At 35.6% G+C, this 72,089-nt stretch overlaps 4 protein-coding genes across 10 annotated transcripts; 1 reads left to right on the top strand and 3 right to left on the bottom strand.

Annotated features, from left to right (window-relative positions):
• Positions 1-3,780: 3,780 nt before the first annotated feature.
• LOC127852839 (tubulin polyglutamylase TTLL5-like) lies at positions 3,781-9,427 on the bottom strand. Of its 2 annotated transcripts, none has more exons than XM_052386846.1 (3): positions 9,181-9,427; positions 8,713-8,840; positions 3,781-8,323 (listed from the first exon to the last, which is right to left on the bottom strand). In XM_052386846.1, exons 2-3 carry the CDS (start codon positions 8,788-8,790, stop codon positions 6,044-6,046), a joined length of 2,358 nt encoding a protein of 785 aa, XP_052242806.1. In that variant the 5' UTR covers positions 8,791-8,840; positions 9,181-9,427; the 3' UTR covers positions 3,781-6,043. The 2 variants fall into 2 exon arrangements, with proteins under 2 accessions (XP_052242806.1, XP_052242807.1); XM_052386847.1 differs by having other exon boundaries at positions 9,185-9,427.
• Positions 9,428-12,365: 2,938 nt separating this feature from the next.
• LOC127852841 (U3 small nucleolar RNA-associated protein 14 homolog A-like) lies at positions 12,366-51,283 on the bottom strand. 3 transcript variants are annotated; one of them, XM_052386848.1, is made up of 14 exons: positions 51,207-51,283; positions 50,222-50,285; positions 49,759-49,826; positions 48,717-48,787; positions 48,218-48,363; positions 46,729-46,806; positions 46,154-46,231; positions 45,486-45,611; positions 26,191-26,285; positions 23,867-24,068; positions 18,764-19,574; positions 18,177-18,369; positions 15,215-15,311; positions 12,366-12,755 (listed from the first exon to the last, which is right to left on the bottom strand). In XM_052386848.1, the coding sequence occupies exons 2-14, from the start codon at positions 50,273-50,275 to the stop codon at positions 12,447-12,449; spliced, it is 2,328 nt and encodes a 775-aa protein (XP_052242808.1). In that variant the 5' UTR covers positions 50,276-50,285; positions 51,207-51,283; the 3' UTR covers positions 12,366-12,446. The 3 variants fall into 3 exon arrangements, with proteins under 3 accessions (XP_052242808.1, XP_052242810.1, XP_052242809.1); XM_052386850.1 differs by lacking the exon at positions 51,207-51,283 and adding an exon at positions 51,068-51,155; XM_052386849.1 differs by lacking the exon at positions 51,207-51,283 and adding an exon at positions 51,035-51,112.
• Positions 33,949-41,305, bottom strand: LOC127852843 (uncharacterized). Its single transcript, XM_052386856.1, has 2 exons — positions 40,736-41,305; positions 33,949-34,531 (listed from the first exon to the last, which is right to left on the bottom strand). Exons 1-2 carry the CDS (start codon positions 40,944-40,946, stop codon positions 33,966-33,968), a joined length of 777 nt encoding a protein of 258 aa, XP_052242816.1. The 5' UTR covers positions 40,947-41,305; the 3' UTR covers positions 33,949-33,965.
• On the top strand, positions 51,269-66,311 carry LOC127852842 (protein phosphatase 1 regulatory subunit 32-like). Of its 4 annotated transcripts, none has more exons than XM_052386854.1 (12): positions 51,269-51,342; positions 52,021-52,253; positions 53,575-53,728; positions 54,046-54,168; positions 55,539-55,599; positions 56,392-56,412; positions 59,114-59,226; positions 59,722-59,793; positions 60,138-60,343; positions 60,898-61,068; positions 63,721-63,885; positions 64,656-66,311. In XM_052386854.1, the coding sequence occupies exons 2-12, from the start codon at positions 52,024-52,026 to the stop codon at positions 64,744-64,746; spliced, it is 1,407 nt and encodes a 468-aa protein (XP_052242814.1). In that variant the 5' UTR covers positions 51,269-51,342; positions 52,021-52,023; the 3' UTR covers positions 64,747-66,311. The 4 variants fall into 4 exon arrangements, with proteins under 4 accessions (XP_052242814.1, XP_052242815.1, XP_052242811.1 ...); XM_052386855.1 differs by having other exon boundaries at positions 51,313-51,394; XM_052386851.1 differs by lacking the exon at positions 51,269-51,342 and adding an exon at positions 51,472-51,585.
• The last annotated feature ends 5,778 nt before the right edge of the window (positions 66,312-72,089 follow it).

Genomic DNA, 72,089 nt, shown 5'->3' with positions numbered 1-72,089 from the left:
CAGAGTTATTTGAATTGGAACTGCCAATAGTTGTGTTCACATTTCTGATTCAAAGACGATATTTGCCGGGCTGCATCCACTTAATCATCTCTATCACTACTATCCAGGTAAAATCTTGCTACTTCAGGAATAGAATGAGTACTGTTCAAACTAACAACAAGACAGCCACAGGACCTAAGTCACTCACTTGAGACCTGAAGGAAGTAAACTGCTTTGTTCAGCCTTTTCAATGTTTCCATTGTTAGAATTTCCCAAGATATCATTAGATATACTATTCTGGGCAAGTTTCATGATTTGCAAACAATATGGCCACTAGTGTTTCCAAGCTTTTTAAATAATATGACTTGGTGACCTAGTTTTTTATACCATGTGAACCAGTTTCAAACTCAGTCCAGATATAATCAGGACAAATGTTCCTATGCAAGTAACAGAAAGATTGTGCAAAAAATGTAGCCTCTACAGTGTTCAAAAGCTTTTATTTAATTTTGATTACACATTATCCGTTTTCTTACTTGGTGGATATATCAATGGGACAAATATTTTCACCAAACTTCATGAAAATTGGGTCATAAATATGGCCACAAGATTGATCAAAAGTTTTTTCTCTAATTTGAAATAGTTTACTTATTGTTGACCTCACTTAATCCAGAGAAGTTTGGAAAAATGGTCACAACAAGTATAATGAAGATTGGGCAATACATTTGGCCTCTACAATGTGCATAAGCTTTTTCTTTAATTTAACCTTGTGTTGTAGTTTTTGATAATTAAACTGTTACCAGTTTAAAACTCACCTCAAATATAATTAGAACACATGTTCTGGCCATGTTTAATAAAGATTGGCCAATTAATGTGGCCTCAAGAATGTTTAAAAGCTAAATGTTGTCCAAGCCAAACGGACAGAGGACGAACTGACACAGGTGATCACAAAAGCTCGCAATAAGCATATTTTGCTCAGGTGAACAATAAAAATCAACATGCTAATAATATAAGCATCATGTACATAAAACTTTAAAAAATCTTTTTTTCTGCAAACAAAAACAAGCACTTGTTTAAACAAAGTAAGACAAACAAAGAACAATTTCACTGCAATAAAAGTAAGAAAATTAGCAGTTACAAATGGGAATTTAATTACTCTCTAACAAAATGGAAGTACAAATGAATTACAATAAATGTTAAGTCTAATATGACATCTCTGAGGTCGCTCTTTCACAAGTTTTTACAAGCACACTAGCAATATTTGTTGAATTAAATAAAGTTTAAAATAACTTAAAAATGTATTTAACTCAGTTGAGAAAAATCTGCATCGGATTCTGATTGGGACTGTTCTGTTGTCAGTTTACCAAATTGACATACAGGAAAAATGCTGTGATCCTATATTATAAATTTCCTTCACAATATTTTTTTAAATATAAGAATATTCTATGAATAGGCCCTTTTTTCAGTTTGATTTACCATTCAGTATTCACAGTTAATTTGCATATTTCAATATAATTTTATAAGTATATAGAAGCATTTTCTATTACAATTAAGGATGCGCCTTCATAAAAACCTGCAAGTACCACCAGTAAACAAGGAAAATCAGTAAAAATGATGGATTAGGCCCAATCACCATTGATAAGCAATACAGATTCAAAGAGAAGGGCAGAAATATTAAAATGTCTCGCACTCATTTGAACAACCAGATCTGAAACTTAAACTGAATATGATCATTGCCCTAAATAACAGACGAGTGTCGCCCTGGACAACACACAGGGCTTAAACCATGTGCGAAAAGTGTCATCCCAAATAAGCCTACAGGCCAATAAGGGATGAAACATTTTTTTTTTTTGTAAAGGAAATCTCTATTGGCAAAAATCCAGTCTGCACAGATGAAACTTTCTCGTTTTGATGATTTGTTTGTTTTTGTCTCTCTTCAAGGGAAAATCCTGCCTAAGCCTAAAGTGTCTTCCCAGATTACTTTGTGCGAACTACACAGGCTAATCTGGGACACAATAATTAAGGCACATGCATAAAGCCTAGTTTTCCCCGAGCGCCACTCATATGTATACACAACTGCACCTGTTTATGAATGAAGCTTTATTCAATGTTTAGTTTGAATTCCAGCAAGAGGCTGATCAAATACACCCCAGACCAGAGAGTGGTACAGAAGGAAAGACGTATGTACAAAGCACCATCTAAATGCTCATAGCATAATAAACTCTTTTAAAAAAAATTCAAGCTGGCACATGTCAACAATACTTACGATGCATTATTTACAATACAATAATTTATCACAGCAAGCTATCACAGATTCTGCTTAAACACTGTTTGCCATTATAAATAAAAATCATCTTCAGATACAAAATGCAATACGGAGAACACATAAAAACATTAAAAAAACAAGAGATGTGTTCGTCAGAAACACAATGCCCCCTACTATGCCGCTTTGAAATAATTTTATTTGTCTGACCTTTGACCTTGAATGATGACCTTGACCTTACACTTCCACCAGTCAAAATGTGCAGCTTCATGACATACACATGCATGCCAAATATCAAGTTGCTATCTTCAATATTGCAAAAGTTATGGCCAACGTTAAAGTTTTTTTTCGGACGGACAGACTGACATACTGACGGACAGTTCAACTGCTATATGCCACCCTCAAGGGGGCATAATAAAACAACAATTATCTAACAAAGTATCACAGTCCAATTTTAAGCTCAATAATGACTTAATCAACAAACTATACAGGTTAACATGTAAAATGGTCACAGCAAAGCATATTACTATTGTATACCACAAAATATTGACTTAAAACAACAAATATTTGCCTTGCTCTAAGAAAATGGGGCTTAATGTATGTGACAAGTGTCGTCACAGATTAGCCTGTGAAGTCTGCCCAGGCTAATCATGGACTACTTTTTTCTGCTTTATTGGATTATATTTTCATTTAAAGGAAGTCTCTTCTAAACAAAATCCAGTCTAAGCGGAAAGTGTTGTCCCTGTGCGGCCTGTGCGGCCTGTGCAAACTGCACATACTAGCTTATCTGGGACAATCCTTCAAGCAAATGCATTAGGCCCTAGGCTGTTTCCAAAGAGAGAGGCTCGTATACTTCCCTACATAGCCAACTCCATAGCATGCACTTACATATGGCATGCACTTACATATGGCATACACTTACATATGGCATACACGTACATATGACATTTCCCATAACAAAAACTCAATGCACATTATTTTGAATTATGCCATAAAAAATAAAGGCCACCATTTTCACCTTTCAACAATAGAAAAATATTGCCAAACCAATTAATTTTTCTAAGTTTGCTATATTGATGCATTTAAAATTGTCACTTACATGTACCAACTTTGGCCCATTTACCTCAAATGAGACCACTTATGGTGACAAAAAAACAAGATATAAAAAAGTTAAAATAACAAGTTAGAACTGTTTGTTGTTGATTTTGTTTACATTGTTAATGTGAACAAGGTCAATGACAAAATGGTCTATGTAAACCATTCAACCCCCTTGGCCCGGCCACTTTTAACCCCAGCAGAATAAAATTTGATGCACCCAATTAACCAAATTATTATAAATGGAAATGCTTCCTCTTTGTTCATTTCCAGCAGCTTACCTAACATTTTATTAGATCTTTCCTTATCTTATGAAAACAGGATGCAAATTTACAAAGCCAAACAGATTCACATAAGGTTTTCCATTCAACATCAACAAAAATAAATAAATATACATGTTTATATATATATATATATATATATATATATATATATATATATATATATATATATATATATACCCTATCAACAATAAACTGGCCTTTAAAAATGCACATTTTCAAAGAACATCACACTTTTTTAATTAACATCTCTCGTTTAAATGCCACTAGACATGTTCCCAGATTTATATAATTTCTTTTTCATTCTTTTGCATAGAAGTAAAAATATAAAAATATAATGATACTAATCAACAGTAAAGTTGTTTTATTTACATATTTTATACATGGATTTCCAATGAATACTTTGTAATATTTTGCATAATGATGTAACCTATATCAAAGATAACTTAATGCATGTAACCACATTCATTAGTTAATTATCAAGGTCACATTTGCAGGAAGTTTAGAATGGCTCACCATGACATATGATACATTTACATATTCAGCACAAGTTATGTTAAATATTGATCTTTAATGCTTGTGGTGACATATGATACATTTACATGTTCAGCAAAAGTTATGTTAAATATTGATCTTGAATGCTTGTGGTGACATATGATACATTTACATGTTCAGCACAAGTTATGTTAAATATTGATCTTGAATGCTTGTGGTGACAAATGATACATTTACATGTTAAGTTTGAATGCTTGAACTGCACAACAAACTAAGTGTTAAACAGAAATGGGAAAATGATTAAACAAAGATACTGATTGGTCAAACACAAACAGAGATACTGATTGGCCTATCACAAAAAGAGATACTGATTGGCCTATCACAAAGATACTGATTGGTCAAACACAACCAGAGGTACTGATTGGTCAAACACAACCAGAGGTACTGATTGGTCAAACACAACCAGAGGTACTGATTGGTCAAACACAAAGTCAACCACATAACGAGGCTAAATTATTCTTAAACATTTATCGCCCTCTTGGCAGTTTGAACGGATGATTAAAAAATACTTCCATAACTGTACAGTACACATTGACATAAAGAACTGATTAAAAATTGATTTTCAAGTACTTAAAAGTGCAGTGATAACCTTATTTTCATAGACAAGCCATATACACATTTTGAGAAAACATTAATGTAGATTATGTAATTTGGAAATTACTAAGTAATATTTGCTGAGTTTCCATGACACCACGCCATGATGTGGAAATCAAACAAAATGAATAAATAACAATCATAAGAAACAAAATTTGATGCAAAAGACCGTAATGATTTTACTTAAATGTGGCAAAAAATGGATATTGCCTTACAGGTAAATTTCAGATAAATATTATTAACCTCTTGTGCGTACAAATAACACTTTTAAACTTTCTCTAAACCATATTGGAAAACCTGAGCTATTTTGTCAAAAATTGATTTCCTCGTCTAACGTCTGTCACTGTTTTTAAGAAAATAAACACTGCATTTACACTTCCACATACGTTTTAGAGATTTACAAAATGTCAATCTATATAGATTCATCAGGCTTACACAAAAGAAGTACATCTTACCATTATGTGAATTAACAGAATTTAATAAAAAACACATACTTGATATATATATGTAATAAAAGTAACATGGTGAGAAAACATTAACTTTTGATATACAATATGATCACGGAAGAAATGATTGAAAGACACAAGTAACCATAACTACACAATAGCCTATATAATCTGAAAATAACAAAAGTTTTATCACAAATGTGTCTAATACCTCTGCACTACTTTCATAGCAATGGTCAAGGGCAAATAACTCTGCTATGTATGGACCAAAAGGCATGAAAAGGGTGGCATTATATACGTTTCAATTTAATTGCTTGAGAAAAGTGTAAGTAGTTTGCTACACAAACTTTTGTCACATTATTCTGTCTGACCTACTAACCAACAAACCGACCAACAGAGTAACTCCAATATGTCCTTTCTTAAAATTTGTATGAGGATATGAATTTTGTATCAACAATCAATCACAACCCAAACTTATACCATCCATTCCTTTAACAGGTCACTTTGATTTGTTGGCAATCTTCTAACATACCATAACAAAACAAATCAAATGTAAAACATGAATAAATTTAAACTAAAACAAGAGGGCTAAGTTCCAAATGAATATATGTAATAGGTACTGATACAGGTGCTTGTTACATGCACACTAAAACTTATATTTCATCTTGCAGGAAAACCTTAACCGGCCTTTAATAATTAATAAATTCGACATAACCCTACTAAAAAGCTGGAAAAAGCGTTACATCTAGGATGGTAAAATATATATTGATAAGCATGTTTTTTCAAGACCTTAAATGTTGGAGTACCTGTTCCCTCCCCTGTTGCTAGTGCTGCTACTCATCTGGAGGTGGTCTAACAGGGGACCAGAGTCGCCCCCCGTCAGGGCGGGAACCAAACGGTAACAAACCTCCGACGTTCGTGTCGCCCGGCCTGCTGTCGATCTGCTGCTTCATGTCCTTCATGAGTTTCTGAGTCTCCCTGATGATCACGTGCGGGTCCAGGGTAGCGTTGGCAGTCTTGTAGGTCAGCTCGTTGAACGGAAACACTAGAAAGAAATCTCCTATCCTTGGCGGAGGGCATTTTTGGTAATGACTAATAGTCACTGATCTTTGGCTCATTTTAGCATTAGATAGTTGTGTTTCTGTTCTTAGGGACAGACTAATGAGATCTTTCTCACCTTTTACTATTGTTGATACTCTCGACCATGATTCCCGAGGTTTTCTGCTTATACCCAAATCACTTCTGACACTAATACTGCCACGTTTGGAATGTAAACGCGATAATGATTTCCTCGATACAGATCTGTCAGGAATCTTTTTAGTACTTGCTTTGTTACTGTCAAATTGAGGCAATTTGCCAGGCGCTTTATATAATGGTAGGTATGAGTCGTTCCCTTTAGCAACTCCTCGATTGGACACCTTTTGCAATGAGATAGAATTCAATGTTGGCCTTAAGGACTTAATTGTGTACACTTTTGTTACCCTTGAGCTCTTTGCAGCCTCTTCAGATGGATCCACTGAATTTGTTTCCATTTTCTGAGCATGGTTTTTAAATTTCCATGGCGAGTTTCCATATGTATTTTTGTCAGAATTGTCTGAAAAACTTGAATATGCACTGTCCGTAAAACTTAACTTCTTATGCCCTGCATTGTCTCCCTTCCCTTTCGCATCAGTATCACTTACCTTTTTAGCCTTTTCTTCCAACATTTCCACCAATGTCACCTTGCTCATTTCTCTATCATATCCAGAGCTGGACCTTATCATTCCGCCAGATCTGTTGTGGTTCTGTGGACTAGATGCTCCTAGGTCACAATTCAACCTGGACATTTGAGCATCTTCAAAATCACTCACATACTGATCATCTTCGTCCTCTTCCACAGCATGAACCAGGGGCAAACCAAAACATGGTTTCTCATCATTAGTGGACAGCAGCAACAAGTTATCTTGATGTATAAAGGACACTGTCTCCTGTTGCGATAGCACAATTGACAATGTGGAATTCATCCTTTGCATGCTACCATGATTACTGAGCCGACTTGAGCTGATAGTTCGTTCCAGATCTTGTCTGTTATTGTTGTTTATATTGGCTGATGCTCTACCCTGTGTTCTTTTATTTCCTGAATTGAAGGTTTTATCAATACTGCCTCTATCGGCATCACCCTCTCTGAAGTTCACCATATCGATAAGGCAATGTAGCATGGGTTTCTTCACTGCAACATCGATCTGCGTGTCATTATTCAAGGCTGGGCTGTAGTTCACCTCCAATAACCATGGCTTCAACTTGTCGTCAATCAGAATGTCAAAACCGTATAATTCAAAACAGTTTCGCTGCTTTGGAACCTGGGGCGCTTGAACCAGTAGTGTTAAAATTATTATATTGATGATTCTGGCCCAAATCATGCGATCGTCAATGTTGCTTTGGTGAAGGTAGTATCGTAACTGGGTCACAGTCCACTTGCATCCAGGTCCAACACGCTCTTTATCTGTTTGGTACTGGGGCCCATGCTTGTTGATTGAGGTGTTTGTAAGATGCGAGAAGATATTGTTTAGTGCTGACAGGTCAAACTTCTCAGTGCTGAATCGCACTATGCCCTCTTCGTACACATAAAAGGTTAACGGATGAAAAGATGGAACTGCAACATACAGTCGAATATCAAACTTATATCCACCTATCAGCAAAGGATTTGCGACATACTGCTGGACTACTGCATTGCAATTGTATTGCAATTCTGAAATATCTCTAAATATGAAAATTCCACGACCTCTTGACAGGTCAGCTGGTTTGCATATCCATGAAAACAAATTTGCATCGGTTTTAGATTTCAGTTTGCCATACTCGGCAACAAATCTTGTGTAATCATTTGGCAAATTAAAAGATAATGGACTGAAATTATACACTCCTGCCCCATGGACACCTCGCATACGTCTGATGTTACGAACCAGGCAATCCTTTCTGGTAATTACTGTTGAGTTTGGGTAATGATTAAGCCTCTGCCAATGGAAAACATTCTCATAGTCACGCAAGCGAAATCGTGATGTTCGCCACCAGAAGTTCCAATCAGACTCATGTTGGGTCTCTTCCTCGTATTCTTGCCAACCTCTTTCTAAGAAGACCTTAAGCAGAAAGTAAGAACGTCATTTTATCATCAGGGCACTAACCATAAGTCTTAAGAACTGAACTTTCAGATTTATCTCCCTTAGTAACATTAAGGTAAAGAACAATATGTCAATAATGTGTGTATATATCAAAAGCTTTTAATATCATTTAAATGTGAACAATAATAACTTTTGGAAAGACATAAAAGTCAAAATTATGGATTTTATAAACACATTTTCTAATTTATAAGAGAAAAAGAAGACATTGAAAAAAAAAATTTTACTCTTGTCACATTAGCAGATTTTTTAAATTTTTTTTTTAACTTACTCAGGGACTTTTATTTTGGTTGTCCCAGACAATCAGACTACTTTTAATGTGGAGCCCTAATTTATATAAGAGTTTTTACCTGTCGAACAAGTTCTGGTCCCTCACCAAAGTCATTGAGACGAAAAACCAAGGGGTGCTTAACTGTTTCCTTCGACATATTAAAACCGCTGGCTTTCTTGTGTTTAAGGCATTATCCATCCCTGTGACCTACATCAGTAAAATACTGAGATTAAATCATACATAAAAACTGCTTGTGCTTTTTAAATAACAATTTTTTCAGTGTATTGTAAACATAAAACACTATATTACGAATGAGAGGCAAATAATGTGCAAAATAAATTATATAAACACTTTTTTTGCCAAATACATTATTTAAACAATCAAAAACTATTTGTCCGAATTTGGTTATCCGAAAGTTATGGCGACGACGAATTGGCGATATTGGCAGATATGGTGATAACATTGTATGCACATTTAACACACGTATTCTTAAATATTATTTAAATGTTTTGTCAATCACAGATCGTTGATTATCATTGATACTTACATACATTGGGAGATATCCTTGACACAATCACGGTCTTCCTTTATGTTTACATCACGTGACCTAACAACCTTAAATGGCAGCAAAACATTTCGAACCGCACATTTTCGACCCACATTTTCATACTGTAGTTATTTTTGATGTTGCATAAGTTAACATTTAATATCCTTAAAATAAGATGAAATGAGTTCGTTAGTGTAATGATTGATATCTCGTTCATCAGCTAGCAACTGGTACCATTTTCATTACAAAATCACGCAATACGCTACCATTATCTACACATGATCACGACACAAACATGATCTCATTAATTAATGTTCTAGAAAAATGCTTCTGGTGAACTTTTTACTTAAATAAGCGAATTCGTTGAATTGGTGAATATTATAATCCAAAATAAGCGATATTTAGTCAATTATTGTAACATTTGATATCAGTGTGTGATTAGTATTTTAATATCTATATACCCATACAGTTTAATGTTGAAATCTTGTACAATAACTTGTATAAAGCCCTGAAAAGTTACAAAAAAGGACAATAACTCTTATTAAAGAAAGTGTAGGGTAATGGTTCTTGTGCACACCACTTCTCCTCATTGATATCTATACCAATAAAGATTTATGCTGTATATATAGTATCTGTGATATAGCGCTGAAAAGTTACATCATGCAAAAACAACAAAAGGCAATAACTCTTATTTTAAAATTGAAGGGTTATGTTACTTATAAATGGCACTTCTCCTCATTCATATCTATACACCCATGTTGAAATCTTATATAGTTTCCGAGATTTTAAAGGTCGTGACAGACGGACGGACAATTAAAAAATTATGTCCTTTTCGCCTTTGGCGGGATGTTCTCTCTAGTCCAAAGAAAAACCATGCTGGATCTTGCGCCCAACAAATAAGTTATTACTGGGGCATTTGTAGCATAATCAATCTGTTCATATTTGGTTAAATTATCAGTTTCATTTTATATATGCATACAAACTAGTCATTGCCCTTAACAGTTCTTTTACAGACAGGGTTGTCTTTAAAAAAAATGCATCCACATTTGTATTTAAATGTGTGGCTGAACAAACCAATGTTGATAACATGGGCAGTTAAAGCTGTCAATAAATGCCTTTCTTTACCCCTACCTATTTAGACAAAATAACGTTATGATTGAAAGTGAGTGACAACAAAACGTTTTCAGGTTGATCTACACCAATGATTTCAAGGAGTAATTGCCTTTTAATCCGATTAATAACAAGCAAATTCGTTGAATTGATATCCCCCGCCAATATGCTTCTGGACACAAAATTTTATATTCAACACTCAAAAAAGCATTTTTTCAAGATACAAAGGGCCATAACTCCATTATTAACAGATGGTGTACTATGCCATTTGGCATGCATCATCCTCTTATCCATATATATACTCATACCAAGTTTCAATGAAATCCGCCAAAGCACTTCCAAGATATGGCTCCGGACGGACGGACGGAAAGACGGACGGACGGACAACGCCAAAACAATATCCCTCCGCTTAAGGCGGGGGATAATAAGCCATTTTCCGAGAATTTTTTAGAGTGTGAACTTCTGAAACATTTTATTTATTAATCTGGTGAACTGTATATGCACTGTCCCTACATGCGCATAACGCCCTATTGCAGCAAAAATGTACTGTGCCTTCTAATTTCAATGTCACGTGGTACCTTTTTGCACCAAGGGGGCGATAATTGTCAGGTTGTTCTGCTCCAATGAATTTTCTGAGAGTTGTTATCCCCCGCCAGAGGCGGAGGGATATTGTTTTGGCGTTGTCCGTCCGTCCGGCTGTCCGTCCGGCCAGCACTTTTGTGTCCGGAGCCATATCTTGGAAGTTCTTTGGTGGATTTCATTTAAACTTGGTATGAGTATATATATGCATAAGAGGATGATGCACGCCAAATGGCATTGTACACCATCTGTTAAAAACAGACTTATGGCCCTTTGTATCTTGAAAAAATGCTTTTTAGTGTCCGGAGCCATATCTTGGAAGTGCTTTGGCGGATTTCATTGAAACTTGGTATGAGTATATATATGCATAAGAGGATGATGCACGCCAAATGGCATTGTACACCATCTGTTAAAAACAGACTTATGGCCCTTTGTATCTTGAAAAAATGCTTTTTACTATAGGCACTTTTGTGTCCGGAGCCATATCTTGGAAGTGCTTTGGCGGATTTCATTTAAACTTGGTAAGAGTATATATATGCATAAGAGGATGATGCACGCCAAATGGCATTGTACACCATCTGTTAAAAACAGACTTATGGCCCTTTGTATCTTGACAAAATGCTTTTTACTATAGGCATTTTTGTGTCCGGAGCCATATCTTGGAAGCGCTTTGGCGGATTTCTTTGAAACTTGGTATGAATATATTCCCGCGCCAGAGGCGGAGGGATATTGTTTTGGCGTTGTCCGTCCGTCCGGCTGTCCGTCCGGCACTTTTGTGTCCGGAGCCATATCTTGGAAGTGCTTTGGCGGATTTCATTTAAACTTGATATGAGTATATATATATGCATAAGAGGATGATGCACGCCAAATGGCATTGTAAACCATCTGTTAAAAACAGACTTATGGCCCTTTGTATCTTGAAAAAATGCTTTTTACTATAGGCACTTTTGTGTCCGGAGCCGTAACTTGGAAGCGCTTTGGCATAGCTTAAGAACCTTCCTTTGTCTTAGTTTTGTGTTATTGTCCTCCGTCCGTCCATCTATCATTATGTTCATCCGTCCAATTTGCACCCATCCTCAAACAAAGCATATGTTGCGGGGGATACCTTGGGCCTTTCAGGCCCTCTTGTTGATCTTACGTTTTAAAGAGACATTTTTATTTTATTGATGTGCAAGATCTATGGAACAAATAAGCCAGTGTGAATAACAGTAATTGGCAAGCCATCCTACCAAGGGTCATAAATATATTTCTGGCCATTCCAGTCTGTTGAACTTTCAAGGACTCATTGCCTCGTTTTCTCATTTCTATGCTTACTATCAACAAAGACCATAATCCAGGAACATCCATCAGTTGCACTAATAATCTTGTTTTAAATTTGCTTCAAATTAGGTGTTGCTTCCATGCAAGTAATATTTCCTTTCAATGACATTTGATCAATACATGTGAAATGATCCCTTTATCACATACAAAAAATTAAGTTGTTCAACAATACATGATCTGTTGTTCAAATTTATTCATAACATATTAATATGCTACACAAAAACAGTTTTCTTTTTGAATGAAGTACATGCATGAGTTTATTTTTTGCTGTATTTTCCCTGCCCTTTATGCTTCTTATTTGTCTTCATTCTGCTCTTTCCTGTTTTCCTGTTCGACTGTTTTGACTCTGTTTCCTCACTCTCAGTTTTCCCCTCTGCATCCCCAGTTTCATGTTTGGATATAGCCGACTGATCCATGGGGGTGATGATTTTACCCAGGTGAGTAACAACCTTTGGTTTGACCAGCTGTTTGAATACGCCTGCCGGGTTCCACGTCCTGCCAATAGGTGCCCTGATGCTCTTCTCAAACTGGTCAGTGTTGCAATACGGAAATGGAATAGTCTCCACCTAAAAAATACCACACGGTGAAATGCTGGAGCTGCTTTCTGGGAAAACAGGGCTTAATGCATGCACACAGTCTGCTCAGGCTAATCAGGGATGACACTTTCTGGTGTAATGGTATTTTTAATTACAAGAGGGCCTGAAAGACCCAAAGTCTCTCACCTGAGATAACAAGATATTATTGAGATAAATCTTCTGACCAAGTTTCATGAAGATCGGAAAATAAATGTGGCCTCTAGAGTGTTAACAAGGTTTTACTATAGCCATATAAGGAAAAATGCCCCGCCCCCTGACAGCCATGTTTTTCAACCAACCAGCATCATTTTTTAACTCCTCAAAGATATTATCGGGATGAATCTTCTGACCAAGTTTCATGAAGATCGGACAGTAAATGTGGCCTCTAGAGTGTTAACAAGATTTTACTATAATAGCCATATAAGGAAAAAATGCCCGCCCCTTGGAAGCCATTTTTTTCAAGCAAACATAATTATTTTCATACTCATCCAAGATATCATTGAGACCAATCTTCAGACCAAATTTCATGAAGATTGGAAATAAATGTGGCCTCTAAAGTGTTAACAAGGTTTTACTATAGCCATATAAGGAAAAATGCCCCACCCCTGGTGGCCATGTTTTTAAAGCAACCAAAACCATTTTCAAACTCATTAAAGATATCATTGATACAAATCTTCTGACCAAGTTTCATGATGACCGGAAAATAAATGTGACCTCTAGAGTGTATACAAGGTTTTACTAAAGCCATATAAGGAAAATAGCCCTGCCCCCGTGGTGGCCATGTTTTTCAACCAACCGGCATCATTTTTGAACTCTTCCAAGATATTATTGGGATGAATCTTCTGAACGAGTTTCATGAAGATCGGACTATAAAAGTGGCCTCTAGAGTGTTAACAAGATTTTACTATAGCCTTACATGTATATAGCCATATACGGAAAAGTGCCCCGCCCCTTGGCGGCCATGTTTTTCAAGCAAACGAAACCATTTTCGAACTCATCCAAGATAGCATTAAGACAAAACTTCTGACCAAATTTCATCAAGATTGGACAATAAATGTGGCCTCTAGAGTGTTAACAAGGTTTTGCTATAGCCATATAAGGAAAAATGCCCCGCCCTGTGGCGGCCATGTTTTTCAACCAACCGGCATCATTTTCGAATTCGTCCAAGATATTATTGCGATAAATCTTCTGAGTAAGTTTCATGAAGATTAGACAATAAATGTGGCCTCTAGAGTGTTAACAAGAGTTTACTATAGTCATATATAGCCATATAAGGAAAAATGCCCCGCCCCTTGGAAGCCATGTTTTTCAAGCAAAGGTTACCATTTCTGAACTCATCCAAGATATCAGTGGGACAAATCTTCTGAGCAAGTTTCATGAAGATCGGAAAATAAATGTGGCCTCTAGAGTGTTAACAAGGTTTTACTATAGCCATATAAGGAAAAATGCCCCGCCCCCTGGCTGCCATGTTTTTCAACCAACCGACATCATTTTTCAATTCGTCCAAGATATTATTGGGATGAATCTTCTGACCAAGTTTTATGAGGATCGGACAATAAATGTGGCCTCTAGAGTGTTAACAAGATTTTGCTATAGCCATTAATAGCCATATAAGGAAAAATGCCCCGCCCCTTGGCGGCCATGTTTTTCAACCAACCGACATCATTTTCGAACTCGTCCAAATTATTATTGGGATGAATCTTCTGACCAAGTTTTATGAGGATCGGACAATAAATGTGGCCTCTAGAGTGTTAACAAGATTTTGCTATAGCCATAATTAGCCATATAAGGAAAAATGCCCCGCCCCTTGGCAGCCATGTTTTTCAAGCAAAAGTCACCATTTTCGAACTCTTCCAAGATATCATTGAAACCAATCTTCTGACCAAATTTCATGAAGATTGGACAATAAATGTGGCCTCTAGAGAGTGAACAAGGCAAATGTTGCCTTCGCACGACGGACGACGGACAAAAGGCGATCACAAAAGCTCACCATGAGCACAACCCATGAGCACGTTGTGCTCAGGTGAGCTAAAAATGAATTCTCTTGCTAACAAATCCAGTTTAGGCGGAAAGTGATGTCTCTGATTACCCTGTGTACTTTGCATCAAGACCAGTTTTCCAAGAGCGTGACTTAGTTATAAACTATTATATCAATAGATATATTGAGAGGGCATTTGTTTGTTTATCATGTTATAAAAAACATATAACCATAATCCATGGGAAAGCAAGACAATGTCATTATTTCAAGAGCGTTTGCCTTACGCAATTAAATAAGGAACGCAACACAGTAAATTACCAATTTTATCTCTTTTACATGCTTCCGTATTTCACTACTTATTAGCTTAAAATAAAGTTTGCAGTGAATTAATGAGAGGAAAGACAATACATTATTGATGGATGAAATGATGCAGGAGCAATCAAGTTCAAGTCTGAGGACTACATGTTCTCACCTGATGCTTCTTTAGGGCATCATTTTTCTTTTCATTGATGATGACATGTCCCAGGAACTGATCCTTTCTCTGCACTACTGGAGCCTTTATAGTGAATCTGTAGATCGAGAAAGATTGATTAATTTTCACATTGGTAGAAGTTGTTATCTGGCTACACATGAAAAGATTGCTTCAATTATGATGAGCTAAAAGATGTTGATCAAAGATGTTGTTTGCCCCAGCAAGTTATTGAATGATTTTATATAAACATGAACTTTGTTTAAGCAAAGTTAAAATGGCTTTTGCAACCAGCATAAAACCATTATGCTGCTAATCATTAACTAAGGGTTGGAAATGAAGCCTTTAAAACTTGGATTAAGTAAGAAAGGTATTTAATTAAATGTAACTTTCTAAGGGACTACAAATGCGTCAAAAAACGTATCTAATGGGTAAAGGGTTAAATAAGAGGGTCTTGATGGCCCTGAAGGGCTCAACCTAGCTTTAGGTAAACTAATTGACAAAACTTGGCCTTGTGACCTAGTTTTTGGACATATGTGACCCATATTTCATCTCAGTCTAGATATTATAAGTATTACAATTGTGACCAAGATTCATCAAGATTGAGTCATAAATGTGGTTTCTAAAATTTTTTTAAGACTTGAACTGGTGACCTAGTTTTCAGATGCACGTGACCCAAAATATTCTTAGATATTATCAAAATAAATATTCTTACCACGTTTTATTGAGATTGAGTTATAAATGTGGCCTCTCAAAGGGTTACAACGCTTTTCTGAGATAAGACCTGGTTTTAAACTTGTTTGTAGACGAACATGACCAAGGTACAAACTCGGACTAAATATTGTCAATAAAAACATTCTGACTAAGTTTAATCAAGATCAAAGCATAAATGTGGCTTCCAAACTGATAACAGGGTTTTTCTCTTATTTGACATAGTCTACTTATTTTTGGATCACTTGACCCCGATTTCAGCTCAGCCAAGACATTGTCATGATAAACATTCTGACCGAACTCAATAAAAATTGAATGTTTCACTCATAAATGTCTAGAGTATTGACAAGCTTTTTCTTTACTTTGACCGTATTACCTAGTTTTTTACCTTTTATGACCCAGTTTCATACTGCCTAAGAGTGTTTACAATGTAATAGTTGACCACAGACTACACACAATCGACAAAGGGATATCACAAAAGCCTACCATGAGAACATTGTGCTCAGTTGAGCTTATAACAGACAGGGTTAATCCACTAGTACATGTACATCAATATGGTGAATGCTCAGTCTTGGACGTAACCCACTCGACCGTCGACCGAGTCAATTGATTTTTGCGTCGGTCGAGTGAATATTTTTAGCCGGTAGCCCGATCGGTCGAGTGCTATTTTCGTGTCCGAACTTAGTAACAAGTCCGAAATAGCTTCACATAGACTCCTCTTAAATCTGCATCGGTTATCTCCGTTAAGCACTCATTGATTAGACGCTTATCCAACAGTGTTGTGAGTCGATCTCGCGAGACTATTTAACTATTATTATTACTGGGTGGAGAACTCGCTGCGATTTATTTATCTTAATGTCTTTTCTGCGATTTTAGTGGGCACAACGCACAAACATCAACCGCAAAATGAGAATGAAAGTAGCAACAAAACAGTCAATGAAACGAAAATTATTTATGCTGGCACATGTCTTGTAGACAGCGTCACATTACACGCTTTGCATCAGAGTTGCAAAAATTACCATAGAACCGGTATAACTGACAAAGTGACAAATTTGGATGCTGCGTGCGCCAATTGATTTCAAAATAGGTATAATAATTGACCATTGAGACGGCATAGAAAAACGGCGTGTTTGTGGCACGTCTTCGGTGAAGAAATGAAATTACTGTATTAAATCCGGATTTAACCGGTCGATTTTGAGATGAATGTAAATCCGATGAGTTAGTTTAAGGGGGTAATTATTTCTGCTTTTTGATGGTAAACGGCTGGCACTGACATGAGCATTAACTGTCGAAACATCTTCGCTACTTTCCGAAAACCGCACCATTCTACGAATGTTGCTAATCATAAATGTCCGCCATCTATAAATTATCTATTGGCAAGGTAAAGCACTGCAATATCATACTTTAAAACAATATGTCAACCAAATTATATATTGATTGCGTATTTGGTAGGTTACTTAATATTGGCTTTCATTTTTGGCAGTCAAACAAAACACATATTTTATTTCATTCGAAAAAGACGTATCTCGACATATTTTCGGACAGTCGTTTTCGGATACGGTATGTTTCGTCGATTTTAATTTATTTCCAACCACCTTTATAACATTTTTATAGAATGACGAATACACATGCGGTGTTAGGGATGGTCTGATTGATATAATTTTGCATTGTACTCACAAGAAATTGCACATAGACAAAAATAAAAAAATAACAATAATCTTGGGCTCGAGGGGCTCTGTCCTCTATTCCCTTTTTATCCTACGGTCTCTGAATCTCTGCTACCCCTGATATATATTATGATTACAACCAGTGCGAGTGTTTTTTTTGCATTGATTTCACTATGCTCATAATGTTGGTCACAATTTATGTTTGCATTGTGTATTTTATTGACTGGAATATAAGAAATAAATGTTTAGATATTTGTTAATTTATTGCTTTTTATATATTATATCTCAGTAATTTGCTTAAAGTACAAATGGTCATTGACTCTCCTGTGTTATTATTATGATTCATACAAATTTGATTTTGACTCTTGAAAATTTGGTCCCAATAGTCATTGACTCTTGAGATTTGAGGTCTAAGGAAAGCCCTGTCAATACAAAGATACATGTAATTACAAATGCAACAAAATTATAACTTTAATTCAAGCTACTTAAAATTGATTCGGGCTAGTGAAATTTCCAAGCTGGTAGCCCGACCAGGCTAGCGCCTAAAACAAATTAATGCCAAAGACTGAATGGTAATCAATTCTTACCGTTTCTTCTTCCTCTTAGAGATACTGAGCCCTGCCCCGCCCCAGTCCCCCCAGCCAGGCAGGGCGAGGCAGATGTCCTGGGGTTGACCCGACCGCACTGCATCAGACTTCTCCGCTGCAAACTCTTCAATGACGTCGTCGCTCGCAAAGGCCTCGGCAATGTTGACCAATTGGTCATCGTCCTCTTCATTCACTGAAAACAGCATAAAAGACATACATACTGGTAAATGCATACAAAGCAGCTGCAAATACGGTTATAAAACAAATGACTACATTTTAAACAACAAATTACCTACCCATATTTTAGACACGCTTAGATTGAAATAAATGCATAAAGTGAGTATACTTTGAATTTTTAACCATCCTTTCCAGGAATGGGGCGTGTAAAAAAAATAATGGGGAAGGTCCTGGTAAATGATTTTGGCAAGATTTTCAATAATGACCAATAGCCCCTTTAAATGGTAGTAGTACACATATCTTATAATTTCTAAAGGGTATTACTGTATTTGCACAATGAGGACAAGTATATACCCCAAAACCCTTCTAATCTAGAGCTCAAAGATGACCTAATAAAAACTCTGACATACCCACAACATCTGGTTTGGAAGAACTCTGTCGAAGGTTCACATCCACGGTGAACAGCTTCTTAGGGTCTATGTTAGTGTCTGCTTTAGGTTTGGACTGTTGGTGGTTTCCAGACTGGAAATGTTTTGTTTTATGACGTTTTCTTTGTTTCTTTTTTGGAGCTGGTTCATTTGTAGACTGACCAAGTGCCTCGTTAATAAGTGCATCCATATCTTCCAGGCTTCTTTTTTTAGAAGGTTCTTCACATAGACTGTCATCAGAATCAACCATACCTTCTTCGCTTTTTCCACTTTCACTGGTTTTAACAACAGCCTCCGCAGCTAACTTTTCATCTGACTTGTGTGATTTCTTCCTTTTTCGAACCTGTTTTAAACGAATCTGTTTTCTGTTTGTCTTGACTTCAGTCTCAGGTTCTTTACTTTCCTTGAGCTTATCAAATATGCCATCAATTGCATTATCAGAATCGTCATCACTATCATCATTTTTCTGATGTTGCAAGTCTGTTGAAGTATTACCACCAATTATACTCATCCCTTTGTCATCATTTTTATTGTCCATAACATCATCAACAATTAATGAATGTCCAACGTTTTCTGCATTGTTTTCTTCTAAATGACCAATTCCTTGCTTCAGTTTTATCAAGACATTTGGTCTTGACATCCATGGATTTCTACTATCAACGAAAGCAGATCCACCAGCTTGTTGGGGTTCTAGGTCACCACTGTCTGACTCTTCATCACTCGACTCTGTGGCTGCAAGTTTCTGTGTGATTTCCCTACTTTTCTGCAGCATGTCTTGTACTTCCTGTCTGGCCTAGAAGTGAAACACAATTACTGTCACATGTCCAAAAGGAATGATGCTTACAAGCTCCATATTAGCATACTTTTAAAAACAAACAGACAATGTACACCTCAATTAAATTGACAACAAAGCAGCTTTACAATTGTTCATTCTTAACATTTTCCTTTTAAAACTTTATGATTGTTGTAATGCTAAATGACACTGAAAAATATTTCAAACAATTATAAGATTTAGTTTTTGGAAGATCTTCTAAAACTGGCCAAAAACATATGAATGTAAATACAGTCTACTCTCGTTATCTCGAAGTCGGCGGGAACAAGAAAAAATATTGAGATAACGAGAGTTTGAGATATCCGATTATGCCTTTTCACAGAAAAATTGAGACGAAAATTTACCTTGTTTTAACACCTAAATACCTGCTAAGTGGTCTAACTAAAGCCGTCACCATGTGGCATAATATCCCTACCACCCTATCTATTACCTGATATATACGTGTGTTTACGGGGCAAGATTAAATTTGCTATGTAAATGCTTCAAATGACGTTTTAAGTGTTACAGAATTGCATGAACACATGCGGTTATCATTTTTCTAAACTGTCGAGTAAACATCCGGTAATGTTGCTATTTAAAGTTATGATGCAATTGACGTCCAATCAAGAACAGGGTTTTCCATCTGAACATGCGTAAATCACGTTCCGGAATACTGAACTGTACATGTACAATGATGTAGTTTGAAATGCAAAATTCAATTGATTAGATTTTCAAGTTAGCCATGATAATGACTGTTGGAGTTCAAGGATAGAACAACATTCTGCAAATTTGCGACGGTTTATATACGCAAAATATAACTCAATGCATTTTGGAATCTTGTTTATAAAAACAATTATTCTTTCGGCAGTTTGGCAGGCTGTGTAATAATTGCAGTTAAAATGACAGGCCTAACTCAAGTGTTAATCGCAAACGGTAGCACACACGTGTGGTTATTGATGCAATTAACAGATCAATTATCTACGGCACAGTATCGGGAGCAGCCGGGCGAAGCGGGACGGCCAAGTATCAAAGAATTTTTTTTTTATCACCTTTGCCGACACTGGGACAGTTATTCGCACTTCGAGATAAACCACAGTATATACATGTAAAATTGGGACTGGGAACACATTTTTATATCGAGATATAGAATTATTCAACATAACGAAAATCAAGATATGCAATACTTATTAATATACCGGGTAAATAAAGAAGGAAAAAAGTTGGGACATTGAGCTTACTTCCACATATTGAGATATCTGATGTCGAGATAACTAGAGTAGACTGTACTACTTTTTCATCATCAAGTAAGTAAGTATGTAATTGATAGCATTAATTTTTGATAACAACAAAACCTCTTCCGACAAAAAACATAATGGTGTTTTTTCCATCATTTTGGGAAAGGGGCCAGGGCTCTTTGAATTGGGAAAAATGGCCTTGCTTTGACCAAAATTTCAAAAATGGTCAATTAATTTTTTGGTTAAAAATACTTTTTAAATTAAAAATGTCTGTTCAATATTATATTTACAAAGATTCAATTCACAATGATGCATACAGAAATTAACTGAATGCTGTATTTTACTTACAAATAATTTTGTTTTGTTTGCTTGTTGTTGTTGTGTTCTCTTTTTTTTTAGGGGGGGGGGGGCGGTTGAGGGTGTTGGTGGGGGACATTTGATTTGGAATTTTAGGCAGACATTTTGTAAAACAAGAGGGCCAAGATGGCCCTAGTTCGCTCACCTGAGAGGAGTAGGTTCATTCAATATTTACCAAATGTCAAACTTGACCTATTGTCCAGACAAACATCATGGTCAAGTTTCATCATTATTTAATCTGCCAGTCATGATCAATGTACCTATGAAGTTTCATGATCCTAGGCGTAAGCATTCTTGAGTTATCATCCGGAAACCATTTTTCTAGGTGAGTCACCGTGACCTTGACAGCCATTGTGTGAATACGTTTTTTGGCACAGTGACCTTGACCTTTGACCTAGTGACCTGATAATCAATAGGGGTCATCTGCGAGTCATGATCAATATACCTATGAAGTTTCATGAACCTAGGCATAAGCGTTCTTGAGTTATCATCCAGAAACCATTTAACTATTTCAGGTCACGGTGACCTTGACCTTTGACCTAGTGACCTGAAAATGAATAGGGGTCATCTGCGAGTCATGATTATTGTACCTATAAAGTTTCATGATCCTAGGCATAAGCGTTCTTGAGTTATCATCCAGAAACCATTTTACTATTTCAGGTCACCATGACCTTGACCTTTGACCTAGTGACCTGAAAATCAATAGGGGTCATCTTCAAGTCTTGATCAATGTACCTATGAAGTTTCATGATCCTGATATAAGCGTTCTTGAGTTATCATCTCGAAACCATTTTACTATTTCGGGTCACCGTGACCTTGACCTTTGACCTAGTGACCTGAAAATCAATAGGGGTCATCTATGAGTCATTATCAATGTACCTATGAAGTTTCATGATCCTAGGCCTAAGTGTTTTTGAGTTATCATGCGGAAACCATTTTACTATTTCGGATCACCGTGACAATGACCTTTGACCTAGTGACCTGAAAATCAATAGGGTTCATCTACGAGTTATGATCAATGTACCTATGAAGTTTCATGATCCTAGGCCTAAGCGTTCTTGAGTTATCATCCGGAAACCATTTTTCTATCTAGGGTCATCGTGACCTTGACCTTTGACCTAGTGACCTGAAAATCAATAGGTGTTATCTGCGAGTCATGATCAATGTATCTATGAAGTTTCATGATCCTAGGCATAAGCGTTCTTGAGTTATCATCCGGAAAACATTTTACTGCTTTTGGTCACTGTGACCTTGACCATTGACCTAGTGACCTGAAAATCAATAGGGGTCATCTGCGAGTCATGATCAATGTATCTATGAAGTTTCATGATCTTAGGCATAAGTGTTCTTTAGTTATCATCCAGAAACCATTTTACTATTTCGGGTCATCATGACCTTGACCTTTGACCTAGTGACATGAAAATCAATAGGAGTCATCTGCGAGTCATGATCAATGTACCTATGAAGTTTCATGATCCTTGGCATAAGCGCTCTTGAGTTATCATCTGGAAACCATCTGGTGGACGGACGGACCGACATGAGCAAAACAATATACCCCCTCTTCTTTGAAAGGGGGGGGGGCATAATGAGAAAACTGCCCCCCTCTCAGCAGCCATGTTATTCAGCTGACCGGAACCATTTTTGAACCCAACTCTCGTATCAAGGAAACAAAAGTTCTGAGCAAGTTTTATGAAAATTGGGCCAAAAATGTGACTTCTACTGTGTTCAGGTTTTCACTATATACATATAGAGAAAAATGCCCCGCCCTCTGGCGGCCATGTTTTTTCACCAATCCTGACCATTTTCAAACTCGTCCGAGATATCAATAAAACCAATGTTTTGACCAACTTTCATGATGATTGGGCAAATATTGTGCCTTCTAGAGTGTTAACGAGGTTTCTCTATAGCCAAATAGGGAAAACTGCCAGCCACTATATACATATAGAGAAAAATGCCCCGCCTTCTGGCGGCCATGTTTTTTCACCGATCTCGACCATTTTCGAACTCGTCTGAGACATCAATTGAACCAATGTTTTGACCAACTTTCATGATGATTGGGCAAAAATTGTCACTTTTAGAGCGTTTACAAGGTTTCTCTAAAGCCAAATAAGGAAAACTGACCCGCCCACTGGCGGCCGTGTTTTTAAACGGATTGGAACCACTTTTGAACTCAACCAAGATATCATTAAGACAAACATTTTGACAAAGTAACATGAAGATTGGGCATGAAATGTGACTTCTACAGTGTTTACAATGTTTTTCTTTTTTTTTACCTAGTGACCTAGTTTTTGGCCCGGCACAACCCAGTTTCGAACTCGGCCGAGATTTCATTAAGACAAAGCTTCTGACCAAGTTTCATGAAGATGGGACAAGAAATGTGGCCTCTAGAGTGTTTACGAGCAAATGTTAACAGACGGACGGGTGGACGGACATACGACGGACAAAGACCGGTCACAAAAGCTCACCCGAGCAATCAGGTGAGCTAAAAAAATACTTTTGGATATTGGGAATGGGCTGCATAAAAGCCCATAATTTTACCTAAAAACACATTGAACCATGGCTTTTTTTGCACAATGACAAGAACCGTTTTTGTCTCAGTGCAGTGAACAATGGTAACATAACCATCAACACAATAACTATCTGTACAACAAACTCAACGACAAACATAACCCCCCACAGTACCTTTTCGTCAAACTTTGCATAGATCATCTGTCGTTTGGCAAACTTGGTTCCCCCTCGGTGTCTCAGACTCATGCGCTCCTGTACGCGGTCCTTCTCCCACTGTGTTATCTTCTCCAGGAAACTCTCTGGGTCCTCCTTCTGCAGGGTCTCCAGCAGACGCTTCTCATCCTTCAGCTTCTCCTTCTTGAGAATGCGATGGAACCTGATTATGAATATGGTATTGCTCATTTATGATGCCGCTTCTCCTTCTTGTGAATGCGATGGAACCTGATCATGAATATGGCATTGCTCATTTATGATGCAGCGTTTGTTTTGTGCCAAATATTAACAAGAGCTGTGTTTGTGAAACACAATGCCCCGTACTGCGCATTGAAGCCATATATTTGACCTTTGACCTTGAAGGATGACCTTGACATTTCACCACTCAAAATGTGCAGCTCCATGAGATACACATGCATGCCAAATATCAAGTTGAAATCTTAAATATTGCAAAAGTTATGACCAAGGTTAAAGTTTTGGACAAACACACACGTACAATGACAGACAGGCCAAAACAATATGCCCAGGATCGAATGAAAAAGTACCAGTGAGCTGCCAATCGGGAAAAATCAATGCGAACAAGATGTGTTTGTGAAACACTATGTCCCCATATATGACGTTTGACCTTGAAGGATGACCTTGACCCTTCACCACTCAAAATGTGCAGCTCCATAAGATACACATGCATGTCAAATATAAAATTGCTAGCTTCAATATTGCAGAAGTGACATTACATGAGCAATTTTGACCAATATATTTGACCTTGCAGGATGACCTTGACCTTTCACCACTCAAAATGTGCAGCACCATGAGATACACATGCATGCCAAATATCATGTTGCTATCTTCAATATTGCAAAAGTACTCATCAAATGAGCGATTTTGGCCACATATATTTGACCTCTAACCTTGAAAGATGACCATGACCATGACCTTTCACCACTCAAAATGTGCAGCTCCATGAGATACACATGCATGCCAAATATCAAGTTGCTATCTTGAATTTTGAAATATTGCAAAAGTGTACATTAAATGAGCGATTTTGACCCATATATTTGACCTTTGACCTTGAAGGATGACCTTGACCTTTCACCACTCAAAATGTGCAGCTCCATGAGATATATATGCATGCCAAATATCAAGTTGTTATCTTCAATATTGCAAAAGTTATTGCAAATGTTAAAGTTAGCGCAAACCAACAGACCAACCAACCAACCAACAGACCAACAGACAGGGCAAAAACAATATGTCCCCCACTACTATAGTGGGGGACATAAAAATTCCTGATATTTGGAAAATTTGCTTCATGACATTTTTACATAGGGAATTCTGGGTCTTTTATGCTAAATATTTAATTGCATTTACCCATTTTAATATTCTTTAACATGCCTTTTTGCTGATTAAGTTCATTTATGATGGAACCTGATTCTGAAAATGGTATATCGTATTAATGTTGGAACCTGATCATGTATATAGCAAAGCTCATTTATGATGGAAGCTGATCATGAATATGGCATAGCTCATTTATGTTGAATCTGATCATGAATATGGCATAGCTCATTTATGATGGAATCTGATCATTAATATGGCATAGCTCATTTATGATGGAATCTGATCATGAATATGGCACAGCTCATTTATGATGGAATCTGATCTTGAATATGTCATTGCTCATTTATAATGGAACATAATCATGAACATGGCATAGCTCATTTATGATCGAACCTGATCATGAATATGGTAAAGCTCATTACCCATAAACCTGATCATGAATATGATATCACTCATTCAAAATGGAACCTGATAATAAATACGGTATAGCTCAATTAAGCAATCCAATGATAGATCACTACATAGCTTAAACACCAGGATTTTGTATTAATCGGAAGAAGCCAATTTTCCAAGTGTGGCTGTTCATTGCAACATTTACTAAAATTAAATAATTGTTCAATTCATGACAAAATTACACAGTATTTTGCATTTGCTAAAAGAGTTATATCTAAAAGCTTAAATGAGTTATAACTTGATTTCATAAGTGTACTTAAATTTCAGCACTAATTTATGGCACAATAAAACATAATTGCTCAACAGCATACATTGAATTAAGTATATTCTCATAAATTCCACCATCAAATGAAAAGACAAAAATCAGAATATAATATAATAGGGATAGATATTAGGGGCCATTGACTATTTTTCTTTTCATGTCCTTTGGCTTAAAAGTATTGAAAGAACAAGGGTTGTCAAAATGTTAGTGTTTAACCCTGAGTATTATTTTCACGTACCTTTTACTTTTGATTTTCTTCTGTCTTTTTGCCTTGAGTTCTTTGTAAGACAGCAAAGCTCGATGCTTCATGAGTTCCATTCTGCGTTCTTTAGCCTGCAACACAAAAGCACATTTTCTAGGTTATACCATATGAGTCGGGTTCTGAGAAAACTGGACATAATGCATGTGCGTAAAGTGTCGTCCCAGATTAGCCTGTGCAGTTCACACAGGCTAATCAGGTACAACACTTTCCACTTTTATGACATTTTCGTTTAAATGAAGTCTTTTCTTAGCAAAAATCCAATTAAGGCGGAAAGTGTTGTCCCTGATTAGCCTGTGCGGACTGCACAGGCTAATTTGGGACGACACTTTACGCACATGCATTATGCTCAGTTTTCTCAGAACACGACACATATGGAAAGAACAAAACATAAGACACAGATGCTCTCACATTCCATGTTTGTCTCAAAACAACATTTGTTTACAAACAAGCTGTTTGAGGCAAAATGTGACTTTTGACGTCTAAGTGTATGTGACTTTTGACGTCTAACTGTGAAGTTGACTTTCAAGGTAATGAGACCGTTGGTACAAGCAACACTCAATTTCCTCGTGGTTGTTCTTTTTAATTTGCATGATGAATGACAAAACCACAGTTGTTTTATCTCACCTTCAGATAGATTGGATTTGTGCACAGTAATTTTAAAATCCACAAAGATATGGCATGGCAATGTTGTGGTTGAGACAGAAAATTTCAAGCTATTTATGACCAAATTTTGAAGTTTGACCTTGACCTTAAAGGTTTGGTGACGTGTATACACTTGAAATGGTGTCTTATGATTGTTAACATTTGTGCCAACACATTTCAAAATACATCTGTATATGACTGAGACTGGAATTTGCAAGCTTTTTTATTCCCACATTTGACCTTCGAGCTCTAACTTTGACATTAACCTTTGAGGAAAGAAGACCAGTTTTACACGTGACATGTTGTCTCATGATGGCAGTCTCAGCAAAGGTAATAAATCCATTACTGGGGAAAATGTCTTATTTTTAAAACTTAAACCGGCCTGTCACTGTATGAAGGCCAGTATTCAACTAAAACATACTGGACATTTTACATTTTTAGTTGTATTGTCTGAGGTCCAACTGACTTTTGTGGAGACAGTGATGGTGGACATTTCAAATTCATTAAATATATTTCAATGTCATGGCAGAGACAAAAACTTTGCAAATACAAATGAAAAGTGGGACTTCTTTATGCAGCCATTTTCGCAAAGGGCGAGGAGCATACATGCTTTTTAGGTGAATAATTAATATGTTATACCGGATGCATTTTATTACTAAATCCACTCAAGCTTTAAAAACAATCAATGTACATTATATTAAAAAAGAAGTTCATCATATATTTTTTAATATGACAGCAGCCATGGTGGTATTGATTTTGTGATTGCCCACTAAGGAAGCACTGAAGTTACCTCTCTAAAAAGACACCACCAAGTTCATGTTTCACCAATTCAGGGACTACCCTACGGGCGACTATGAGCGATAATTTCGCTCTTACGCCCGTGATTTCGCCCTACAAGCCCAGAAAAGCGAAGATAAAGTCGCCCGATTTTTTTTAGTAAACAAGACCGGAAAAGCGAAAATCAAGCCGCCCGATTATTTTTGCTAAGGCGTGCTACCGCCCGCAGGCGATAAGCAAGTTTATTGTTTGTTGTTTATCTAATGGTGACACAATTAACCCCCCGCACGGATCGTTAATTGACCGTGACAAAGAAGTCCCTTAATATTGGTTGCTATAACAACACACTCGTGCCTCTTCGCGCGTGCCGCATGTTGTCTACTGATTACGTTATAATTGATTGACCATCCGATAATTGCAGGTTTTTGGCAGACAGCACGGTTAAAGAAAGCCGGCCAAAATAATTCAAGAAAAACAAACTTGATCAAAGGTCTATAAATTGCGTAGATCCACTATAAAGTCCAGCGAGTTTTGTCAGTTTGTTAATCCACCGAAAATTACGAGTAACACCCATCTTATATACACTGGAATCACAGTTCATTTTTTATACTATAAGTCATAATACTACACATAAGTATTGAGAAAACACATTTCCTCGATTAGATATAAATTATCCTAGTAGAATTAAATTGCTATGTAATGACCCAATCGCACATTCTCGGCCCTTTCCGTCAAACATCGGATAAGTACCTCGAAGGAGATAGTATGAATACACATTTCGGAAGCGGTATTGCGGTCTACCTACGCGGGCCTACGCGAATCAAAATTACATAGTGAAAACAAACATGGCCGGTTTTGCGAGTTGTTTACATTTTGCAAAGATGAAAATGGGGATTTTCTATGCTCTGAAGCCAGAGCAAGTACAAACTCTACAGGAATTATGGACGCCATCGTTGTTATTGTTTTTGTTGTTGTAACATTCTTAGAATGGTATCACGAGGGCGGACTACTTTCAACCCGTATTTCTCCCGAGTCCGATTATGATAATCTGCGAGGGGTACCGAATGTGTCATGACCATCAACATTGCAAATGGCGGACGAATTGTAACATTACACCCGCGTTCAATTCAAAGCTGGCGATTCACATTACAAGTAATGGTGATTCAATAATGGAGAAAGCATTAACTGGATTTAACAAACATTTGATAAGGTTTGTTAAACCAGATAGCAACAAGGAAAATTTTGATTATTAAAGTAAACAGGTAAGGCATTCTTAAGTGAACATATTTCGGACATGTAAAGTATTCGGATAAACAGTAATGGATATACATGTACTAGATGTTCCATGCATTAAGATTGTGTTTTGTAACAAAAGCAGTCATAGGGATGATGATAATATAATGATGATAAATATGTGATGAAAAGGTGCTACCTGTACAAATTATTAAATACTCAAATGTGTTAAATGACTTAAATCAGGGACCTATACAAACAAAGGGATGAGACACTCACTGAACCGAAGAACAAGCTATCGCGTTGTTACGCAAAAGGGAACGAGACTTGCGACCCAACGAGACTTCGCGCTTCGAGGCAAATTTAAACAGCCGCCATTTTGACAAAGCGAGACCGTGACAAAGCAATCGAGAAATAATAAGAGTACAAATTAACCAAGTGTTGCCAACACAGAAGTATTCATTGCAAAGGTTTGTTGAGTTTGATACATCTTATTGTTTCATTTGTTTTCGACTATTCTTTGTATTTACTTATAAAACAACGGTGGGTATTTTCACCAAATCATGCGTATCATTGTTTACACTTCCATAATCCGAGAAACGTGTGTCGTGGCTTTTTTTAAAAGGCTTGGTCAAATAAAGCTCTATACTATTGATTTTGGTATTCTTACAAACGTTACATTTCAACGCATTGTGTGATGCTAATTTTATTTGTATTGTTAGCAAATTCATGATTTTAAATGAGCACAAAGGCAATACAATTTAAGTCATTTTTTTAATTTTTACCACTATCAGTTTCTTCAACATATGTCGTGGCTTTTTTTGAAAGGCTCAGTCAATACTAGCCCTATATTAATCTTATGGGTATCTTTACAAACATTACATTTCAACGCATTGAGTGATGCTAATTTTATTTGTATTATTTGCAAATTCATGATTTTGAATGAGCACAAAGGCAATACAATTTTAGTCATTTTTTTATATTTTACCACTTTCAGTTTCATCAACATATGCCGTGGCTATTTTTGAAAGGCTCAGTCAGTACTAGCCCTATATTAATCTTATGGGTATCTTTACAAACATTACATTTCAACGCATTGAGTGATGCTAATTTTATTTGTATTATTTGCAAATTCATGATTTTGAATGAGCACAAAGGCAATACAATTTTAGTCATTTTTTTATATTTTACCACTTTCAGTTTCATCAACATATGCCGTGGCTATTTTTGAAAGGCTCAGTCAGTACTAGCCCTATATTAATCTTATGGGTATCTTTACAAACATTACATTTCAACGCATTGAGTGATGCTAATTTTATTTGTATTATTTGCAAATTCATGATTTTGAATGAGCACAAAGGCAATACAATTTTAGTCATTTTTTTATATTTTACCACTTTCAGTTTCATCAACATATGCCGTGGCTATTTTTGAAAGGCTCAGTCAGTACTAGCCCTATATAAATCTTATGGGTATCTTTACAAACATTACATTTCAACGCATTGAGTGATGCTAATTTTATTTGTATTATTTGCAGAGGCATAATTTTGTATTAGCTCAAAGATTATACAACTTTAGTCATTTTTTATTTTGTAATCACTATCAGTTTGATCAACATATGTCGTGGCTCTTTTTGAAAGGCTCAGTCAATACTAGCCCTATATTAATCTTATGGGTATCTTTACAAACATTACATTTCAACGCATTGAGTGATGCTAATTTTATTTGTATTATTTGCAAAGGCATAATTTTGTATTAGCTCCAAGATGATACAATTTCAGTTATTTTTCATTTTTTTTAGTTAAACGTGTTATCAACATATGTTGAGGCTTTTTTCAATAGACTCCGTCAATAGTAGCACTATTTTGATCATGTTGGTATTTTTGCAAATGTTACACCTCAATAAATTGTGTGGTGCACAATTTATTTACATGAATTGCAAAGGCATAATTTTGTATTAGCTCAGAGATTATACAATTTTAGTCATTTTTTTTTTTTTTAACCAGTCTCGGTTTTGAATGTGTATGTCAATGCTCTTTTCAAAAGGCTCGGTCAATAATTGACCTATGATAATCATGTTGGTATCTTTAGAAATGTGACACTTCAATGCATTGTGTGTTTCACATTTAATTTGCATTATTTACTAACTCATAACTTTGTATAAGCTCAAGGACAATACAACTTTAGTCATTTTTTAATTGTTAGACCGCTTTCTGTTTTGTATACATATGTCATTGCTTTTTGCGTAAGGGCCAAGGCTCTGTAAATACTAGCCCTATATTATTCATGTTGGTATCGTAACCCTTTCAGCGCTGGAATCGAATTTTAAAGGCCTTTGCAAACTGTTTGGATCCAGATGAGACACCACAAAACGTGGCGTCTCATCAGGATTCAAACTGTTTGCTATTCTGAAAGTATTCTGTGAAAAAAATCTAAGAAAATGCTAATTTTAGAAATTCAGCAGACGACACTTCAGCAGACGACAAATTTCCCAGCATGCTAAGGGTTAACAAATTGTACACTTCAGTGCATTGTGTGGTGTACATTTAATTTGCATTATTTGCAAAGTTCTTGATTTGTTTAAGCTCAATGATGATACAATTCTAGTCCTTAATCAATTATTTAAACAAAACAATTGAGATTAACATTTGTCTCCGCTTTTTCTTATGGATTGGTCAATACAAGCTATATTATTGTTTGTGTTTGTACCAATGTTACATTTCAATGAACTGTATGGTGCATATTTTAAATGCATTTTTTGAAAACACGTAGCTTTGTAATAGCTCAAAGAAGATGAATGAAAGTTTACTTATCTATAGTTGTATTCAAACGATAAATTCTATTTTATGAATAGATATATCCGAAGCTGATTGAAATCCTAAAAAAGAGACATTTTGATTCTTAAGCACAACTTTTTTGTTAATTGGCAAATTCCAATTTCTGTAAACTGCTTCGTTATTTATGTTGCTAGAAACATGCAAATCCATCATCATAATGCCTTAAGTTTTCAAAATTCTCTCATTTTCATGAGCATGTATGCATGAATGCGTTGGAAACAGTGATTTGAAGCAATCGCTTATTATTTAAGACTAATATTGAATTGGTAAAAGACATAAACAGGACAAGTGCAACCTACAGCATAAATATATCAAGTTATGAGTCGCTCACACAAAGTATGAACCACTATTCAGAATGTATGTTATAGTGAAAAAATCACAGTACAATATGCTAAGGGTTGCGCATAAATTGTATTTATTAGAAATTGGTATTCATTAAGTTAACAATAAACAGCTTTGACTCATTACTTAGTAAGGATAAAATCTGGAATCAATTAGTTAAGGGCCAAAAATAGAAGGATAATTGCTGCACTAATATCTTAAATATCCATAGCAACACACCAATCAAGGAAGGTCTCAAATTGACACCAGTTACTAGTGCTGTATATTATATATTCCATACATAAATGCCTTTTGTGTCATACAGTTTATGGCTATTAGTGTGTTGATATGCACCTTATCTGTTATCAAGGGATTATCTCAATTTGATTATGTCTGGCACAGTATGATATTAGATGAGAGATATCCCTTTCCCAATTAAGTCAACTTTGCATGATAAACCTTATCCCTATGCCTGACAAAGGGATGCCCCTATGCCACCATGGTCCCATTCCCCCTTGGACAAACACCATGTCCTTGTTTTAATGTCATCATCATGATTAATAAAGTTGTATTTGAAGCTTTAATAAGCTTAGCAACATTTTCACAACATGAAACTAGTTTTATTTATTAAATAACAGTGTTGTAGATGAAAATCAAAATCAGTTAATACTTTAGAATGTCAATTTAGAAATTCTTTCCATTCAGAACTGGTTTTAGTACCCATTCTGTGTTGCTTATTACGCGCTTGTACTGTAGTGTAGAATAACAATAAAGGACATTAAAATAGTGTTTTGTTAATATCAACATGTGCTTTAAACATAGTAAGACACTTATATGTTCACAAATCTGTATTTTCAAAGAGCTTGTAATCCTGAGAATATGCAAAAGACTTGATGTCCTAATCATATTCAGAAGTATCTTACTGACAGTACAGTAACTAAATGCTGGCGCATACATCCACGATTCGATAGAAAAATCTTCATATTCACTATCATCTTCCATCTACATCCATTTTCTGAATAAAGTTGTTAGCAATATCACATCCAAAGTGTTATAATGCCGGTTTGATATAAAGTGTGAACGAACATGTGACATTCCTATGCAACTCAATTTAAATGAAAATGGCGATTATATCAAAATAAAACTATTTTAAGCATTATTTTATTTGTATAGAACATAATATGTTATAAGGATAAAGATGTAATAAAGAGTAACATTTCCAGATATAAAATTCACATATCATTGGTATAAAATTAGAAACATATGTATCAACATTTAGGGGAAACAAAACATTGAAGGAAACACAACTTTGAATTGTTACTTTCAAGCAAATACAAGAAACATTAAATGTTCTTGCCCTTCAGTTTCACTCAAATACATGTAATAGTTCTACAAAGCCATCAAATCCTGGTGACATTTCGTACAGGAGTTCATATTCTTTATTGACCTACCAATTGTATTTAGTTACGGCTTAGTTGATCGGCTGATATGCTTTTCAAACTTCCTCTGAGACTTTTTGATGGAGCTGACTTGTCAAAAATCTTTCCTCTACTTATTGTGCGTTGAATGGCCCTAGCCATAGCAAAACCTCTTATTGTTAAAAAAATCTCAAGGCAGTCTTCAAGAAAGCACATGTCACTGACATCCTCTTCAGAGGAAAACTCAGAGTAAAATAATTTGTCGGCATAGTGCTGAATCATGAAAGCTTCAAGGACCTTTTCCTTAATTTCCTCTTTTGAGGCAATGTTGTGTTCAGTGTATTGGTTTTCCCTGACCACACGCTCAAATTCACGAATCATGCAAAAGAAGTCTTCACATGGCTTCTTGAGTCCACCTCGATTCTTTTTATCATACCACACTGAAAATTTGTCAGTAAAGGATACTGCACCAGAAGAATTTGTTAATGCTGACACTGTTTTAAGACTTCTGTCCCTTAGTTGTTTATTTTTCTGTTTTGAGTGTTTTTTTTTCCAAATATTTGATAATGTATCCAGATATGTAGTATAGGACTTTGTTGTCTGAGTCACTTATTTCAGATAATTTTGCTGCAGATGTTTTTTCTTCAAGTTGCCTTCTTGCTTTAATAACTTCAGCAATTAATTCTAAAATGATAATTTGGAGGAAGTTGTTTATGTCTTTTGCACTTTGTGCTTTTACACTTGATTGTATCAAAATCACTCCTTTACTAACAATTTCCTTGTCAGTCCTTATACGGTGAACTGTTTTGAAGAGAAGTTCCCTTTCTTCTGTAGAAGATAGGTTGTTGTTTTTGTGACAGATTGTAATTATCTCTTTAAAATATTTCTCAACCTCCTTGTTCATCTCTAATTGTTCGGCGATTTCAGCCTCAATCGACTTTCCAAAAATATTGTATAGCTCATTTGTTTGGATGTTTTTTAAGCTGTTTGAGAAGGCTTGAGGGAAGATTGTCTGTAACTTTGTAAATTCTTCTTTGGGCCAATTACTGTCTTGTCCCTTCTGGTTGTCGTTTTTCTTGTGATCTGATGCTGAAAAATGTTAGGTTGATACTTGTTTAATCCTTTTTTACATCACTGAACAAACTATAGTATGTGACTGCAAATAATATGTGTTCATTATTATATGAGTCGTGTTCTGGGAAAACTGGGCATAATGCAAGTGCGTAACTGCACAGGCTAATCGGGGACGACACCTTCCGCCTTAATCGGATATTTGCTAAGAAGAGATTTCATTTCAACGAAAAATGTCATAAAAGTGGAAAGTGTCGTTCCTTATTAGCCCGTGCGGACTGCACAGGCTAATCTGGGACGACACTTTCGCACATGCATTATGCCAAGTTTTCTCAAAACAAGAGACATAATTTATAATCGTTCTCATTCACAGAATGTTTGGCCAATGTTTTTTAAAATATAAATTGTATAACTATTATCCTAGAAAAAAAATTGAAAAATTGCAAAGGTCATATTTCTTTATCATTGGAGAAAACATTTATTCTGAGATATTTTCAAGAGTTTGTTTCGACATTGTTAATGCTTCAATTAAGAATTTCTGAAATGTGTAGATAATTGTTATTCAATTACAGCAAAAAATCGGAATTCTTACATAAATATTTCAATTAATTTTATTAATATGTTGATACAACTAAGTACATTTTTATGTCCATCTGTCTGGTCGTCTGAAATTCCGTCACACTTTGCATTTAGGTTTTGCGTTAAGGTTGCGAAAAATGTGGAAAAAGTTGGCATAGTCTATTAGTCTTCCTATGGTGGCAAGCCATGTTTTCAATAAATAATGGTGACTGTGTAAACATTTTATTAACTGATTTTTAGAATATGTTTTGTTTTATGCTTTTAGAATGCCTAGAAAACGCAAAAGAGGATCCCTTACGGTGAAACGCAAGTACCACTACATAACATCTGAACAGCCAAAGGAAGAAAACCATGTTGCCAGTGAACCCCTGGTGAAAATTAAAGCTACAACAGATACTTCTACCCAGTCAGAAAGTGAAAATGTGCAGGTCACAAGTGATCATAGTTATGCTATTGATGAAGACTCCACATATGAGCTTGACTCCTTCCAGGAGACAAACATTGATAAGCCTGAAGCTGATGTGATGGAATGTAGTTCAGGGCTTCTAGAAATGGAGGTGGAGACGACAACCTTCTCAGACTTTGCTGTGGAACTTAAACTGCAAAATATTTCATCTCAGTTCATTGTAAAGGAATCAGAGCAATCAATTCAAATGTTACAGTTGTACGCAAATGACAGTCTGACAGCAATCAAGCTATCGGTTGAAATTAAGAGTGATTTTACATGCTCTGTCTATGTGCATCGGAAATGCATTCCGAGATCTCACCAAATATGGACTGGACTGCCACAACATATCAATCGCGTTGCTTATGTTCTGGTGTTATTGGAAAGACTGTTAAAACTTGATGTCTGCATAGGAAATCCTGAGGTGGAATTTTCAAATTTAGTTCCCATTGGATCAGGGTTGTCCAGCAACAACTCCCCAGAAATTGTGGCGTACAGGGAAGGGGACTTCAACGCAACACATGCCAGTGGAGAGAGATATAATTCCACTATTAGATCTGTGAAATGTGACATGCTGTCCACATCAAAAAAGTGTACAGCCTGCAAAAAGTACTTTTACTTATTACAAAGCAGGAAAAATAGGGTTGAAAGCAGACTAAATTCGTGCCGAAAATACAGCCACACAAACTTTAAACATAGAGACATGACTAAACAGGAACTTAATATGAAATTAAACGAGCAGAAACATGAAATAAAAAATTTACAAACAGAGTTGTGGAAACAAAGGAGGGAATTTGATAAGATCATCACAGCAAATGGGATCAGTGTTGAAGGCAGTGAACATCATGAACTGAAAGACCTGATGGCAAGTTGTGAGACAGAATTTGAAAAATCGTTCCCGATTTCTACCAGCCGACAGCGTCTGTTTTGGGAACAGCAGATGTCTTTTGCCAAAAAGAAAGACAGTCGAGGGATGCGCTGGCACCCCATGATCATTCGTTGGTGTCTCTACCTTCGACAAAAGTCAGAAACAGCGTATGATGTTCTTCGCGAAACTGGATTTGTAAATTTGCCATCAACAAGGACATTATTTGACTATTCGCACTTCCTTAAGAGTGAAATGGGTCACCAGGCAGATGTTCTAGGTTTGTTGAAGGAGGAAGCTGTGAAGAGACACCTGTATGACACAGAGTGGAGGAATTATGTCGGTCTTCTCTTTGATGAGATAAAAATTAAAGAAGATTTAGTGTACGACAAACACACTGGACAGCTCATCGGATACTGCAATCTAGGCGATGTTGCCAATGAAATGATGCAATTCAGCGAAACAAAGAATGAAACTAAAAAAGAACTAGCAAAATACATGTTGGTTGTGATGCTGCGAAGTTTGTCTTGCAACTGGTGTTTTCCGTTGTTTGGTTTTGCAACGACAGGCATAACAGCCGATTTTTTGTACCCCATTCTGTGGAAGACAGTAGCGTTACTACAATTATCCCAAATTAATTTACATGTCTTGTTCTTCACTTGTGACGGTGCATCACCAAATAGACGGTTTTTCAACATGCATCGAGTGGGTATTGAATCTGTGGTATACAAGACGGAAAATCCACACAACAGTGACCAGAACATTTACTTTATATCAGATGTTCCACATCTTCTGAAGACTGTGAGGAACAATTTTAGTAACTCACATGCCCACAAAAAATCAAGAATGCTGTGGAGGAATGATAAAGACATTTCATGGATGCACCTAGTTCGTTTATTTGAGGAACATTGCGAGATGAACTTGTACTCTCCCTGCCCAAAGTTGTCGCGAAAACACATTGATCTGCTTTCCTTCAACTACATGAAGGTCAGTTTAGCTGCACAGGTTCTGAGCGACTCTGTAGCTCTTGCCCTTGAGGAGTTGTACGGTCCAGAGGTCTCAGAAACTGTGCAGTTCATGAAACTATTCAACAAATTTTTTGACTGTCTAAATGTTAGGAGTTTGTTTGAAGGGAGAAATAAACGCAATGACAATTTACTGCCGTACACTAGTGTGGATGATGAACGCTTGAACTTCCTGACTAAAGATTTTCTTGGTTACATCAATAAGTGGGAGGAGAGCATTCAAAGTAGACCAGGAATTTTCAATGATTCCCAGCGGGCCAAGATGATTTTAAGCCACCAGACTCTCGATGGACTTAAAATATCTGTAAATTCCATCACCGAGTGTGTGAAGTTTATGTTAAGCAAGGGTGCTAATTTTGTATTGACCCATAATTTCAATCAGGATCCTCTTGAGCAACATTTCGGTCACTATAGACATAAAGCGGGATCAAATAATAACCCAACTGTCTATGAGGTCAGAAATGTGATGACAACAATGAGAACTGTCGACTCTTTGGCTGTACCAGTAAAGCAGGGAAACATTAAAAGGGGTGCGGTCGACAAAGAAAACATAGACCATTCCAAGTTAAAAAGACGAAAGTAAACAGAAAAGGTTGACTTTAACCCATTTATGCCTAGCGTCCTGAGAAAAAGAACATTGCAAACAGGGTAGACCCAGATGAGACGCCGCATAATGTGGCGTCTCATCTGGGTCTGCGCTGTTTGCTTAAATGAATTTCTTTATGAAATATTCTAAATATAGATATAAATATACTTGACACCCCTAATTTTGGAAATAAATTGATCCAATTTAGAAAGATGGGAGAGTCCACTGGGCATAAATGGGTTAATTATGTCAGGGACCTATACAAATATGTTTGTATAGGTCCCTGATTATGTTTGCATAAAAATAAATCTTTTTTTATGGAAATGTATGTTTACAGATTATTAACATAAGTTTCCATTACAGATTATTAACATAAGTTTCCATAAACCAATCATACAGATTTATTTGTATGCATAGATAATTCATGTAAACCTTTTCTGTAAATTTAACTTTTGTCAGTGCTGGGATGGTATGCACAATACATGAACCTCATACACTCGATGATGGAATTTTTTTTATTTCTGTACATTATAAAATATCTGCCATAAGTCCTAGAACAAAAATGGTATCTTTAAAAAGTAACTTGTATCCTATAAATATTGTTTAGCTAATGCAGTGAACTTTACTTATTGATCAATTTAAATGACAAGGATAAATCATTAAACAAATTTCGGTGTTATATATGTTATGAATTTTTATGCCCCCAAATGGTGGTGTATAGTTTTTTAACTGTCCGCCAGTCAGTCCGTCCGTCTGAAAACTTTAATATTGGTCATAACTTTTGCAACATTGAAGATAGCAATTTGATATTTGGCATGCATGTGTTTCTCATGGAGCTGCACATTTTACTTTTATATTGTCATGTTATTATAAACTGAGTTCCTAAAACCATGCAAATACTGCTTAATCACTGGTTCTGTATGTAGCATCAATGTTACTTGAATATTAACATTTTCTTTAAGAAATTGTTCTCACTGCAGACTCAAAAGAACTTTGAATAATTTAGTTTGCAAAAGGTATTGGATCGCATTGAATGAATAACTAGTATTGGATTTTTTGGGTATAACAAGTATTGGATTTGTTTATATGTTGTACATAATATGAATCTTTTATTTGATTTTATTCAGTTTGTTCAAGTGCGATTACTGAATGTAGACTACGTGCCTATTTATGTAAAAGTAATGTGCGGTATAGTTAAAGCATATGTCTTATCTTATGGATCCATGTTTTTACATGTTGTACACTTGTACTATATTTTAAGAAAGTGATTAGTTACTGAAACATTACATCCAACTAGTATAACATGTGTATTGTTGAATGTTCATGTAACATGTGTATGTTTTTTATGTATAGTTATTTTGTTGTTGTTTTTTTAATTTGAAGGTATTGTACATTAAATAATATTGTATGTATGAAACGAAAAAATAATGTACTATTTGAAAAAAAAAATGCGAAAAAATAACTTACCATATAATTTGTATAATATTTTCTACATGTAAGTTATTTTGTCTTTTTTTTTCTAAAGCTAACAATATTATTTAATTTCCTACGTACAATATTATTTAATTTCCTACGAGCAAATATATCCCTCTAGCTCATCTATATATTTTTTTCGCATAGATAGGCGATGTTGGGATATAGATAAATGAAATTAACTAGTTTGTATAGATGGAGTTATTAATTTTTCTTATCGATTGCTCTCTAAATAAAATGATTGTACTTTATATACTCTAAGGAACCATATCGCTATACATAAACTATAGTTTTGCTTTAGTATAGGTTGTCAACACAAGGATATTACTTATACTTAACTACAATTAAGTGTAGCATAGGTAGAGGTATCATTTATATCATACAGCTTTTACATTGTCAGTATTACTCAATTCTATATTTCTAAAATTTTGTAATTACGAATGAAAAACAATGCAAGTATATACTTTATGCAATTATATATGTCCTAACTTTATATTAATGTATGTAATTCTTGTTTTTAAAAAATCATTTAATAATTATATTTTTCACTTATGAACTTTGGTACAGACAGGGACCTATACAAGTATAGGTCCCTGGTACAGAATAATGTAACGAAGTGTTGTTATTATTAAACTACATTTGACATTATGTGGTCACTATGTATTAACAATATTAACATTCTCACGAAAACATGTTTATTCCTTATATTGTAAATTGAACTTTTTTCGAAGTGATGCATGATTTGTATTTACTTCAAAAGCATGCTGTCATTGTAAATGTAATGTAAATGACGATTAGCTTAATATGCTTAAGTCAGAATAAACATTTATGTTCTATTAACTGCATTTAAATCTTTGTCCATAATTTTGTCAAAACCATTCTACAACACGTTTTATATTCATTTCTTTGAAAATAATTAAAGGAATAAAACACTAAACTCCTTTGTACACACTATTTAGTAGTAACTGTAAATGCCAGATTCAATTGTCTCATCATTATTACACCGTATCATGTGTCCACTGTTTTGGATATCTTACTTGCATGTGCGGATTTGATTTATTAATGTTGTTTTATTTATTGATTGTTCGAGATATATATGATAATAAAACGAATAAAACATGAGTATATATATATATATATATATATATATATATATATATCGAACTACTAAAACACGAAAACCTTTCTTGTTTTTTGTCTTGTTTGTACGCAAAATGCAGAACTAAAAAATGCATCCAATATTTATTACCTCGTAAATTCTGTTGATGTTTTTTCATGACATGACCTCGAAATCCTGATACACTTTTATACTCCGCGCCACAAACAGGACAAATATAGCACAGCTCTTTCGTGCTTGCTTGCGATTTATTGTTTGCCTCATCATCAGTATAATCACCTAATACCAAATCTAAATCTATGTCGTCATCCCATGAAAGGAAATCTTTATGTTTAGAAGACATTTTCAGTAAATTCCATGAATCCGACGTTCACTATGACTTAAGGGAGTCCAAATGAATATTAAAATAACATTCGAAAATTTGCTGCGTCGGAAGTTAAAAGAACAATTATACATTTTGAGTTGTTTGCACTTAACATGTCTTGATAATGTTGCTATTTTAAACAAAACATGGTAACATTTTAATTCTATTAAAAGACCGGTCTTTTGTACATGCATGTACGTGCGATAAACAACGGCAATTTAACCCTGGCGAAACAACCGGCAATTAATATTCATCAAAGAGTCCGATAATTGGGTGCCCGTTCGACATTACTGCGTAATAATAAGACTAATTAATGATTGATTTTGAGATCAACAACACAACAACACAACAATTAAACGAATACGTACTTGTTTATTTAACATAATATAATTTGAATCCGAAAAAACGTAACGCGTTAAATAAGCGAAATCCCTCGCAATCGATATCGTGTAGCCGCATTATCGCTACACAGGACCAATCGATCGAGATTATCAAATCTCGCGCACCGGTTTATTATCGCTGCACCGGGACCAATCGATCGAGATTAAAGTATAGGTCCCTGATCTCGCGCACCGGTTTATTTTGCGTGCTGTAACGGGATATCGCGAGGTTGCTAATCCCTTTGTTTGTATAGGTCCCTGCTTAAATGTGTTATGACGAAGAAGATTTTAGTGAGAATTTATTGTTTTTACAAATAAACATAGTATAATGATAGAAATAATAAGTTGTAAAATAAACACGCTTTGGTTATTGATATTGTTTGCACAAACCTCTCCCTGATTTTCCAAACTTCTCCCTGTTTCAAAACAAAGGAGAAGTCACTTCTCCCTAGGGTAGTCCCTGATCATGGAAACAGACTCGAATGTATTTCAATTAAACCACTGATTATTAACACAATGAAGTTTAACAAAACATCAAAATAGTAAAGTAGTTACGCCCGCTCTGGCAATATTTACACAAATTATCAATGCTTGTGATGATTTAGTTCTGGCTACCATAACTTTAAATGTCGCTTTTTATGATTTTTGACTGGCGCGACTTTATAGTTATGGACCAACCCCATTAGGAAAGTCAACCAGAAATTCCCGAAAAGTTGACAGTTAACAAAGACCGGTCCAAAACAGCTTTTAAATGCAGTATTGGCCCAAATTAACCACTTGATCGGAAAGATTGACATTTTTCACATTTAACCGATATATTCTTTCACAAATACTATCTTAAACATTTAAAATTTATCTATTCTGCTCTAACATATTGAAAAACGGCGATGTGACAGACTTTCTTGAAATGCAAATCTCCCGAGATTTCACAGTCATTTGACGTTATTTCTATTTTTAGTAACATACCATGTGCTCAAATGTTTTCAAATTTAGAATGACATTTCCCGGTATTTTAGATTATTCTGGCTTGTTTTGTAAACAAATTGTAGTGTAAATACAAACTCAAAGTAAATATTATTTAAAACTACCTGATTCACACTGATATAATCCACCAGACGTAAGTTGTTAATCACAAATAATAGATTTTAGAAAATGAAAGTAATGTTTACAATTTCAGCATAAAATGTCAAGGTCAATCCGAAAGTATCCAAATGAAAACTCGTCATGTGACAAAGCGACAATGGCGTCTAAATTGTGAATTTCAGACTGATGAGTTATTTTCATCTATTGTAATATTGCATTTAAAACATTTGAACCTTAATTTATTCCTCAATGCAGTAATTTATATTCATTCACCAATATATGTAGAAATGTATCCAAGAAAATGAGCATTCTTTGATTTATAGCATGACATAAATATGTTACGACTCTGGTTGACGTTCGATACGGGGTTGGCTTCAGCGTACAGGTATGTCAATACTATATAAACTGTACGCTGAAGTTTCTTTAGCTAGTGATGATTGGATGAAAACTGTTGAACATGTTGCATTTTTAAGGCCTCAAACAATTGGTCTAGCGACACATCAACCAATATAAGCTTACCTAAATACTCCAATATCTTCAATATGGGACACAATAAACAGTAAGACAAGCAAATTTGTTGAAGTAATATTAGCGGCGAAATATATTTTGTTTATGGATGGGTGTTAATCGGTATTATCCACACAACAAATTAAGTGTAAGGTAATTTGTTTTATGCATTGCAATTCTCCTCATTGATATCAATACTCCCATGAAGTTTCATTTTGAAGTCATGTAGCGTATCTGAGATATAGCCCTGAAAAGTTACATCGTAGAAAAAAAAAAAAGAATAGTAACTCTTATTCAAGAAAGTGAAGTGTTGTTGTTCTTGTGCAGGGCACTTTTCCTCATTGACATCTATACAGCCATAAAGTTTCATGTTGATATCTTATATAGTTTCTGAGATATAGCCCTTACAAATTTTGTGACAGGCTGAACGACAGACAGACAACGCCAATTCTATATCCCGCCGCCTTAGCAAATGATAACAAGGTGTCAGAGGCGGAAAACTGGCTAATCCTTTAATTAACAGGGCTCAACAAAAACATAAGAACTATCTATCCTAACGATAAGAACTATCTATCCTAACGATAAGAACTATCTGTCCTAACGATAAGAACTATCTGTCCTAACGATAAGAAATATCTATCCAAACGATAAGAACTATCTATCCTAACGATAAGAACTATCTATCTTTACGATAAGAACTATCTATCCTAACGATAAGAACTATCTATCCTAACGATAAGAACTATCTATCCTAACGATAAAAACTATCTATCCTAGCGATAAGAACTATCTATCCTAACGATAAGAACTATCTATCCTAACGATAAGAACTATCTATCCTAACGATAAGAACTCTCTATCCTAACGATAAGAACTCTCTATCCTAACGATAAGAACTATCTATCCTAACGATAAGAACTATCTGTAAACTACCTTGGTAGTAAGCTGAAAGGAGGAGAAATCAAACCCCTCTAGACTATATGTATGATTACTAGAACACGCATGTTTTCCTTTACTTCCAATTGGCCTAGACTTTGTTCTGCTGATTTTAAAGCAATAATTGGCTTGAAATTCAAATGGCCAAAAATGTGTTTTTTCCCTAATCCAGTTTTAATATTCCCAATTGATTGCGTGACGGTCAAATGTTTAAAGATAGGTTTGTACAGTGTAAATATAAAGACTTTAGCAGTTGTAATAATCATTTCACTGATTTGTTTAAGATCAGGATTTTTTCATCAACACTTACGCAAATGTTGTCAAAAATAAAACTATACTTTTTCCCTATTTGCAGCAAACTGATGCTAAAATTCCCAATTTCATGGGTAAAGGGCATACTACAACAAGGGCTGTTTGTAAAACATGCATGCCCCCCATATGGGCTGTCCGTTGTAGTGGCAGCCATTCTGTGAATACGATTTTTGTCACTGTGACCTTGACCTAGTGACCTGAAAATCAATAGGGGTCATCTGCGGGTCACGATCAATGTACCTATGAAGTGTCATGACCCTAGGCAAAAGCGTTCTTGAGTTATCATCCGAAAATCATTTTACTATTTCGGGTCACCGTGACCTTGACCTTGTGACCTCAAAATCAATAGGGGTAATCTGCAAGTCATGATCAATCTACCTATGAAGTTTCATGACCCTAGGCAAAAGCGTTCTTGAGTTATCATCCGAAAATCATTTTACTATTTCCGGTCACCGTGACCTTGACCTTTGACCTTGTGACCTCAAAATCAATAGGGGTCATCCGCGAGTCATGATCAATCTACCCATAAAGTTTCATGATCCTAGGCGTATGTGTTCTTGAGTTATCATCCGGAAACCATTTTACTATTTCAGGTCACCGTGACCTTGACCTTTGACCTAGTGACCTCAAAATCAATAGGGGTCATCTGCAAGTCATGATCAATCTACCCATGAAGTTTCATGATCCTAGGCGTATGCGTTCTTGAGTTATCATTCAAAAACCATTTTACTATTTCTGGTCACCGTGACCTTGACCTTTGACCTAGTGACCTCAAAATCAATAGGGGTCATCTGCGAGTCATGATCAATGTACCTATGAAGTTTCATGATCCTAGGCCCAAGCGTTCTTGAGTTATCATCTGACAACCACCTGGTGGACGGACCGTCCGACAGACCGACCGACAGACCGACCGAAAGACCGACATGAGCAAAGCAATATACCCCCTCTTCTTCGAAGGGGGGCATAAAAATAAGGAGAACAAGCAAATTCGTTGAATTGATATCCCCCGCCAATATGCTTCTGGACACAAAAGTGTTTTATTTGACACTAAAAAAAGCATTTTTTCAAGATACAAAGGGCCGTTATTTACGGATGGTGTACAATGCCATTTGGCGTGCATCATTCTGTTATCTATATATATACTCATACCCAGTTTGAATGAAATCCGAAAAAGCACTTCCAAGATGTGGCTCCGGATGGACAGACCGAAGATCGGACGGAGAGACGGACGGATGGACGGACAACGCCAAAACAATATCCCTCCGCCCATGGCGTGGGATAAAAAGCCATGCTCAGTTACCTTTTGTATATCCATGGCAGCGAGGGCCCTCTGTTCAGCCAGCGTGAGTTCCTTGCTGTTGTCTTGTACTACATTCTCACTACCGTGCAACAAGGCCGCCACAGCCATCTCCAGCGGGGTCCTCGGCTACAGAAACAAGGGATTGGTTGTGACAGTAATACAATGCAGGAGTCCCAAAGCTCTACTAGGGACCTTTCGGTTTTAATTGATATTGCCCTTCATCTGGACATGTGTAAGGTGTAATAATCAAATTTATTTATTTTGCTTAAATCCATATAACAATTTTCATGTATACCAACTTTCAAACATCAAATGTCTTTGAAGTGGCATAATATTTTGAAATAGCAATCACCTTAAGATTGACTAACGGTTGCTTAAGTTTAATGAAAACCTCCAACAGTGGAAGACTGGCAAAATCACATAGGTTTCACATATATATATTTATATATATATATATATATATATATATATATATATAACTCTCATGGGTTAACAACAATTGTTTGTATTTTCCCTTCAATAAAGATTTATATAGTTGCATTTTTTTTGCAATTGGTGATTTAACGCTTTGCCTCCCAACTCCAAATTGATATTTTTTAGCTGAGAAAAAGCAATAAATTATATTTTGTCATAAGCAATACTGATTTTACGCAATGAAATCACTATACCTGGAATCTCTGCACCAGCTGGTCTGTAGTGACCACAGAGAAATCCTGTTTGTGTAGCGGGAATTGGAGCTGCTCTGCCTGCAAACATCAATGATCCAATGAGACTGAACAGGGCTTAATGCATGTAAGTAAAGTGACGTACTAGATTAGCCTGTGCAGTCCACACAGGCTAATCAGGGATGAGACTTTCTGCTATAATGACATTTTTGTTTAAAGTAAATCTCTTCTGAGCAAAACTGCAGTTTACGCGGAAAATGTCGTCCTACATTAGCCTGTTCTTAAGCCACAGGCTTACCTAAGAAGACACTTTATGCAAATGCATTAAGCCTAATTTTCCAAGAACGCAGCTCAAATGGTTAGCCTGCTGATGGGTCCGATGGTTCAAACAAATTGATCATCCATTATAATAACCATATTTACTTTTCAAATGCAAATAGATGAAATAATCCAGGGATGTATTCATTTATCAATGCACTAATTCAGCGCAAAGTTTAACTCGTTCTGAAGAAACAAGCCTTCATATCAATGGTCATGTCAGTAACAGCCTTTCTGTTCTGATTGCATTTGAAGTTTACCTTCCTGTTTTCCTTGACAGTTGGTTCCCACTTGGACAAGTCATGTGTAGTGGCCTCGTATGCCGTTGTACGACTGATCTGTAAATACAGTCAGCATAATATGCTCATGGCTTTGTTGAAAGTTATACTTCAAAAAGTATATGTGTCTTGTTCTGAGAAAACTGGGATTAATTAATGTGCGTAAAGTGTTGTATCAGATTAGCCTGTGCAGTCCGCACAGGCTAATCAGGGACGACACTTTCCGCCTAAACTTGAATTTTGGTAAGGAGGGACTTTCTTGAAACTAAAAATACCATAAAAGCGGAAAGTGTCGTCCCTGATTAGCCTGTGCGGACTGCACAGGCTAATCTGGGACAACACTTTACGCACATGAATTAAGCCCAGTTTTTTCAGAACACGACACATATATACATTCAATGTTGACATGTGAAAAAATATAATATAAAATACCTTAACACTATGCCAAATTACTGAAACCTAAAGTAGCAATCAATGAACACTATGTTTCACAATTACAACAAATGTCAGTAACAAAACATGAAAACTATGTTTTACAATTACAACAACCTCAAGTAACAATCAATAAACACTATGCTTTACAACTACAACAAACCACAGTAAAAAAAAATGAACACCATATTTTACAATTACAACACCCTTAAGTAAAAATCAAAGAACACCTTTGTATTATGACAACAACAAAATAATCAATCAACAAGGCTATTATCAAGCAATATGGTGCCCTACCGGCTCCACCATTGTCAGAAATTCCACCATTTTCAGAATATTTTTTTGTTGCCATAACAACCACAATTTTTGATGTAGGAACAAAATGACGTGCATAATGTCCATATTGCCATCTATCCATGTTCCAAGTTTCATGAAAAAATATTCAGAACTTTTAAAGTTATCGCAGGAGCCAGATAACCACCATTTTCAGCAGTATTTCAAGTCTATTTGTTGCCATAGCAACCAAAATTTTTGACGTAGGAACAAAATAAAATGACATGCATAATGGCCATATTGCCATCTATCCATGTTCCAAGTTTCATGAAAAAATATTAAGAACTTTAAAAGTTATTGCAGAATCCAGAAAAGTGTGACGGACGGACGGACTGACGGAAGGACGGACTGACAGACGGAGCGCAAACCTTAAGTCCCCTCCGGTGATACCGGTAGGGGACAATAAAAACCATGCTTCAGGAGTACAGCAAAGCTTAAGTTTAAATAAATGGCAAAAACTGAGAGTTATTAAGTATATAAAGGATGTAGCACCAGTACTTGATCCCTGCACTAGTAAATTTTGAACCATGGTTAATATATTTATAGACATCTTGTAACATTATTCTGATCCAAATAAAAAATATAAGAGATTTTAGACTAGAGAATTCCTGCTAGCAAAATCCAACAGCTGATTTTGATGCATGACAATCACAGTGGCCTTAGCCCAACAGATACACCTAACATGTACAGTTGTTTCCAGACATACCTTTGCCTTCTCATGTTTTGGCAGTGGTGTTGACACCGTCTGCTTGTGTTTCTGGATGACAGAGAGCTGTTGTTTTAGGGTGCCATGTTCGGTTGTCTCTTTCAATGATCCCACCAGCTCATGTAGCTTCACTTTTGTAACAGCATCTTAAACACAGTAAATGAAAATAGTCACAGGTTTTATATTAGTTTCTAGATTGAAATGTACATGTTGACTTCCTTGGTTTTAAGGAACAGGAAAGGTTATAAAAACTGAGTTACAACAGCCATCCGTTGCAAATGAAATTATTTAACAAATGACTGCTTAATATGCAATAAACTACTCACTTAAGTCATCAAATATGGCAAAGTATTTTAACATGACAGGCTAGCTAAAAAAATTAAAAATTATCAACACAAGATTTTTGTTTTTATGAATATGTTAATTTTAGACCATCAAAGCAAGATTTGTATTATGTAACAGTGTTAAATTCAAAATCATGAACAAACAGGTTACATACCAGCAACAGACGAGAACTGAAACTCAGAAATCTTGCCACTGTTGATCACAGTTCGTTGTGACAGACTATTTCTGAAAGAAAAAATACTGATATTGTCAAGTCAATCGATGGGCAAAAAAGAACTTTTGCCAAGTGGAACAAAAATACAAATGTACGGGATGTTAACATGTACAAAACAGAAAATATTTTGATGAAGGCTAAATGCTGTCAAAGTTAAAAAGATCTCTGCTGGTAGAGGAAAACTAAACAATTGTAAAGTCCAAGTGGATCTTCACTATATTTCTGATAATATATATATATCAGATTTATATATGCAGCACACACAGGCATATCAGGAATGACCCTCCCTTTCCACCTGAACTGGATGTTCCCTAAGAAGAGACCATCTTTAAACAAACAAGAGCTGTGTTTGTGAAACACAATGCCCCCTACTGCGCCGCTTGGACCTTTGACCATATATTTGACCTTTGACTTTGAAGGATGACCTTGACCTTTTGCCACTCAAAATGTGCAGCTCCATGAGATACACATGCATGCCAAATATCAAGTTGCTATCTTCAATATTGCAAAACTTGACCTTTGACCTTTTGCTTTGACTTGATGGATGACCTTGACCTTTCACTACTCAAAATGTGCAGCTCCATGAGATACACATGCATGCCAAATATCAAGTTGCTATCTTCAATATTGCAAAACTTGACCTTTGACCTTTCGCTTTAAATTTGATGGATGACCTTGACCTTTCACCACTCAAAATGTGCAGCTCCATGAAATACACATGCATGCCAAATATCAAGTTGCTATCTTCATTATTGAAGTTTTGGGACAGACAGACACACACATACAATTACAGACAGACAGACAGGCTAAAAAACAATATACCCCCGATCATTCGATCTGTACATAAAAATACCATTTAAGCGGAAAGACTCGTCCCTGATTAGTATGTGTGGACTACACACGCTACTCTGGAATATTTGTGAACATGCATTAAGCCCCATTTTTCCCTAGAGTGCTGATCATTTATAATTTATGTACTCACTTTTTTTTGCCATCAAGGGCTGAGATTGCATCAAGTAATTGGTTGTGTTTCCTGTCATCAGCTAGATCCTAAAAGCAAAATGTGTCATTAATTTTTAATGGATTAATAAATGCATTAATAATAGACTTGTTTACAAATAAAGGTACGATTTAATTTCAATTAATGACGGACCAGGTTTGTAGAAGATGCATGATATTGAAAATACACATACAAACAAAAATACACAGTGATTTAAGTCATAAAGTTAATGTTCACATATAAATAAAATATTATGCTTGCTATACCTCAAACATTACATTTAAAAGTGGTAACTTAATTTTTCCAATTCACTGAGTGGCATACCATATGGTTGGGCAAGACATTCCATGAACTTGTCTTTTAAAACTAGGCTCTTTGACAAGGTATATATGCTTTTTAAACTCGAATATCAGCCTGATGATACACAGACATATTGCAACCTAACCTCTTCGTCACTTTCTGCAGCAAGAGATTCCCACTGGTCACTCTCCAGAGCCATCTTTCGATACCTGAACATGGGAACAAGCATTTCCGGTATAACCATAGAGTTGGTAATACACATATCTTAATAAAGCACAAATTAAAACGTTAATTAAAGCTATTTGTGATTGATAATTACTAAATTATAATTTATCAACTGTGATTAATCAACCTAATAAATTTTTGCAAGTCTAAAAATTCTTATTTAGGGTTATAATTTTATTCTTTTTATTTGCAATTGAAAATTTGCAAAAAGATTTTCATGTGTCAGGGCCCTCAATCTATTAAATCTGCCGCAGAAATTCAGCGGCAGTCCCCCACCTGAAAAGTAAACTTTTTTCCCCTTTTGGGGGAAAAAATTCCCCCTAAAAAATAAAAATAATTTTTAATAGAAAGATGTGTCTCATGTTTATCTCAATTCTATTTCAATTTAATCTTTGCAAACATACTAAATTATGAAAAATGCAATGAATATAGTGCAAACATGTACAAATGTAATAATGAGAGAGTAAGTAAAAAAATCCCCCAAAAAGGGAAACGCCGCGAAAATCCCCCCTCCTAAGGGCTGCGGACCCCTTCCCCCAAAGTAGTGTGAGGGCCCTGTGTGTTATGTTGAGGGGAGCAGGATGGGATAACCAACAGGAATCAGGTAAGCAGCACCATCATGCGATTTAGATCTACATATTTTCCAAGCATTGTGCACACGAATATTAATACAATAGCTTAATTAACGCATATATATCAAATTGTTAGATTAGAAGGAACGAACAAAATTTACCATCCGAAAATAAAGCATCCGAATTTTACTCACTCCAATAATATGCTGCTTTGATGTTTAGAATTACGTATTAAGTGTATTATAACATATCATTGTGGTTTCATAAGGAAAGGCTTATAAATTTCACATACACATAACCAAACAATGTATTCATAAGGTACAAAATAACTACCGCAATTTTCACGTGTTTATATCGGAAGTTGGCGAATGTTGGTTCTTGGTCTACGAAAGACTTCCGTTTTACAAAACTTACCTCCCTTGTGTTACTAATGACAACGTATCAAGCGGCACCTGTCATTTGTTAAAAGGTTTGTTATTGTTGTTTAATTGTATAGAAATAGAATAATCACACAATTCAGAGTAGGTATATTTTATTTGTACAAAACTGCAAATGCATTAATGAATGAAGCCTATGTTTTTGCTAACCCTAATCATGGCCTTGACAGTTGACGCGATTGTTTATCAATGAAAACGAAAGGATGAAATTAATCTGGCTGGATCATTTATCTGTTTTATTACAATATTCATGTTATCATGGGGTTTATTGCCCGGTAAATATCACCACGGCTGTATTAATTAATGGTTTAAGTCTGTTTTATTCATCTGTAAAATAATATGTGTGTTTGATGTTTGTTTAATTATTAAAAGGCTAGTGCTAGTAAACAATTATTCACACTTTTTTATATTAATCTCCTTTTAAAAAATAATGTCATAATGATTTTTTGTTTAAAAAACATTAATTTTAGACTCTGTTTCAAACTATGACTAATATTGAAAATGCTCACTGGTAAACACTACCTTGTAGTTCATTTGTTTAAGGATTTATGTGAAAACTAAGACATCAATTTATAACCTTCAAATCAAATCAAAATTTATGTATTGTCGGTATGAGAATAACATGTATATAACATAACCTATGTATAGCTTTTGACCCACCTAATTATTTCAAATTCTTGTAGTCATATTTGTAATACTGCTCATTTCAGGAAATGGGTCCACTGCCAAAGGGTACCCGTACGGCCCACATTAAGGCTAGTCATGGCCCAGACACCAATATGTTGAAGTTTTATGTCACACAGAACTCTACAACATATGGGAAGCACTACGAGAACTATAAGCCACATTCAGGCCGCCATACAGGAACAGGATATTTGTCAAATTTCCGCCCTGCTGTCTATTATAACCAAAGACTTGACAGCCAAGATAACCCCACATTAGCGTATGTTTATTTTGTATTATAATAGTTGTTCTAGTAATGTATTCATTATTTTGTTGAGATGTATATCATCTGTAAGGATGATCATGTGGTAAGAAGAGAAATTAAAATAAATGTCGCTATATTTGTAACAATCAATTTAGTCCATGGCTATGTATAATCCCGACTATTGACTTCCCAAAATATCTATATATACATTTATAGTTTTTAAATTAACATTTCAAACTGCACACATCTAGTTAAAGAGTTGTTGTTTATTTTTCATTATACTTTCAAACCATTATTATTTGCCAAGCATGAATTTTCGTATATTTCGTCAGTAGACCAATTTACGAATTTAAGTTTGTAACAAATAATTATTTCCAATGCTCAAAAAAAGATGAATGAGTTACCGTAGAAATGGGAGGCATTTATATCCCACATAATACATGCATGCATCCTGCGTCTGTCTTTTGACACTTGACATTTTATGTTAAACGCTATTGCAGTAAAGCAGTATCAATAGCAATGACTTCGTTTATGTAGAATAGTAATGATTATCGCTAAGTTTTAATGATTTTTTACCAATTGTGTGTATTGTATTTGTTCAGGGATAATGAGAAGACAATACACCGCATATCAAAGACAATAAATGCAATTGAAAGATGACAATGTTTGATCAACTTCAAACCTTGAGAAGGGTCATTTACTCCCATTAATTCACTAATCATAACAATGTACTAGTTAATTGGCATGTTATAAGAAGGGCCAGCTACTATCACCTCATAACCATGGACTAGTTAAATGGCATGTAAATAAAAATGGTCCACTTCCTGCAAGTGACTCACAAGTGACCCCTCCTTCTACCCTGATTTATTGCAAACAAGTATTACAACAAAATCATCTAAATGACCGACAAATTTTATTGTTTTCAAAATCAGAAATTAGCCCATTTTTGTGCTGAAGAAATAGTAAGTTGTTGAAAAACTACAAAAAATGTATCTGACAAAATAAATGGTTTCACATTATGTCATCATCAAAACTAGTAGTTTGGAGAAGCAATCCCTATTTCTGAAAGGTGTTATTACTTAACAGCAAAAATCTGCAACAAGCACAATTATTGAAACTGCTGCCATTACTAGATATCACCATGCATAGCAGATTTTAATGAGCATGGGTATCAACCATGCAATTTCTAATATTCAATAATAAAATAAGTTAAAGCCCAGTTAAAAGAATCACAAGTTAAAATCTTATGGACTTACTCTTGTTTTTTACACTACTTTAATCATGTGTTGTTTCCAATAATGTTGCTAAAATGTATCAGGCAATTCCTTTATTTCAGTCGAATTTGTGCCCAGAACTACCGCAGCCTAACAAGTATTGACTTTCAACCATCCAGAGAAAACCAGGGGCATGAACCTCTGCCTTTTAGCTGCCATCAGGTTGGCTCAGGATTTGTTCGACAGAAGCCCATAACCACACCACTGGAACGAGAGGTACTCAAACAAAATTGTACAGTGGCACGGTTATGCAAGATATTACACTACGATGATATTTTTTATTCTTTAAAATTTTTTATATTTCTTAGGTTCAGATTAATTGTATCTCAATTTATGTTTAAATTTTAAGTTTTTAGGGAATTAGCTTACTGACATTTGGCACTTAAATTAAAATAAAATTACAATACTATACTATAAATTGTATGCCATTTTAATCACACAATCCGTTAGAGGGTTAGCAGCAAATTATTGTATCTTATAAAGCAATTTCAAGCACATACAAAAGTTTTGCACTCAGCGGGAATGTATTCTAGGTGAAGGGTGTCTTCATTGACACGCGGGCTGCCTCGGCGCCTGCGAGCATTCTCCCAAAGGCCAAACCTCTGCTGCATTCCCTGAGGGCTAAAGACCCTGTGGAACTGGAGAACTCAGGATATGTAAGTATTACTACCAGTTTAATTGACCATTGTTTGGAAAAACCAGGCTTAATGCATGTGCCTAAAGTGTCAGACCATGTAAGCCTGTGAACTCTGCACCATGCAGCTAATCAGGAACAACATTTTCCGCTTTCATTAAAAGTTTCTTTTAAAGAAAGTATTTTCTAACAAAAATACAGTCCAGGCAAAAATTGTCGTGTCAGATAAGCCTGTGCAGTTTGCACAGGGTAATGTAAGACGACACTTTATGCACATGTATTAAGATCTTTTTTCCAGAGAAAAGCTCAATCAGGATTGGGACAGAGTGCATCATCTGCTGTAAACAGTTAAAATAAAAATAAAATAATCCGTGCTCTGTAAATTAGCGTTGATTAATTAGATATACTATATTGCGTGTAACATTATTGCGCACATGGGTGTTCAACAATGGGTGGAAACATAGATGCGAACAATGCCAAAGGTGTCTCATATGTCTGACAAAAATGTGACAAGCTGAGTAGTGACAAATTAACTTTTGTTAATCAAATAAAAAAGGGAACATTGGTAAAAACAATTCAGACCATCTTATAGTAAGTAAATTTACTTAACCCTTTCCCACTCAGAAGCAAATTGAAAATGGCTATGTGCAAACAGCATGAAACCAGAACAGCCTGCGAGTAACTCGCAGTCTGTTCAGGTTTGATGCTGTTTTCTACCTTAGGGCTGGAAATAAAGCCTTTCAAACTTGAATATATTAAGAAAGGACTTAAATTTAATTGATTATAAGAGACTTCAAATGCACCAAAGTGCATTTCTGAATGGTAAAGGGCTATTACAGGTGAATGGTGATATAATTAGTCCTCTTTGGTGCCTCTGGTTCCTGCAATTACTTAAAAAGCACCTTGGCTTGGTTGATGTAACTGAGTAACTGGATAGAGGGCCATATGGGCAATATGTACATTCATTTTCTTTTCCCAGGCAAAAAATAATTGCTGTTGGTATATTTGCAGAAATAAGTAAAAACTGTGATAATTCCAAAAGTACTATAGAATGGTTAATACCACTCAGTTTATTGATAGAGGGCCGTATGGGAATATGCAGGTTATTTCAATGTTTTTGCACAAAACAAATGGTGGTTGCTATTGTTACAGAGATGAGTGAAAGCTCAAATCTGGATCCTGCCATAACTATAAGCACTTAGGCCAGGTTGATGAAAACTATGGAGAATGTGAGACAACATTAATTGCTTCTGTGACAAAACTCTGGTTTTCTTTTTGAATCACTGCCCAGTGCGTGCTCTTTTTTATGTGGGAAGAGGCATCACTCCCTCAATCAAGGTTGAACCTGTATTTTACACGTTTCGATACTTTACATATTGCTTTGTGTTGTAGGGTCCGAAGTACATGTTGTCAGAAACCAAGCAGAGATTTCTAGGAGCTCAGCCTGACAGAAGTAAGTGCATGAACAAGTTGCTTACGACTGCGTCTGTACACAGGGCTCACATTGACTTTAGAAATTATTCAGCAATCTTTACAACATGTTGATATTTTATAGGGTTTTATGAAAAAATCTAATCAATTAACGGTAAGAATATTTTGAGATAAAATTTTGTTATTGCAGCTATTACTGGTCCGCTCAAAAAGCAGAATGAGCTCTGATGCTACATGTAAATGTGCAGTGCTATTAACTTTGTCTGTTCAATAATGTGAAGGTTACATATGTTTTTCTCATATATGTATTACAAGGCATATGCAGTCACAACCTTTGACATTTATGAGTACATCCAGTTACTTTAGTTGTATAATGATTTCTGTTTGAAAAAAGTTAAGTTTTGTTGTACTGTTGTGATCTATGTGTTTGACATTGTGAGTGTAAGTCAACAGCATTAATTTTGTTTTCATATGATCCCAGTTGTAAAGATAGAAACATGTGATGGTGATATAATTTGAATTAATCCTCGATATTATCAAGTATTATCACTTATAAAAACACTGGAGAAATAAGTAGTACATATTGTTACCATAAATCTGTAACATGTGTGTTCTCCCATCGTCCCAATAATCTTGGAGTGGGCTTCATGAATTCTTCCTTAAACTTATTTATAAAGATCTCGACGTTATATTATTGCATTTAATTGTTTTTAATTTGCTGAACTGAGATGCATATTGTTTTGGCAATTTGTATCTCTTGTTTATTATGTGTATCATTGTATGAGAACTTGTACCATTGCTTTTTCCAACACAGATGGAGTTAGTTATTACCATGGTAAACTTGAATAATTAATTAGCTGATTATTAGTTTTATATGTGTAGATCCTTTTTATCTTAGGTCTTCAAACTTCAGAGTATGTATGTTATTTTGCCCCCGGTAGGGTGGCATATAGCAGTTGAACTGTCCATCAGTCCGTCTGTCAGTCTGTGCTTCCATCCGAAAACTTTAACATTGGTCATAACTTTTGCAATATTGAAGATAGCAACTTGATATTTGGCATGCATATGTATCTCATGGAGCTGCACATTTTGAGTGGTAAAAGGATCAAGGTCATCCTTCAAAGTCAAAGGTCAAATATATGGCTTCAAAGCTTCGCAATAGGGGGCATTGTGTTTCGGACAAACACATCTCTTGTAGTTCTTATATTATAAAATGCTCCAAAATAGCATAGATCATCCTTATTTATTTCATGTATTTTAGATAGTATTTTTGTCAACAGATTTTCCTTTCTTTCGCCTAAATGCTATGGGATTTTTTAGAAATCAGAAACTTTTTGTTTTAGCATGATTAATAATAATTATTTAATACTGAATAAGCTATTAAATGCTGTACATTACATTCATATGTTATAATATATTCAACATAAAAATGTCATTTATTCTGTATATGTAATTTAATAATAGGCTACCAGTTATCAAAATTTTAGCATGTGTAACTGCCATCCTCCTTTTCCTCTTGTTTTATATGTAGTTACCAGATTTCACAATCTTATTTCATTCCTGATTGCTTGACACAGCATCCCAAAGTTTGTCAGTCTTCTTCCAATATTGTCTTCTTGTTCTGTCTTGAAATCACATCAATAGTTTTGTATTAAAAACCCCGTTAAAGTTCTTTCTCACTTTTGTCGAAAGTTAGTAATATAATTTTGATTTATATATTTTTTGTATAAAAATATATAATCTCTTCGTCTATCGTACTTCATTTGTAAGTTTGTTCTGACCACATGTTTAAGCTGATATTAAATACTTTGTGTTAGTTGAAGTTTCAGAAGTCCTGTCATGTTTTCATTGATACTTGTTTTGAATCTCAAATCAGACAGTATGCATACCAGCTATTAATTAACAACATGAATTAACCCTTTCCCACTCAGAGGCAAAGACTGAAAATGGCTATGTGCAAACAGCATAAAACCAGAACAGCCTGTGAGTAACTCACTGTCTGTTCAGGGTTTTTTAGCTCGGCTGTTTTTCGGAGAAAACCCGAAGTTTTGTCATAGCCAGCGTGTCGCCATCGTGTTATTGCAAAACCTTAACATTTTGTTAAGGTTTTGAACATTGGCTCTAAAATCAAAGTGCTTCACCTACAACTTTGAAACTTCATATGTAGCTTCACCTTGATGAGTTCTGCATGCCACACCCAGTTTTGGGTCACTAGGTCAAAGGTCAAGGTCACTGTGATCTCTTAAAAAAAAAAAAATTCTGACAAGCTTTAATTTATTAAAAACTGCACCCGCAATGGAGCGTCACATGGCACCCGTTATGCAGTGCTCTTGTTCTGTTTGCTGCTCATCGGTATCTAAGGGTTGGAAATGAAGCCTTTAAAACTTTAGTCTAGTAAGAAAGGTCTTGAATTTAATTTTACTTTTTGAGGGACTACACATGCGTCAAAATAGGTATCTAAGTGGTAAAGGGTTAAAGATCTAAAGATTCCTAATGAAGGTGCTTATTGATACCAGTCAGTGAGTGTGGAGCGTAGACATGGCTTATCATGAGGGATGCAAGGTTGTGAGACTGATAAGTAAGTGAGGAATATGATCAAACACAGAGAAAATGTTTTAGGCGAAGATTGCTTTTTTATGAGATTTATTATGATTGTTGAGAACATAGAATGTAAGGCAACGAAATAATAAACAAAGCTCATTAGAGAAGCAAGTAGAATTATTTGATGTCATAAATTCAGTTGGTCAGATTTTCCCTGACACTCAAAATCGCATTTAGCAAAAAATAACACTTTAAAAAACAACAATTACATAAAATCACATGTAAAACATAATATTCTATAGAAATTAATTAGTTTAGGTAAATCTTGTATGGTCAATTTCTAATTTGATAAGTAGCAAATGATTTTCAAAGCAGTGAAAAAATCGCTCCATGGACACAATTTACAATTAAAAAGAATACAAAGCTAAATATATTTATGTATTAAAGATTGAGGAAATTTATATTGACCCAGATATACTTTATGTAGTTTTGAAAGATGACAACTGGTTGCCTAAATGTCACAAATAAATTGGCTTAGCTTTTGCAGTACCTGATCATCTCTGTTTGTCATATTTTGTTATTTCCCTTTTATCATCTTAGTATATATCTAGTAATAGCCATTCCACGTTTATACAATGTTTGCTTTATCTTGTAGCATTTTGATACCACTATTAGTCATGTAAATAGCCAATATCATTTAAGAACTCTAGTTTCTCATAATTGCTAGAAGTACACTTTTCGTCTTCAAAACATTACATACATGAAAAACATCGACATTAGCGTTCTGTTTGATGCTTACTTAAGAGTAATACTACACTGATTTATCAAATGCTTGCTTCTTATAATACACATTAAACGTATTGATAGGAATTACACATCATTATTACCATCATATAACATTAAGTAAACTGCTCAATGGCATTTAGCATGTTAATTTGATAAGCATACCGGTAGTTTGTGTTTATCGTTGAAAGTGTAATTATATTCATTTACAGTGGACACATCTTGTAAGACCGTTGGCCCTAAAGAGTTTTCTGGGTTCACACACGCATACAATGATGAACCAATCACATTCATTCCTGGAAACCCGCACAAGAACGAACGTCCAGTGAGTATAACTAAGCATACTCTACTGTTAAATAGGATTAAAGTTGTAAAAACTTGCCATCCATAAATAATTGAATTTAAAAAAGTGTTCATGAATTACAAGTTTTCCTGATAGTCTGTTAATCCCAGTTGTTAAGCGTGCAACGATTTGATAATCTATTCGGTTCAATTGATAGAAAAAACAACAACAGACATTTCATTACACTAAACGATGTAGAAACTAGTTCTTTGTCTGAAGGCTAAATCTTATGAATGTTATAAATAAATTAAATAATACACTTGGTTTATTTTGGTTTGTTCTTATGCATTTTATTGTTAATTCGTGTGTGTTTTTTTAAGTCTTTATACATAGAGTCTTTATGCAAAAAGCTACTGAGCCTACGATTTGAGTTTTTGATCTACACGTGTATATTTTGGTAATTGTATTCTGTTCCTACTGAATGTGTATACAAATTTTTTAAGCCATAAGATCATTCAATTTTGTATCTCCTTACAGGGATGGTACACCAATCGACCCACTGGTACAAGTATCTTTAAGACGAGTTTCCAGCCCTCACAGTATCCACAGGTAAAGTGAAAAGTGCGGGGGTAAATTATTTTAATTGCATATGACTGTGAAGATTCCGGATTTCAGAGAAATTTGGATATCGAAAGACATTATATAATTATGATAACAGTTGGAAGTGTAAACAAATGATGCTATAATCAAAGAATATAAAACTACAGGTCTTACCCTGATCTTAGCGTCAATAAAACTAAAAATGTTATATTCGTGAATTTTGAACAATTGGTATATACATGTATTACCAAAACAGTGTGGACTGTGAACAAAATCTCACATTAACTTATTTCAATTAACTATCAACATGTATTTCAAATTTATTCCATGAAAGATGTGCTTTTTTTTCCCAGGGTAATGAACCCTTCCACACGGTATCACATGGTTCTGATAGGGGTTCTGGATTTGTGAGGGAGAAGTCTAAGCCTCTGTACGTCAACCGAATCATGGGCGACGCCTACGACAAACTGGGAGATATCCCTGAACTGAGGTTGAAAAGGACACACAAACAAGATCCTACAGAATATTACAATATGCAGAATCCTAATAATTATTCCTCGTAAGTACATTTTATTCCTGACTTCTATTAATTATTATTATATACATTTACTATTATGACCAGTCCTTAAGCAGAATTAGCTATTATAGACACATTTTTGCATCAGCGTTTTGGGTGGCATTTTATATAGTACTATGGAAGCATTTGTTTATGTTATTGAAAAAAAAATCTTCCCATAAGAAATTGTTCCTTTCGCAAGAACAGTTTAAGAAATTGTTGCCTGAAAGAAAAATGTTTCTTGAAGGAAAATGTTCTTTGAAAGAAAATTGTTCCTAAATTGTTTATTGAGCAACAACCATGTAAGACATTGTTCTTCAATTAAATAGGTCCATTAAATACTCTGTTGCTTGAACAAGAATAAAGTAAGAAATTCTTACATGAAAAAATTGATTGCATAAGAAATATAAACCCATGTAAGAATTAGTTTCATCCCATAATTTATTCACTGAGCAGGAACCTTGGTGGGAGAAAGAAATCGTTCCATGTAAAAGTTATTTTATGAAAGATATTATTCCTTGAGCAAGAATTGATGACGTTCGACCCTATTGTTTTAGGATCACCATGGATACGTACAAGGGAGAGCAGCGGCCCTACCAGACGGAGTGTGACAGACTGGGTCGCACTGCTACTGGTACCCAGGAGCTCTCAGGATACAGTGAGAACAATGACAGATTTGTGGCTGTTGATGACAACCCAGCAAGATTTGTCACCCACTATATGACTAGGTATGGTTTTGTTAAGCCAGAATGTTCACTCACTTTATGAATTGGTATGGGTTTGTTACACCAGATTTCTTACCAAATACATGACTAGGTATGGGTTTGTTGAACCAGATTTCTCACCATTATATAACTAGGTATGGTTTTGTTTAGCCAGATTTCTCAACTGATATATGACTAGGTATGGTTTTGTTTATCCAGATTTCTCACCAGCTATATGACTATGTATGGGTTTGTTTAGCCAGATTTCTCACCCAAAAGCCAGATTTCTAACCGGCTGTATGACTAGGTATGAGTTAGTGTAGACAGATTTCTAGCCTGCTATATGATTAGGTATAGGTTTGATTAGCCAGATTTCTAACCGGTTGTATGACCAGGTATGAGTTCGTTTAGACAGATTTCTCACCTGCTATATGACTTGGTATGGGTTTATTAAGCCAGATTTCTCACCTGCTATATGACTTGGTATGGGTTTGTTACGCCAGATTTCTCACCTGCTATATGACTTGGTATGGGTTTATTAAGCCAGATTTCTCACCTGCTATATGACTTGGTATGGGTTTGTTACGCCAGATTTCTCACCTGCTATATGACTTGGTATGGGTTTATTAAGCCAGATTTCGCACCCGCTATATGACTAGGTATGGTTTAGTTAATCCAGATTTCTCACCCGCTATATGATTAGATATTGGTTTGTTTAGCCAGATTTGTCTACCGCTATTTGACTGGGTATGGTTTAGTTAATCCAGATTTGTCACCTGCTATGTGGGTGTGGGTTTGTTGAGTCAGTTTTCTCGTCCACTATATGACTTGGTAAGGCTTTGTTAAGCCAGATTTCTCACCCGCTATATGACTAGGTATGACTTTGTTTAGCCAGATTTGTCACCCGCTATGTGACTAGGTATGGTTTAGTTAATCCAGATTTCTCACTCGCTATATGATTAGGTATGGGTTTGTTTAGCCAGATTTATCACCCGCTATGTGACTACATATGGCTTTGTTAATCCAGATTTCTTGTCTGCTATATGACTTGGTATGGCTTTGTTTAGCCAGATTTCTCACCCGCTATGTGACTAGGTATGGTTTAGTTAATCCAGATTTCTCACTCGCTATATGATTAGGTATGGGTTTGTTTAGCCAGATTTATCACCCGCTATGTGACTAGGTATGGTTTAGTTAATCCAGATTTATCACCTGCTATATGACTGGGTATGGGTTTGTTCAGTTAGATTTCTCACCCGCTATATGACTAGGTATGGTTAAGTTAATCCAGATTTCTCACCCGCTATATGATTAGGTATGGGTTTGTTTAGCCAGATTTGTCACCCGCTATGTGACTAGGTATGGTTTAGTTAATCCAGATTTGTCACCTGCTATGTGACTGGGTATGGGTTTGTTAAGTCAGTTTTCTCTTCCACTATGTGACTAGGTATGGTTTAGTTAATCCAGATTTGTCACCTGCTATGTGACTGGGTATGGGTTTGTTAAGTCAGTTTTCTCGTCCGCTATATGACTTTGTAAGGCTTTGCTTAGCCAGATTTTTCACCCGCAATATGACTAGGTATGGGTTTGTTAAGCCAGATTTGTCACCCAAAGACTAGGTATGGGTATCTTTAACCAGATATGTCACCCACTATATGATTAGGTATGGGTTTGTTAATCCAGATAAATTTGTCACCAGCTGTATGATTAGGTATGGCTTTGTTTTGCCAGATTTGTCACCCACTATATAACTAGGTATGGCTTTGTTTAGGCAGATTTCTCACGCACTATATGACTAGGTATGTGTTTGTTAATCAAGACTTGTCACCAGCTATTTGACTAGGTATGAGTTTGCTTAGCCAGATTAGTCATCCACTATATTACTTGGTATGGCTTTGTTTAGCCAGATTTGTCACCCACTAGTTGACTACGGGTATTTGGGTTTGTTTCGCCAGATTTGTCACCCGATATGTGACTAGGTATGGGTTTCTTAAACAGGGACATGATTTGTCTGCAGATAAGCAGATTTCTGCGGATCCAATTGATGGACTGGTCATTTCCGAGATCAGTGTAAATGTGTCAAAAAATAGGGGTGAAGAGGGTATGACTGATTCTGTAGCATATTTTATATACAGCCGGAAATATCTCATTTTAAACCTCTCTGCATATTACACAAGCAGCATTATCCACTTATTGCAAAAGTTGCGTTTTTGTAATGAGTGATATTTTTGGCTGTTGTTTACCTATAATAAATATTTTTAGCTCGGCTGTTTTCGGAGAAAATCCAATGTATTGTCATAGCCAGCTCGTCGTCGTGTCGTCCGCGTCGTGCTAAAACCTTAACATTTTGTTAAGGTTTTTAACATTGGCTTTGAAATCAAAATGCTTCTACCTACAACTTTGAAAGTTCACATGTAGCTGCAGCTTGATTAGTTCTACATGCCACACCCTTTTTTGAGTCTCTAGGTCAAAGGTCAAGGTCACTGTGACCTTAAAAAAATAAAAACGTGACAAGCTTTCGCAGCCGAGCGTGACACCCGTTATGCGTAGCTCTTGTTTAATTATTAAAGTTACATCAAATTCAATATAGTCTTTATTAAAAAATAATCATAAATCAAATGTTCATTGCATCAAAAAGCAGAATTCACTGATGTTACTGATGCTTGATATTTTCAGATTCACCGACAGCACGCCTGTGGGCTTAGCCCGGGAAGGCCACTGCAGGGGGGGAGTGCAGGACCAGAAGCCCGATGGGTTCACCAAGAGCACAGCGGTCCATTCCTTGGGCCAGGAGACCAACAGCACAGAGGCACTTCGCAGATTACAACCCTATGTGGCCAGGTATGCACGGAACATGAGAACCCGATGATTTTAATGCTATGATTATTAGGGTGAAGCCTAAAAAATGGTTCTGGGAGACGTTCAAATGATGCATGGGGGAATGTTGGATCGTTGGTTTGAAAATTACTAATAAAGAGTTAAATTATTGGAATAATTTGTATTGAGCTAGCTGTCATTCAATTAAACTTTTATTTTTTATTTTTTTTTAGGCACGGTTTCATCGCTTGTCATTGATAATTGTATATAAACAGCTTAATTATGGCACTGCCCCTTACAAGAAGCGGTAACCTGTTGACCAACAACTTGGCATATTGAAATGATGGTTACTTGTGATTAAAGGAAGACTCCTTTTGATTGAGGTCAACAGGTCAAATATCAAGGTTCCAGAGGGCTTGTAACAGCAAATTGGTTTCCACACAATATCTTGAAAATACTTTTACCTTCAATCATGCAAACTGGTATGGTGGTTATGAGCGTAGAAAGTAAGATGCCTATTGAAATTGAGGTCAACAGTTCGAAGGTCACTGGGAAGTAGGTTTCTGCACCGCATCTAGAGAATTCTTAGGATCAAATCATTTAGTATCTGGTTACCGGTAGTACAAGTACTAACAAGGGATTACCTCATATGATTTTCATGGCAAAAGGTCAAAGGTCAAGGATAGAGACACTTGCTGGGGGGAGGTATACATGTTTTACCAACATCACTTGTTATTATTTTAATTTAGGGATGCAAAGTTTCCATGCTAAATGGACGTTGTTATGTATTTCAGGAGTATCAAGTCTCGAGATGTGTTCTATGATGATCACACCTACGACAGCAAGCTGCACACGGGACAACCTATGCTGGCTGCTACATCCTAGACAAATCAGTTTTCTTGGGGGGACTTGTGTCATAGATTTACATTGGTGGACAGTTATTAGATTTTTAGTTTAAATAAAAAAAAGTAGAGAACAAAACAAACTCATTAGCTGTTGTTTTTTATCATCGGTTACAAACAAAAATATTGTTAAAGAATCATGTATTATTAGATTTTAGTGCACCAAAGTTCTGTCGTTATTTTTATTAATCTTTTAAACTCCTGATACACGTTTATAATAATAATCTAACAACATGTTTTTCCTGTTATGTATCTAGAGATGTCATTCTATCATAAATAAATATAAATTTATATATATATAAATATAAATGCTGATATAAATTTTTAGAGTTATGGCACTTTAAATATTTTTAAAAAGGTAATTATTGTTAACCAGGTTGTTTGTTCATATAGACATCTCTGAGAAATTGGTGTTGAGTCATGCTTTTCAGTTACTCATTTATTTGGATACATATTTATATTTATAAGCTAACATACTTTATAGTCATGGGTGTGAAAACAAACATTTTAGACGGAAGACATTACAAATGTTCAGTATTAGCCCTTGTACAGTGCAGAAAGACTAGCGTTTTATAAAAATTCAGTTTTTAACTACTTGTATTTACAATTTATACTTACCAGGAAAGCGTTGTATCAATCTATAACGCGCACCACATTTTTTTTTTTGATATTTGGAGGTAAAAAATAATTGCTATACATGGTTAAATACGGTAGTGTGTTTTTTTCGAAAAGAATGTATACAAGTTTTAGTTCCTGTGAACTTTAAAATGGGACATACAATTATTGTCCATGGGTAAATAAGTATTATTGAAGTAAAACTATTATAAACAGTAATCTCTGACATAATACATGTTTTTATACGGCTTTTTCTTCTTTTTTATTGAAATATTCATAGCATTGTGTACTTAAAACATGTTTTGCTAGCATGGCAGTCTCTCATTTTCACATTTTAGCAAATCGCTATCATGGCTTTGTATTGCAAACTGTTATAGTATCCTTTTATGTCGTTTTTCTACTGGTTTGTTCTTTCTCAATATTATAGATACATTTAAAATGCACAGTTCTTTTATATCCAGCTGTGTTTCTATTAGAGGTAATCTGCCAATTGTATAGCTTTTGCTTTTGGTTTTGTTTATAATTGTGTGTGTTTATTTTATTTCTTATTCTTAGCGAAAAATGTTTATGATGTGCAATTCATTACTGTTAAAAGTTTCATGTGACAATAATGCCTCAGTTTCAGTATAATGTATTGTACTAGAGGTCTGACTTACCAGACCTAGTTGCATTCTACATCCCCTATACATAAAAGTGGTAGCCTATATGAAGGTCAAAAATGAAGACCACCCTCACAATTATTGTTGTATACAATATTATTATACTGCCTGTGTATGTTCTATGTCCTGTGATATATCTTGTTTTTTTAATTTTATTTATCTACACGGCCGTTATTTACAACATTTTATGTCATTAATGTCATACGTGTTTGTTGCCTTTTGTATAAATTGGGTATTTCTTATGAGTATTTTAGAAGACAATGCTTTTTATCAAGCTTTTTTTTTCATTTTATTATAATTGTTTTGGGAAAGTAATAAAATCTGAGTGTTATTCCGAAATGTTCTGTTGTCTTGCCTTTGAAACATATCCGTAGTTACGTGATCAACACAATGCATGACAATTCAGATACTTTAGTATCACCCATGCAAGCGTGCATGGTATCTTGCCTGCCTTTACGTAAGCATGACCAAAATTGAGCATATTTGTATACATTGTATTTTTAAAAATGCAAGATGTTGTATTATTGGGTAAATTACATCCAACTGATAATATTTTGAAATGTTATTTTGTTCGGTTCTCAGTTTCATAAGGAGTGATACAGAGAGGGGCATTTTCATATTTAAGGATAGACTGTTTGTAACAAAAGCGCTATCCTTAAAGCATACATGTACAATGGGAGATGTGAAATGGGTCAGTTACTTCACACTTAGGCAAAAAATAAGATTTTGGTGTCTTTACCATGTTGAAAAACTACGGTGGCATTGATTGGAGGTGACATACGAATATTTTTGCTTCAAGTGCGCACGTGCAATTGCACTTGCTCAAGTACAACTCTTTGTGTGCGCATGGTCAACTATTTGCATGCGCACGTGTAATTCTCGGCAATGAAGAGCCTGTTTAACATTCCATTTTACAGTTGTCCGGATAATACGATAACTATTTATATTTTTTAATGTTACTGGTTATAGTGATCATGTGTAGATTCGCACGTGATGACTACAGTTGCGCGCGTGTAGAACAATATATTTCGGATGTCGTTATCAATGCAACCTTAAAACGTATTTAGACGATGCGTTTTATAAAAGAAAACAATTTAACAGCAAACCTAAGATCGACTTTGATTATTACAAGTAACTGATTTAGACCGCGTTATTTGAAACGAAACACGTGTGTTATGTAGCAATCGGTTTAACTACTTGTAGTTTAGACAATAATAGAAAGGTCGTATTACGCTTCCGCCCGCTGTTTAACGTTTGTATTGATGATAGTTATTTAACCATGAACGCGCTCCATCTATGTTTGTTGAACTAATATTGTAGTTAAACCACAGTTATGTTTTAAACCATGGTTGCCCATCGCCATCATCATGGGTATAATAGTCTATTGCTCCTTAAGTTTGTGATCAGTAAAGTCTATGATCGATTGACAACTTACAAGTTTTTTTTCTTCCCTTAAAATGTTGGCGTGGTATATATATTTTGCTATGATTTGCATTTCACATTTATTATTTGTGGACATGATTATTTTACATATTGTTAAAATTGACCATCTGCAACAGTAAGGTGTTATGTATTTTCTTCTTAAGTGGGAATATAAGTGGGAATATAAGGGACATGTAAACAATAAAAATGATATTCGTTTTTAAATAAATGTGAATTACATATTTTGCATTTTCTGCCTTCTCTATTTATATGGTAATAATGTTCTTGTTCAATTTATAGTTTATGTGAAGATGGTCTTAACCTACTTAGTGCTATTTTGTAATTACTTTGTTTGATGATTTGTAAGTATGCTTCGAATTCAAAACTACTTTTAAACGTGCAGTACTTACTAAGTCTACCAGATTGATTAATATTACTTTTCCAGTTTTGTTTGAAACGATCAAATATCTGGCGTTTTATGATATCAAGTGATGGTGTATCTGTTCCTTGGTTTACCTATGAATCCGCAAGACCTTTTTGCTCCATCGTTTCTTTTAAGTGTGATGTGCAGTATTTTTGATTGTAATTGACTCTATTTTCTGCTCCTGTTTTAGCATGAAATTCACCATTTTTGTTATTATCATGCAAATTAAGAATTGTAAAAATAATTTTTCAGTGTTAATACAGCAGTCAATGATACAATTTTAGGAGTGCCAGTGAAAGATGTGGTCAATAAGTGGAATGGCGTATGTCTTTGTGACATACGTCCGGGACTGACTACAATTGGGATGTGCCTTCCCTACTACCATGATCCTGGTTTATGCGAACATTAGAGTACTGATCGTACTTCGAATCATTTCCTCTAACGCTAGCTATGGATGAACCGCTTCAAGCTAAACACGTTCCTTTTCTAAAACTATCATTTGACATTAAGAATACCATTCCTGTAAAATGGGTTTGAAAATAAATCTCTTGTCCATCTTGACCAGTTACATGCAATATATATTGTCGATAAAAAATAAAGCATGCGATGGTCAAACAAAGTCGTGTGTTTCCACTAATATCATCAACAAAAGTAGGGAGAGCTAAAATTGTTACTGATTATATCTTAATAAGAGTATGCAGCATTTACAGTTAGAAATCTTCCATATCTCTATTTAACATTACAAATGTTTGTGTTAATTTCAGCAAATTAAAATTTAATTTTGTCAACATGATCGCATGTAGCTTAAACACAAAAATTGCTGCTTTATGAAGCAAAACTGACCAAAAACTCGACCTGGAATACTAAAATAAGCGCACAGAATTAGAATGTCCGGGTTAGTGGGAACAGGAAACTTCTTTTTACGCTTACTTAGCAGAGTGCCACACATGTGTCCGATTCCTTGTGCTGAATCCATGACCCCGATAATTGGCAACTTTGGACGCGCCTGAAAAGTTTGGAATAACATCACTAAAATATGCATGTAGGTATGTGTGTATGTATGTATCATCGAAACAAGAGGCAAGAGAAACGAACCTTGCAGAACACCAACGAAATCTCAACCTAAAATATTCTGCGAAAAACACATGCTTGAATTTTACATTCAAGTACAAATTAAACAGATGCCAAGAGGATATTTGTTGGTTTCGGCAGATTATCGAGTGATCAGAGAAAAAAACAACACTTTCACGAGTGGCGCAGCACGAGTGAAAATATTTATTTCTATGATCACGAGTGAATAAAAATTGAGCTTCTATAACCAGCACTTTTTCTTTGAATAAAAGGCATTTCCTGTCGTTTCTTTATGTTTTTCTTGTTAAACTGGCGATTTTCGCGTTAATAATTACGCCATTAGTCGAAAACGAAGTCATTTCAGAAAGAAGTCTTGTAAATAATTGTCACTGTTTTTTTTTTCAGTTTGAAACTATGGATTTTTTTAATCACTAGCATTTTCCAATAAAAATACAGAAAAGCATTAAATACATAAAATTCCAATCGTCTAATTCGAGTATTACACGTTTACTACCTCACTTCATTTTCTGCAGGATCAACATATATTTTTACATTCAAAATTGCATTTCCAGAAAACGTGTACTTACTAAAATATTTCGAACAAAGGCTACTGAATACAACATTCATAGTATGGTAAAATAGCACACCACTATTTAGAGACTGTGAAAGGCCGTTAATATTTGTGTACGAATCGCGGAGGCGCTCGACCTTTTATTGTTCTTAAACTATTTCATTCTATACTCATTTACCACGCAGAGATTGTAAATGTTGCCACGTGTTCTCGCGCTTTCTGCATATGGTATTTTGTGATATTTCTGGCGTCATTTTGACCTTGACGAAAATATTAAATACCGAATGTCATTCTTAACTGAATCACGGTTTCAATAGTGTGTACACATGTCCTGACGAAGGGTGCAGCGAAACGGAAATGGCTGTTTTCCCTGAAATAAAAGCAAAGCCGGAAGTCATAAGAGTAAAGGGCAGTTATGTTAAAGAGTGGGTTTTAGTTTTTTCAGAGCCGGCCATTCCATCACATGGTCACTCGATAATACAGGATGTCATTAAGCTGTCAGTTACAATGAGTATTAGTTCAATAGTATGACGCCATCGTATTCATTCATGATTTCAAAAATCATACTATTGAAGGGTAGTCCAGATTAACGTGTGCCTTACTAACGAAGAATAAACTTCTACGACGTATAACACATATTAATTATTAAAATAAAGTACAAGAACACTCGAATGCTGTAATTAAATGGTCAATGTGACTGTTAGTAAATTAATAATTGTTTAAACCTATTTATTTATGTTCGATTGCATCAAAATAATAAGGCAAATTGAAACGCTCTCAAGTCAGTGGCGTGGGCAAAACGAGTACGTGTTATCATTGAGGGAAACTTAACCCATTTATGCCTAGTGGACTCTCCCATCCTTCTAAATTGGATCAATTTATTTCCAACATTAGGGATGTCTAGTATATTTATTTCTATATTTATAATATTTCTTGCAGAAATTCCTTGAAGCAAACAGCGCAGACCCAGATGAGACGCCGCATCATGCGGCGTCTCATCTGGGTCTACGCTGTTTACCAAGGCCTTTTTTCTAGACGCTAGGCATAAATGGGTTAAAGGACGCCCCCATATTGGGGATTGAACCCGTGTACCCCTACCTCTCCACCCGGTCGCTAGGCGGACACCATAATCACTACGCCAAGGCGACCTAAAGGACCATTCAACAAATTTCCGTCATATCCTAAAGCATCTATTCACACGGGTCTTCAGTCTTTTACAAGAACCATTTAAATTGCATTTGAAAACGGTCTGACAGTGTCTACATCGTCACGCTATGGTGGTCGTCTATTATAGTGAGTCGCTTTAATTTAACCCATTTATACCTAGTGGACTCTCCCATCCTTCTAAATTGGATCAATTTATTTCCAAAATTATGGATGTCTAGCATATTTGTTTCTATATTTAGAATATTTATTGCAGAAATTCCGTTTAAACAAACAGCGCAGACCCAGATGAGACGCCGCATCATTCGGCGTCTCATCTGGGTCTACGCTATTTGCAAAGGCCTTTTTCTAGACGCTAGGCATAAATGGGTTAACAGCGTCGGTTACTTCAATGGGATTGTCAAGCCGCTCGAGTGAAGAAATCATGAACACACATGATTTTTGTGTGACAGAGGAATCAGATTTCACAATTACTTCAACGGTTATGCGTGAAATTCGCCATTTGAACAGTCTGTATGTATGTATTTATTTTGACCTTGCGGTCAAGGATAACCTATGAAAGTGCAAGCACTTATTTCCAATGGGATCCTTTGGCTTTGATGAAGAGACAGCAAGCAGAAGAGACAGTATTGGGATACAAGGAATCCGGGTGCGATACCCTAGCTCTTTGCGAATAGATACCTTGGTTCTTTTACGTGTTCAGTGTATAGCACCGATACACGCGAGAATAACCTGGGTTTCATGCTAGTACATCTCTAGTTGGGTGGGAAACACTTGAAGCATTTCTGAAATTTCCAGTGCCCCGGCCGGGATTTGAACCGGGGACCTCTGGAATGGTAGACCAGAGTGTAACCACTCGACATCCGCACCACCCGACCACGCTTACCAGTACAACGTGCCAGTCACTGACAACGGTCCTACTTGAATGGTCGTGGTAAGGATTTCATGACCAATCCCCACATGATGTTACCATGGTGATGATGATAATCATGATGATGATGATGATGATGATGATGAATAGGACGACTACGACGACGATGATGATGATGATGATGATGATGATTTTCATGATGATGATGATGAAGATGATGATGATGATGATGATGATGATGATGATGATGATGATGATGATGATGATGATGACGACGACGACGATTACGATGATGATGATGATGATGACGATGAGGACGATGAGGAGGATGATGATGATGATGATGATGATGATTTTCATGATGATGATGATGATGATGATGATGATGATGATGATGATGATGATGATGATGATGATGATGACGATGATGATGATGATGATGTGTAACAGGTAATCTGTAACATGTGTCCGCTCGAGTCAGTCAATGTGAAACATGTGTCCGCTTGAGTAAGTCAATCTGTAACACGTG

The sequence above is a fragment of the Dreissena polymorpha genome, chromosome 12 (assembly GCF_020536995.1).
Source record: "Dreissena polymorpha isolate Duluth1 chromosome 12, UMN_Dpol_1.0, whole genome shotgun sequence".
NCBI classification, from domain to species: Eukaryota; Metazoa; Mollusca; class Bivalvia; order Myida; family Dreissenidae; genus Dreissena; species Dreissena polymorpha.
This window is presented reverse-complemented; position numbering and strand designations above follow the sequence as displayed.

What these genes read in the sequence shown, in the direction of transcription:
- LOC127852841 (XM_052386848.1), bottom strand. Translation starts at nt 50,275, where the DNA reads ATGGCTCTGGAGAGTGACCAGTGGGAATCTCTTGCTGCAGAAAGTGAC. An exon ending in CTGTCAAGGAAAACAGGAAG is followed by an intron (nt 46,232 to 46,728) that starts GTAAACTTCAAA and finishes TGATGTTTGCAG; the next exon opens with GCAGAGCAGCTCCAATTCCC. An exon ending in ATGCAAAGTTTGACGAAAAG is followed by an intron (nt 19,575 to 23,866) that starts GTACTGTGGGGG and finishes TTTCACTTCTAG; the next exon opens with GCCAGACAGGAAGTACAAGA.
- LOC127852842 (XM_052386851.1), top strand. Translation starts at nt 51,514, where the DNA reads ATGAAATTAATCTGGCTGGATCATTTATCTGTTTTATTACAATATTCA. An exon ending in AGGAGCTCAGCCTGACAGAA is followed by an intron (nt 55,600 to 56,391) that starts GTAAGTGCATGA and finishes TTTCCAACACAG; the next exon opens with ATGGAGTTAGTTATTACCAT. An exon ending in CGCACAAGAACGAACGTCCA is followed by an intron (nt 59,227 to 59,721) that starts GTGAGTATAACT and finishes ATCTCCTTACAG; the next exon opens with GGATGGTACACCAATCGACC.
- LOC127852839 (XM_052386846.1), bottom strand. Translation starts at nt 8,790, where the DNA reads ATGTCGAAGGAAACAGTTAAGCACCCCTTGGTTTTTCGTCTCAATGAC. An exon ending in GACCAGAACTTGTTCGACAG is followed by an intron (nt 8,324 to 8,712) that starts GTAAAAACTCTT and finishes TTTCTGCTTAAG; the next exon opens with GTCTTCTTAGAAAGAGGTTG.
- LOC127852843 (XM_052386856.1), bottom strand. Translation starts at nt 40,946, where the DNA reads ATGTCTTCTAAACATAAAGATTTCCTTTCATGGGATGACGACATAGAT. An exon ending in ACATCAACAGAATTTACGAG is followed by an intron (nt 34,532 to 40,735) that starts GTAATAAATATT and finishes AACATTTTTCAG; the next exon opens with CATCAGATCACAAGAAAAAC.